Source organism: Neofelis nebulosa, chromosome 6 (assembly GCF_028018385.1).
Source record: "Neofelis nebulosa isolate mNeoNeb1 chromosome 6, mNeoNeb1.pri, whole genome shotgun sequence".
In the NCBI taxonomy this organism is placed as follows: domain Eukaryota; kingdom Metazoa; phylum Chordata; class Mammalia; order Carnivora; family Felidae; genus Neofelis; species Neofelis nebulosa.
In genome coordinates this window covers 122,418,079-122,479,026 of record NC_080787.1, presented here as the reverse complement: position 1 = coordinate 122,479,026, position 60,948 = coordinate 122,418,079, and the positions used below count along the sequence as shown (strand labels likewise).

Below are 60,948 nucleotides of genomic sequence, written 5' to 3'. Positions count from 1 at the left end.
AGGTGTGGTCTCAAATCCAGGCTCCAGAAAGTCAGGAGGTGACAGACATCATGTTCACCTAGGTCGCAGGAGGAGCATTTCTCGCTGGCTGCCATTCCCTGGGCTCCAAGCTTTTTTCCTTCCCAGGAGTCAAAAGCACTAGCCCTGAGCCGGAAGCATCTCCCGCTCCAGCCGGGAGGTGGCGACCTGCAGCCGACGACGCCTCGGGGTACTCAGGTTCAAAGCTCCACTTGGGGGCGCTCTCGTCTGGCTCGCAGGCCGCCCTTCTCCACCCGCGGAACATTTGGCTGGGTCTCTGGTTTCTGCAGGTTTCATAACCCGCACGCACCCGGCACTTCCGGGCTTCCGGGCAGACTCCTGCGGTTTGCTGGGCCTCGAAAGGGGATCCTTTCCGCTGAGCGCTAGAGAAAGCGACTCCTGAGAGCCCAGGTTTCCGGCGGGCGTCTCCGCCCCTCTGCTCCTCAATTCCCGGAGCTCGGGTCTAACCCGGGCCGCTCGCTGGGCGTCCTAGGAAGGCAGGGGCGATGGTCCAAATGGAGACGCAACTGCAGAGCATTTTTGAGGACGTGGTGGTGAGTGGAGCCACCAGGGATAAAGGGCAGTGGCCGGGCGAGGGGGACACTCGGTGGCTGACTCAAGGAACCCGGCCCAGGCAACCTGTCCCCTTCCTCTCCTTTGTTGTGACACCGTGCAGGTCCGCAAGGGTTTAGGAATCTCCAACAGCTGTCAACTTCAAAGTCGCCTTTGAAATCCACAAGACCCTTCGTGACAGACCAGGCCGGGATTGTTATTTTGTGTGTGTCTCTGATTGAGTTGATTTGTCCTATGTTACATTGTAGTGTTTTTCTCGAGGAGGTCCCTCCTTTTTTCTTCTTCTTTTGTTTGTTTTACATCGTTTACTTTTTGTTTTTTACAGAAAACGGAAATTATAGAAGAGGCTTTTCCTGGGTGAGTATATATGCATGGCAGATTTTTGTGTTTTTACATGAGTGTATTTTTGTAAGATTTTACTTTGGTTTGTCTTGGAGATATGTAAGATCCATAAGATTCTGGTTATGTTGAATTACCGTTTTAGAACTAGTAGCAAATAATCTGACTTTTGTGTTTTAGAATGTTTATGGACACCCCTGAAGATGAAAAAACAAAACTAATTAGCTGTTTGGGGGCCTTCAGACAGTTTTGGGGTGGTCTTTCTCAGGTGAGCACTGCATTTTTACAACATTCAGCTGATGATTTTTGATGCCTTCTTTTTTACATTATTTTGTTGTTGCTGTTAAGGTATTTCTGGAAAGGGAGAAATAAGCTTGTCAATACTTTTTATTTGTATATTCGGGCTTCCATTTGTTTCCATTTGTATTCTTCTAGTGGAGAACCAGTACTGAGAAGTCAAGTTGATAACAGCACAGTGTGAGATGTCTTTAAAAATCTCACCCATGTTAGATTATATAAAACCATTTTCATCCTATTTTGATTTATTTGGTGCAAGGGAAAAGAGCTGTGGTAGAAGTGTAAAAGATACAAATTTCATTCATTTTCTCAACAAAGGAGCTACAAAGCATTGATACAAAGATACTATGATCAAAGATACTAAAGTAAAGGTACAAAAAAATGCCACAATAAGGATACTATAATAAAGATACTAAGATATTACAATAAAAACGAGGAAAGGAGCAGCAAAACTTAGTAACAAAGAACAGTCACCAGAAAATATGTTCATGAAAAAGACAAAATGTGTGATCCTTAAAGAGCTGCTGTTCCAGTAGTGTATTATCTTCTCATGGTGAATTATTTGTAGGAAAATGAGAACCGTTCCCATTTAAGCCACTGGTGATAAGACTTGCTGCTCAAACATGAGTTACATAATGGCATATATTCTCTTTTTTTTTAATTTTTTTTTTTTTATTAGAGACCCTGAGAGGAGGAGAGGGGCAGAGGGACAGAGGGGGAGAAAGAGACAGAGAGAGAGTGTCTTAAGCAGGCTCCGTGCTCAGCACACAGCCCGATGCTAAACTTGATTACTTGACCCTGAGATCATGACCTGAGCCAAAATCAAGAGTCGGATGCTCAACTGACTGAGCCACCCAGGCGCCCTGGCATACATTCATTTAAAAAAAAAAATGTTTTAATTACTTTCTAATAGGTAATATATTCATATGACTCCAAATGCAAAAGGTACCAAAAAGGGGGACCCTACGAATAGTCTGCCTTCTATCTTTCTTAACTTAATCACCTACTTTTTCATGTCAGCAGCCAGTATCCCCAGTTTGTTGCCTTCTGGAAGTATTTTACACATGTAGAATCAATTTTTATAAAACATTCATATAATGTGTACACTGTTCATTAGCACCTTTTTTCCTCTTACTATTAAATTCTGAAAGTAATCCTACATTAATCCATTGAAAGTTACTTCTGCCTTTCATACAGTAGCATAATCCATTATATGACTGTACCTTCCTTTATTTAACCAGTCTCCTACTAAGTGACATTTAGGTTATTTCTTAGGTTATTTAAACAATACTAAATGAATAACAATACTTTAAACAGTACTAAAATGAATAATATTCTGCATAGGACACTGTGCAGAATAAATTCCTGAAAGTAGTATTGGTAGGTTAGAGAGTATGTCTATTTATAATTTTTATACAGATTGCCTAATAGCTTTTCCTAAGGGTCATACCAGGCAAGGGGAGAATAAGCGTACCTGTTCCCAGCCTCACAGTAGGGTGTTAATGAATGTTTCTTGATGTTTACCAATCTAAAACAGGAGAAATTATATCTCATCATGGTTTATTTTGCATTTCTCTAATATCGAACATCTTTTCAACATATTTTAATTTTTAAATAATTTATTAAACATTTTATTTTAATTTGGGTTAAGGATGGCCTGTGTGTTCAAGAAGTTTATATTCTAATGGGGGAGCCAGGAAGAAAATAGATATTTCTTTTTTTTTTTTTTAACGTTTTTTTTTTTTTTTATTTTTTTATTTTTGAGACAGAGACAGAGTATGAACGGGGGAGGGTCAGAGAGAGGGAGACACAGAATCTGAAACAGGCTCCAGGCTCTGAGCTGTCAGCACAGAGCCCGACGCGGGGCTCGAACTCACGGACTGCGAGATCGTGACCTGAGCCGAAGTCGGCCGCTTAACCAACTGAGCCACCCAGGCGCTCCAGAAAATAGATATTTCTAAATCTTCATTATATTTTCAACAATAGAAGTGTGTTTGAGGGACAGTAGTAGTGCAGAAGAGGAGGACATGTAGGTCCCTCTTGAGGGTATCCTAGAAGACAAACTGATATGGGTACTACATTTTGGTATCAGGTTATACAAGTCTAGAAATTTGATATGTCATTGGATTCATAATTAGGCTCTTAGGGATTAGATTTCACACAATTCTCATGAGGCTGATATACTGACTCACAGTGGATCCCCACCACCCCCCCCCTCCCCCCAGCCCAATGACAGGAATGTTTATATCTGCCATTAAAGGCATTGCTTACAATTTCTTACACAGTACACAGTCTTTGTTAGCACTTTCTACTGACCATGAAAATACTAAGAAAATCTTACTCCTTCTGGCAGTCTCATGTAATAAAAATAGTGGGAATTTAATCTATAGAATTGTATTGATTTTAAGCTTAATATGACTGAAATACTAAATCTGAATTTTTTCATTTTGTCTTTTTTTTTTTAATTGTTTTCATTCATGAATGTTTATAGTGGAGTATTTCATTCATAGTCTTGATATACTCCCAGGGATATTAGCTATTTGTTAGCTATGTATATGGCTGTATATAAAATATCACTTTGGACCTAAAATATAATCATTTTTTAATTTTCCAGGAATCTCATGAACAGTGCATCCAGTGGATTGTTAAATTTATTCATGGCCAGCATAGTCCTAAAAGAATTTCTTTTCTTTATGACTGCTTAGCGATGGCAGTGGAGACTGGTCTCCTTCCACCCAGGTATGTTTACTGATAGATAGAGCAATCCAAAGAATTTGTTTATTAATATTTGGAAATTGATCCAGGTTGTTATAATAGAGTAAAAGAATGAAAAAGGAGGTTAGGCTCAACAAGTAATCCTTCATAAAACGTCAGGTTTTAGTTTCTAGGATAGAGTATTCTTAGAATTGTGTACATAAAAGCTCAAAACCAGGCGGGCTTTGACTTTCAACTCAGGAGCTAGGATCACTTAACTTTTCCTGCACAATGAACTACATGAACACATTGTGACTTAAAACAATAATAATCCTCTTATTAACACTCATGGTTGCAGTGATTGACTGAGTTCAGTAGGCAGTTTTTCTCAGGATCTTGAGATTGCAGTCAGATAGTAGCTATGGCTATCACAAAGGTTTCCCCATTCATGTCTGGTGGTTGATGCCTGGCTGTCATCTGAGACTCTAGCTGGGGCTATCATCTGGAATCTACACATGCCCTCTCCTTGTGATCTGGACTTTCTCACAGCATGATGGCACCCAACACAAGCATTCAAAAGAAGGCTAGACAGAAGCTACATTACGTTGCCTTGGATGTCATAAGCGCCCCTTTTGCCATAATCTTAGGCCTGCCCAGATTTTAGGTAAGAGAGTGTAGACCCTTCTCCCACCTCTTTATGGGAGTAGTGTCAGTGTCACACTTTAAAAGAGCGTGTGGGATTGAAAATCTTGTTTCAGCCATCTTGGAAAAATACAATCTACCGCAAACTGATAGATGGTAAGCATTTCATCTATAGTTTCTGGTAGATTTCTGTCTAGTAAGAATATACACAATATTATCGTGTTCAGTTTTGTGTTCTGTCTTTCACTTAAGTGAAAAAAATGTAACGTACATAATTTTTTAAAGTACGTTTGAAAAGTAATGTTCCTTTCGCAGAAACGCTATGAAAAATACACAGAATACACAGACCTTGGCTGTTAGAGAATTTGAAAAATTCTGTTATGTAACTGGAATGGGTATTCTTATTTTCTAGGATGGTTTGTGAATCCCTGATAAACTCTGACACACTGGAATGGGAAAGAACGCAGCTTTGGGCCTTAACATTTAAACTAGTTCGGAAAATAATTGGGGGAGTGGATTACAAGGTATTTTTTCCTAATTATGAAAAGTAATCACTTTCAGACATGATTGATTTTTAGTGTGTAGATCTTAATTTCAGATGGAATAAATGAAATGGAAGCATTTATTTTTTGTTGTATTTCCTAAAGGAACTTAAAATTGCTCAGTGTTTCCCATAGCTTCTCTGCTCTCCTCCCAACATTCTTTTTATTTTTAAATTTAAAAAAATTTTTTTTTAATGTTTATTTTTGACAGAGAGAGAGACAGAGCATGAGCAGGGGAGGGCCAGAGAGAGAGAGGGAGACACAGAATCCGAAGCAGGCTCCAGGCTCTGAGCTGTCAGCACAGAGCTCGACGCGGGGCTCGAACTCACGGACCGCGAGATCATGACCTGAGCCGAAGTCGGCCGCTTAACCGACTGAGCCACCCGGGCACCCCTCTCCTCCCAACATTCTTAAAAATTCCAGTCCTAATATATATGATGAGTAGGGAAGTCACCAGCAGACTCTGTTGCCTTTTCATGTCACAGATCTTACAATGTTGCGCCCCTTTCAAATGAAAGAGCACAGAGCAGGGGCATGTGAAACCATGAAGGGATGTAGTCATCAGCTGCTAAAGGGAGCAAGCCCTGTTTCACCTCTGCTTTGACCTCCTTTGACCATATATGCTTCAGCGCTCTTCTCTTGACCCAGAATAACAGCACACACTCTCACTGTGTCTCGTAATACAACTCAGGGTTTCCCTTGCTGCAAACACCATTCTCCTTCATTCAGACTACCTTTGTTATTGTCCTTTTTGAAAGGATTGCCATTGTCTGACCCTAGGCTTTATCTGTATTATCTGTATTTTCTCTAATCAGAAATGACTTAAACTGCCTAATTATTGATCTGCATCATGATTTCATACAAAATTAATTCTAAGAAACTTTTTTATTTCTTTCTTTTTTTAATTTTCTCTTTACTTACACTTCACTTTCCTTAGCAGGTTTACTTGGAGTTTTTGCTTTCTTCACTTGATCTTAGCCAAAAAGCCGAGAAACAATGGAGTTTTTGCTTTCTAATTTGTAGGATGCCTTATAATTTTTTTTCTAATTTCTTTCATGTGTATTTTTTGTCTCTTTTTTGCAAGACTGATCACACAGTTTATACTCAATAAATGCATGTTAAATGAAATTTTTTCTCTATATATCTGATTCTGCTCTGAAATAAGGCAACTAGTAATAGATAGGAGATGACCAATTAACAGAATAGCCTTATTGGATAAGTTTGAGTGATTAGGTATGTGATAGATGAGAAGGGGGAGTAAAGTTAGAATACGACAAAGCAAGTAAGCAGAAGGGATCACCTGCCAGAAAATTTAATAGTATGGCCCATGTCTCAGAGTGTTTTCGAGTTCTATTTAAATGTATTTTTGTAAGCTCAAATTAAACTTTTTGGACTCTCATAATAATAGAAAGTGTAGTAATGTTGTGAGGGTCCGAAAAACTTAGCAGAGTGTGGACTGATTTTTTTTTGTAAGTGACTTTCTTTGTTCATTCATATTGTAGGACATTCTTTAGAATTCTGTTTTGCAACATGACTCTTCTCTTGGGTTAATGTTAGGGACTTAAATGTTAGCTCTGATTCAGAAAAATTGAAAATGTGACATTGAAGGTAACATTTTTTTCTGATTATGTGATGTTGAAATTTTTAGGTGTTTTAACTAGCACGGAGGGCACTACTTAGTTTTAACCTATGAGTTTTTTCTTATATCAGGGTGTTCGAGATCTCTTAAAAGTGATTTTGGAGAAAATCTTGACAATTCCCAATACAGTGAGCTCAGCTGTTGTACAGCAGCTTCTAGCAGCAAGAGAGGTAATTTAGGACATGTTTGCAATTCATTGATCATAATCTCAAAAAAGTCTATTTTTATATAGATCTGTGCCTTTAAAATATATGGTAGTTTGTGAACTGTTCCATTTGGGTACTTCTACAAAAATCACTTCTAGTTTTACTGTTTATTATATTTTTATGATATGATTAAAATGTATTTTACTTTTATTGTATTTCTAATGAAAATTTTAATTAAGTCATAGCTTTTAATTATGAAAACAATATAGACTTAAAGTATTTTCAGCTGTTACAAGACCATAGCCTGTGGACCACTGAAAGATCTTTGTGCTTAGTGACTAATGTTGCAAGAGTTGTTACTTTGATCTGTTGCTTTCCTCTTAGAGGCTACCAATATTTAAAGCAAGGTTATTTACTAACATCCATTTCATTGTCCATTAATCTTCATTTTTAGAGATTCTTCACATATAAATGAATTCTTTTATGCTGTAGTGTAAGCCCATTAAATCCATAATATCGTATCTTTGCTTTTAATATCTTTGTTCTTGTTGCCACTGTTGCATTTAAAGGGCTTATCTGTGGAACTAATCAAGAACAATAACATTGCTCTTTTATTTTTCTTAGGTTATAGCATATATCTTGGAAAGAAATGCCTGTCTATTACCAGCCTATTTTGCAGTCACAGAGATCAGGAAACTATATCCTGAGGGAAAACTTCCACACTGGGTAAATCTGATATTTTCTATATTTTTTAATAGAAATTTTAATCAAAAATAGTTATATTAATCTATTTTTTGTGGGTTTTTTTTTACTTATTTTTTTAAAAATTTACATCCAAATTAGTTAGCATATAGTGCAACAATGATTTCAAGAGTAGATTCCTTAGTGCCCTTACCCATTTAGCCCATCCCCCCTCCCACAACCCCTCCCGTTATATTAATCTAATTTTTGTGTGCTTATTTTCAAAAATGGTCACTTTTATCCTGAGATAAAATGTGCTTTTTTAAATCATTATAATGTATTTGCTTTATTTTTCTGCTATCTTCTTGAGACAGTTTCTATATCATGTGTTAAAATATACCAGCTTCATCAAATAGCTAAGGACATGGTGGTATGATTTGGCTTAATTCAGGGACAGATGAACTGGGAAGTAATTCTTTGTAAGGAAGTATAAGAGGACTAACTTTTGAGTCATTTTTATATGCTAGGTATTGTATTAAATCTTAACATATTGTCTCATTTTATATAAATGATGGTTATATTCAGAGCAGTCTTGATTTTATTTTTGTACTTGTTTTGTTTTTAGTTACTTGGAAACTTGGTATCAGACTTTGTGGATACCTTCAGGCCCACAGCAAGGATAAACTCCATTTGTGGTAGGATTATAATTTAAAATACACTAAATAATACCTGGTTTTTAGTCAGCTACTGAACACAATTTGCAGATGTACCTTACACATGTCCTAGTGGTTTGTTATTTTGATAATTCTGTAGAAGCTTAATAATAGCCATTTCCTTGTTTTCAGGTACTTTTTGTGTTGAGTGTAGGGAGGAAAACACAGGTGTCTGGACAAACACAGCAGTGTTTGGGTATATAGACCATTATTTAGTTGATGACCAAATTTTCAGCACTTGTGAGTCAGGTGCTATTCTAGATTGGAAATACAAAAATAAAGCAAACAGACACTAGACAGATAGTTCTCAGACGTCTAGCTTTTGTAACTGAGTGGATATTGGTACCATTTAATGAATTCTAGAAGTGGTGCAGATTTGAGAAGCATGATGAGTTCAACTTAAGATGTGTTAAGCTTGAGGTGCCTGTGGGACATCCAAGTGACAATATTCATTAGGCAGTCGGGTATCTGAGTTGATGGTCATATGCTACATCTAAGGCCTCTAGGAACATCATGTGTAAAGTGAATCGTGTTGACCCTAGACTAGAGATCTGTAAACTTTTTCTATAAATGGTGATATAGTAAATATTTTAGGCTTTAGGAGCCATTCAATCTGTTGGAACTCCTCAGCTCTGTCATTGTGGTGCAAAAGCATCAGTGTTCCAGTAAGACTTTACAAAAACAGGCGGCAAGCTGCATCTGGCCCACGGATTATAGTTTGCTATCTCTAACCTAGATACTTGGACAAATGTAACATTTTTGAATTTGGAATGTCTGTACAATTGGTCTTCGACCGTCTGGACTAAAAATAATCAAAGAAAATTCCCGAAATTTAACTACAAGCTTTTTACAATCAGTGTCTGATTCAGCCCAGATATTTATTAAATATTCACAGAATTATCAAAGGACCAGGCATTTCTGTGTTCATGTTTACTTAAAAACATTTTTTTTGTAATACATACAGGCCGCTGCAGCCTTCTGCCAGTTGTAAATAACTCGGGAGCCATTTGTAACTCGTGGAAATTGGATCCTGCAACTCTTCGTTTTCCCTTGAAAGGCCTCTTGCCATATGATAAGGTATGTAGATAAATATAATGGAATTTTCAATCCATCTAACAGCCTTCATCCTGGATTATTTGATGTGTTGTGCTAAATTATCTCTTCATAGGCTGAAGAAGTACATATTTAATGAAAAATGGTTTGTGGTTTATCATGTGATTCTAGTATCCAATTATTCCCTGTGGTTTGTGATATTGTGGATGTTTATGCTCCAGTGGACAAAGCACATAGACTAAGAAAACTGAATCTTTAAGTAGAATCCTTGTTTTTATTCTTCCTTTACAAAGTGAGGACCAAAAATGAATTTGTGTGGTTCTTAAAATTTGAAGAGTGAGCCTCTCCTTTGTTAGATTTTTTATTTTTATTTTTTTAAGTTTCTTTAAGTAATCTCTACACCCAACATGGGGCTTGAACTCACAACCCTAAGATCAAGAGTCACATGCTCTTCTGACTGAGCCAGCCAGGTGCCCTGACTTTTGTTAGATTTTTTAAAGAGGGGATGGAAAGGACAAAAGTGAAATAGAGTATTCCCAAAGGAAAAAAATCTATAAGTATCAATAAAATGAAGCATGACATACAGATACAACACTATACTGAAATTTGATAGATTCATTATAGTATGGTTGAAATGGTTACAGAGCAGGGTATGGGGAAGACTAGATATTTTTCATGTAAATGTTTCGTGTCAAAAATGATGTACAGAGCGATTAGGAAACTTGCTCAGAAGTGAGGAGAGTGAATAGTGAAACTAAGGTCACAATTCTGAGTTCTCGGCATATTATTAGTCAGCAAACTTTGGAATGTGAAAGAGTGGTAAACTACATGGAATTTATAGTTACCATGATAGCAATGATATTGAAAATAGATAAATAACTTATGCACTAGTACTGTATGCCCAGCACTAAGAACTTTTTTGCAATAACCCTTATTCTCGACTATCGTCTTAGTGTCTCCATTATACATATGATGCAACTGAGACAGAGTGGGGTAGCAGTTTGGCTAAGGCCCCTTGTTTAGGAAATGGTAGAGTCAGTATTTGAACTCAGACAATCTGATTCCAGAATCTACACTCTTAACCCCTTTACTATCAAGTCATTTTCCTCCAAATTTGGAAGTAGTGTTTTTATTAACACTATGAAAGTGATTGGAAACTGCCTCCATTCCTTTGGTTAGATTTCTGAGCAGAAGATTCTTTCCTTACAGTGATGCTTAAGACTTTCATGTGACTGTAACTGAAGTCATTTCAAAATTTAGCCTCTGTATGACCTTGGGCAAGTCCCTTCATCTCAGTTTTATCACCTATGAAATGAGGGGTGGGGTCAGATTAACTGTAAGCACTAAAATCCTATGATTTTTTTCCACTAGATACTGCCTACTGTATGAAGGTAACAAGTGCCTTTAGTGGATTTTTTTTATCCCAATTTCAAATTATTTGAATTAACATTTACTTTGATCTTGAAGCAATAATTTTTTTTATTTTCTTTAAAGGATCTGTTTGAACCACAGACTGCTTTGTTGAGATATGTATTGGAGCAGCCTTATTCCAGGGATATGGTCTGCAATATGCTAGGTTTAAATAAGCAGGTACTGTACTATGCTGGAAACCTAGTAAATTCTGCATAGAATCTGCACTATTCTTTTCTCTTTTCTTTGCTAGAGCTAACTGAGCAAAACAGTTAAGAACTATTTGGTGATTTTTTTTTTTAATATGTGGTTTATTAAACAATGAATTGTTCCTATCATTTATATATTGCTTTAAAAATGTTTAAATTAAAAAGGAGATATTTTAAAAGTTGGTTTATTTTGCATTGCTTTTTTTTCTATAAGGCCAGTTTCAAGTATACCTTTTGCCAGAGAAACCTACACATGACTTAACCATAATTTTTGACTTTTTTGTTGTTTGGGTGCCTATTTTTATAACCCTTGGTATCTTCAGCGTGGCCTGGCTGCTGATTTTTTCGCCCCTTTTTTGGTGTATGTTTGTTTTTGGTGGTTTAACATGTGGGAGGGTTTGTGCTGACTCTGGGTTCCTTGAGGCTGGCCTCATAGTCACTGTTTTGTCTTTTCTTTTTTTCTTCCTTTATTTTTGTTCTGTCCTGTCTTGTCCTGCCCATCCTCCAATGCTCTAGACCTTGAACATTGCTCAGGTATGTTCACAACCTTACTGTTGTATTGTGACTAACGATACGCTGGCCGCTTTGTAGCCACTGATTCCATTTAGAGAATACATGTATGGTCGGGGCTTGAAATTGGCAGGACCATGCTGAGACCAAGGCCACTAAAACTAATTTCTTCTTGGGATATGAGAGTTGTTTTTGGTGGATTGTTTTTGGTTTTGGTTTTTGGTGTTTGTTTTTTTATATTCTTTTTTTTTTCTTTTTTCTTTTTTCCTTTTTTTTTTTTTTTTTAACAAAAAGAGACAACACCTGGCACACAATAACACCTGTCACTTTTTGATGGGTGGTTTTTCCTTCCCACTCCATTTTCCTTTTTTTTTTTTTTTTTTTTCTTTTTTTATACTTTAGGGCTAAAGCTCGCCTTGTGGAATTTTCAGACATGGAAAGATTTGTGGTGGCCTTTATCTTTCCGGATTATTAAAACATAAATAAATAACATCTATAAAACTATTTACATTGCTTTGCCTTAAAACAAAAACAAATTAAAAACAAAACAAAAAAGAGGGAAAAGCACTTTACTAGAGATACGTTATTTTAAAAGTTGGAGTGGTAAACTTTATGCAGGGAAGGTTTTTTTGGAAACATGGGGATTGACTAAGAAATGTCACACTCTTAGGTGACCCCACACCTGCTTGACAAACACCCTTCTTTGTCAGTCTTTGCCAGAAGTGTCCTCCTCCTAGAGTGGGCTCCTTGCAATTGAAGCTCACCTGTGGTGGGAGAAAAACACTATGGCCAAACTTTATGAACCAAACTCTTATACAGTCCCAAGTCTGTTCCAGGACTTTTCACCTTTGAGATTTTAAGCAAAATAGTGGTTCCAATTATTTTTGTTAAAAATTTTTGAGCCCAACATATTAAAATAGACCAGCTTTTTGATTTTAAAAAGACGTTCTTGTCTAGGTTACATAAAATAGCGTTACTGTTTGCAATACTATAGTGAAGGTTGTGCCAGTGCTTCCATTTATAAAGCCCTATTTTTAAGGACATATAGCTTGGCCATAAAACTTGCTCAGTGTTGAAACTTTGCATGCCAAACCTCACCCTAGTAGCAGTATCTCTTTTATTATTTTAAGTTTTTTCTTCTGAAAAATTTACCAAGTTTCCTTGTTTGGACAAGCCTATGTTCATGTGAAACTGAACTGCCTCACACTACAGTACCTGACAGTCACTTCACACAATCTGTCAATTTAACATCTTAAATAGCAAGTCATTATTTCTGATCAGCTTTCACTTGAGTTAGAGGTAAGTATTCAGTCAACTTTGAAAGAATGCTTCATGCTATGTCTTAAAACTAATTTTTGCAATGAACTTTAAGTCATACTTGACTCAATTTTTTTTTTTTTTTACAGTTTGGTGGATAAATGTACCCATGGTCATTTGAGCTGCGAATACCTTCCCCCAGATAGCCTTAGCTATCATTAGCTTTTTTCTCTTGGGATGCAGCTCTTCTCAGACTAGAAATTGACAAAACAATTCATAGAAGAGTATTTCTGATTTGATTATTTTAATAACAAGTTTCAACCTAAAAAAAGTTTATGACTAAGACATAAATCCGTAAAAAATAAAGTTTATAATGGAAATGCTGACAGAACATTATTAGTATTGGTCCCACTGTAAACATTGTCAAAAGTTCACAATTCATCAGTAATTGTTTGGTACAAAACTCTGTAGTGAATGGACTTGTAGATGGAAGATATATGCTGAACTGACTTGATATATTAATTTTACCACCTGGAAAGTAGAGTAGAAAGTGAGAATACGAAGTATAAGGCATATGATTAAAAATAAACAAGTTATCTTATCACATCTTTTATCATTACAGAACTATATCCTGCACTATACTTTCTTGTCCTTTCTCTAGCAATGCAATAATTTACTCAAAGCTTGAAACTTTTTAAGAGCTGTCCATATTGCATTTTCCAGTAGGAATTGGGCTATATTTTATCCTAAAGTTGGTCACATTCAAAAAGTCATAAATGGCCCAGTTCTGTGACCAGCAAGGTGGAGTGTTCCCAGTGGAAGAATCCTGTTTTATATGTTCACACAGCTTCATGTTCTTTCTGCCCAAGAAGAACATCATATAACAGATACACCCCTCAAGCTCTTACGTGGTGGTGTGTGAACTCTGGCCACCCTGAGACAGTGATAGACCAATCACTCAATTATCTTTGAAAGGCACCATTGAAAGTGGTATTAACTGGCATAGGGCTGATTGGCAGAGAATATGATAAATGACGTACAAAGGGATTTTTCTTCCCAACTTGTCCTGAATAGGTATTGCTCTAAAATTGATTTCTAGCACTGAAATAATGGTTTGAAATTAACTTAAGCCCACCTAAGTACAGTATGTTAAAATTTTGCCACAAAAGCAGTACCAGAACTGTTACATCAAAAGGGTCAGGGGCCACTTAATCTAGGATATGGTTACTTGGACTGAAAAGCATTATCATTTGCCACTTGAAATAGTGGTGGGAAAGAATCAGGGGCATGAGTGGAGGTCAATGTTAGTATTTCTATTAATGCCTTGTGCCTCCTTTTTAGCTTTTACCAAAGCTGAACATTTTAAATAAGTTTCCAATACAGTTTGAGCTATCATGCAGACATTGAAATGGTAAAATATTGAACTTAGATTCTTAATGTTAAAACAAGTTTTAACTAAATATTCATGTAAATATATAAACTAGCTAATTCAACTAAATGCCTAGATCTCGAAGGATTAAATTTACAGAAGCTTTCAGAAAGCATGTTGTGAACAGCCATAGAGTATCCATTGGCTTACAGAAGTATCATAGCCTAGTGATTGATAATCTTTATCAGATCATTAAACTGCTTTACAAATTTTCATTTGTTCCACTTTGTAAAATAATATACATGGTGGAGAGTATTAATTTTAATGTACTTATTTTTTAGTAATGAAAACTAAAGCCAAACTTACTATTCTAAAGTAGTTAGCGTAGATCATTTTATATTTCAACAGGGGTTTGTTTTTTTTTTTTTTTTGTATTAATAAAATTGGCAAATAAACAGAGGAACTAACCTATCTTGAAACTTGGTTTGAGAAATATCCTTGGCTTTCATCAAAACACCTGGGAAACACAGAGTTAATCCTGATAAATGTTCTGGCACACTCAGACGCCAGGGCATTAGATGTCATAGAGATTCCAGGCTGATTTAATTCTTAACAGAAAACTTAGAGGGAATTTGAATTGTGGTATGTATTGAAAGATCGTCAGCTTTAACTGTAAATTTCCTAGTTGTTCTTACTTTGTCAAAATCTTAATATTTTTGGTTTTCCTCTTTAAGTCATTAACTGTATGACTATTACTACACCCTAAAAATATGTAGGTGAAAGTCTGGTTTTTTAAAGACACACAGCTAATACTAAAAAGGGAAACTCCAAAATGACTCAGGTGCTAAAAACCAATTTTATTTAGTTTGCTCTTTTTTCCCCGAAGCAGACTGATGGAAGACCATCATGGATGGAGGAGTAGATGACAAATTGGTTAGTTTCCAAACTAGAAGGAAATTCCCATCAGTAATGAAAAATTCCTACTGGAAATCCTGGCTTTACTTCTTTTCACAAATTTTTCTGACTCTTGTATACTTTGAATGATTTCACTCTAAATTTGTGTTGTCTGACACATTCCTTAGGTTGTTGGTGGTTGGCAGAACTAGTGAATTTCAAGCCCTGTACACAGTAGTTTTGCATGCTGATTTAAGAAATAGTTCGTAGTGTTGTCTGTTGCACTTTGCTCTGCTTCATAATGATAATTACATTTGGAGGGAAAGTACTGTAGTCCCAACTGGTGGTGTTAATATTGCTATTTGTAAACCTGTAATGTGGTTGAACTGTGATCATGGCATTGTGTTTTGGAAAAAATATGAAACAACCATTGATGCTTACTGTTTCGGATAGATGTTTGTTTTATTTGCATGCTTTAAGAAAGTGCAGCTATATTGGAGCTTTACAAGTTTGGAGCTGGCAAAGAGCATGCAAAAGAGGGGATGCTATTCATTATGTTTTGTTTTTTTCCCAAATCCGTCCCCATTTTGCATTTTTTCCCTAAATTTAAAGAAATCATATCCCTTTTTCATGGCAAAAGACTAATAATCACATCTAAAGCTTAGAAGGAAAGCATCTGTATTAGTAATTGTATTCACTAGAAAGGCTTCCAACTGCCTGGCTATTAAGTCATATAACATATTTTATAAAAGAAATATGAAAATGGCTTAAAATATGGCTTAACATATTTCTTTTGGTAAAAGCATATTTTTTAAATCACTTTAAAAGCATAAATCTTTTTGCCTCTAGAAAGGGAAGTTGCATTTTCATTTTAGTGTTTAAATTCAATTCTTTTTCTTGTTTTAGAATTTAAAATAGTCTAATTTGAAATTAAAGCTGCATTATGTTTGGCTTTTAAGAAGGAAGAGCAGAGATTAACTTTGAGGTCGGTTATTCAGTAGAGGAAGTTTCCATTTCAATATCAGGATCAATACCACACACCGAAAAACAGATACTGAGTGTAATCTGGCAGCTATTTAGATATATCTCTGTGTGTAAAGGTACTGTAAACTTGTGGTGGTTGCTTTAAAATACATAGATTCTCACTGCCTTGTTTGTTCTCCTCACGATATTTGATTCTTGGAAATTCGGGGTTCTTCTATTTTGAGTTAGAATAGAAAATTAATACTACTATCCTCATTTCCTATGCTTTTTAAATTATCTTTTTTTCAAAGGATAAATAACTAAATTTTCTGCTGCGCAGTACCCTTTGTCAAATTGAAGCAGTGATGTCTGATGTCTGTAGTAAAAGTTAAAAGGGAATAGGAAGTCTGTTTTGTGTGAGATCTGAAAAATAATCTTTGTAATGGAACTCATCCTCTATGATAATGTAACGTGATGCAGCTTTAATAGACTAAACCTAACCTTAACTTTCTAAGTTCAACTTCATTCCATGCTTCTCAGCCTCTTGTTACAATTAATGCCCATTAACCGGTAAACTTCTGAAACTAACCGGGAGGCTTTTGGAATACTGTATCTAATCTCTGCCCTACAGCACAAGCAGCGTTGCCCTGTGCTGGAGGACCAGTTGGTGGATCTGGTGGTCTATGCCATGGAGCGGTCCGAGACCGAGGAGAAGTTTGACGATGGGGGCACGAGCCAACTCCTGTGGCAGCACCTCTCGAGTCAGCTCATTTTCTTTGTGCTTTTCCAGTTTGCAAGTTTCCCACATATGGTCCTTTCTCTTCATCAGAAGGTGAGTACCAACTGTCCTGTCGGAGCCACTTCACCTGTCGATTGGTCGGCTTTAGACGGGTATCGACGCTGCCTAGTGGTTTTGGCAGTGGCAGAAGCTCTGAGCCCTGATGGCCGTTTTGTTCAGTGCCTTTATGGCTTCTAAACTTTCCACTTTCTTGTCACTGTAAATATTGGTTTCAGTCATTCATTCCACATATTCATAGTGCGAGGACCAGGGGATACAAAATGAAAAGGCACTACAGTACCCTCAAGGAGCTCCTTACTCATGGGAAGATATAGCTATAAACAATTTGATTACAATAATAGTTCGCATAATGGAAGCATGTTTTCCTGCAATGGAAACGAAAGAGAATAATCCCTATTAAAGACATCAGGAATGGCTTTAGCAAAGAGATATTGAAGACAAATAGAAATTTGCCAAGAGGAAAAGATAGGAAAGTGTTTCCATAGCAGTAAGATGATCATTTTGGAAAGGACAAAAGTGTGTGAGAATTGGAGAGAAAAATATAAATGGGGAAGTGTTAGTGAGAACAGAAAGGCAGTAAGGCAAGACCAGACATGGAAAGCTTTACATGGACAAACGTATTTGTTCTAATGAGTTTAGATTCTCTTTGGGCGGCAAATGAGGAGGGGAATGACCTCATCATATATACGTTGGAATAATTACTGCTAATTGCCACATGTAGGAAGATGGGGACATAAAGATGGACGGGTCCAAAGTCAGAGGCAAGGATGTTGGTAAGGGAACCTTTGCAGTGATCTGGGTGGGAGATGCTGACGGCCTAAGCCAGAAAAGAGAGGAGGAGCCCAAGACCAGAAAAGCTGAGAGGTGAATAGGACTTGGTAATGGGTAGGTAACAGAGGGAGTAACAGGAGTCTGGCATCACTCACTGGTTTCTACTTTGGCAGTGAATGAAAAAGTGGGACAATGAATCCAAAACAGGGAATACAAATGGATGAGTAAATCTGTAGAAGAGTTGGTTTTATCATAATGTTTTAGACATGTTGAATGCAAATAAATGTTGTTATAACATCTCTACAGCATGATTTTTGGGGGGGAAAATTTTCCATAAGCATTGTTAAAATCCTTCTAACCACCAGTTCCCCCCACTGCCACCCCCACCACCACTGATTTCTGTTCTAATCTACAGGAAACCAGGAAAAGTGTTTTTTGATACCCACTCCTCAAGGATTTTAAATTAAAGAAAAAAAATCCTTTTTGTATAATGAAGTATTCCTTGTGTTTTGATGAAAGATTTTTAGCAATTATCTTATATTAAACTTGATTCTCTTGCATACATGATCAACTTAGTTATGCTCTAAAACATTGAACTTTTGATATGTATAGTTGTTTTGGGATCAGGGAGGAACTCTATATATAATATTAAAATAATTTAAAAGGCTTTGCTTGGTGTGTCTTAAGTTGAGATTAAGTATTGCAAATGCCAAAGTAGGATGCTAACTTTCGGAGAACAGGGTTTCTCCTGTTTTTTGTGGGGGTTTTGTTTTTGTTTTTTTCCCTTTAAGCTTTACTACATCCATCTCTTTAACCAGCTGTGTAGATGTGTATTTAAACATCTTTTACAGTTAGCAGGGAGAGGACTGATTAAAGGCAGAGATCATCTAATGTGGGTTCTCCTGCAATTCATTTCTGGAAGTATTCAGAAAAATGCACTCGCTGATTTTCTCCCTGTCATGAAGCTCTTTGACCTTCTGTACCCAGAAAAAGAAGTAAGTTTTACAAATTGTTAACAGTGTGATGAGGGGAGTATGTCTAATTTATGTGTAAGGATTTTTGTGTGATTTTGTGAACAGGTTACCAGATTTGGAAGCTGAAAACCTGGGTTCTTTCCCAATTCTGTGACTAAAAATCATGAGATGGTACATTAGTCTTTCTTGATATTAGTTTACTCATGGAAAGTGAAGAAATTGAACTAGATTAGTTCTGAAACTTATCTTAAATTGAACATCTATAGCAAGCTCTTTCTCTTTTTTTTTTTTTTTTTTTTTTTTTTTTTGAGAGGGAGCATGAACAGGGGAGGGGAGGAGGGAGAGGAAGAGCAAGTATCTTCAACAGGCCCTATGCCCAGCACGGAGTCCAACATGGGGCTCGATCTCACAGTCATGAGATCATGACCTGAAACGAAATCAAAAGTGGTATTCTTAACCAACTGAGCCAGCCAGGTATATTTCTCTGTATTCTAAGTAGGTTTACAATTTTTTAAAAGCATTAAGCTGTTTTAATCTATACAAATCATTGAATGATCAAATAACATCAGTGTCTGTTAATGAATGTCTGTTTTTGTTTGTGAGTTTAGTATGTTCCCCCATTGTTCTGTTACATGAGGTATTTGGGTAAAATATGGTATATATTGACGATTGCCATTTCTTTAAACACATGTTATTATGGAAATTTTTAAATGCACAAAAAAGGTAGGGTGAATAAAAAAATAAACCCCTGTGTACTCATCACCAAAAAATATTTTCTAAGTTTTTCATTAGTCTCAGGTATACAGTATAGTGATTCAACAATTCTGTATGTTAGTGCTCATCAAGATAAGCGTACTCTTATCCCCATCACCTATTTTACCCATCCCCCCACCCACCCACCTCCCCTCTGGTAGCCATCACTTTGTTCTCTATAATTAAAAGTCTATTTCTTGGTTTGTCTCTCCCTTTTTTTTTTTCTTTGCTCATTTGTTTTGTTTCTTAAATTCCACATATGAGTGAAATCATATGGTATTTGTCTTTCCCTAACTGCCTTATTTCACTTAACATACTCTTTAGCTCCAACCATGTTGCAAATGACAAGATTTCATTCTTTTTTGTGACTGAATAATATTCCATCGTGTGTGTGTGTGTGTGTGTGTGTGTGCACGCCATATCTTCATTCATTCATCAGTGTACACTTGGGCTGCTTCCATAATTTGGCTGTTGTAAATAATGTTGCAGTAAGCACAGGGGTGTGTGTATCTCTTTGAATTCACGTTTTTCTGTTTTGGGGGTAAATACCTAGTAGCGTGATTACTGGATTGTAGAGTAGTTCTAACTTTTAAGGAAATTTTTGAGGAACCTCCATGCTGTCTTCCACAGTTTGCATTCCCACCAACAGTGCACAAGGGTTCCTTTTTCTCCACATCCTCACCAACACTTGTTTCTTGTGTTTTCTATTTTGGCCATTCTGACAGGTGTGAGGTGATACATCATTGTAGTTTTAAGAAACATCCTTGCTTTATCTTTCCACTTATCTTTTTTTGTTAATACTAGACAATTTTAAAGCAAATTCCACATGTCCATATCATTTCCCCCATCAGTATACAATACGTATAGTGTGTGTGATAATATATATTGAGTACAGTACTTATTTAGATTGCATATTTCTTAATTTTTCTATGTTCTTGAAAACCATATATGTGACCTTTAGAAATTCTGAGTTTGCAGTATATTTATCACATTCAGTAAAATTTCATAATGTGTCTGTTTTTTAAAGAATGTAAATTTTTGAATGATTGTGAATGCTCTGTGACAGCACCTGTGAATTTCTGTTAATTCCTTGGCAAGTAAACAATCTTGTAATAGTTTTAATTTTTTATAGCTGTTAGATCTTCTGATTTATATTATTAAAGAGTCAAAGAACAATTGAAGCTGAATTAATACAGCGTATTTTAAAAAGTTATATCAACAATGGATTATTAGAATACATATTTATTAAAATATTTACAATTTGTTAATTCTTCTCTTTCTTATAATATGCAAATTGTTTTCCAGTATATCCCAGTTCCTGATATTAACAAACCCCAGTCAACTCATGCCTTTGCAATGACTTGCATTTGGATTCATCTCAATAGAAAAGCCCAAAATGACAACTCCAAGCTACAGATTCCAATACCTCATTCTCTAAAGCTTCACCATGAGTAAGTAATTTGTAGCTTAACAGTTCATTTTTTAAAATTACTGTTTTAAAAAATAGCAATGACATTAGCCTAATGTCATTATAGGCTAATGTCAGTCTCGGTATTTGTATGAAGTATAGAAATCTCCCCACACCCACTGGAGGTAAAGGTGAATATTTAATTGCATGTCCTGCCAAGAGAGACTGACCAATAACCTGCATCAGAAAACAATTAGAAAATTAATTCTGTTTATATGTATGCAGATATATAATTTTTAATTTCCAAAAGTATGTGAAAATGTTTCCAAATTTCCTAAGCACTCAGGATTTGAGCATGATCTGACAGATCTCTTTCACTCCCTGGCTGCCAGGACTGTTTGAGCTTTTCTGGCTGGTGTGCTCCCTTACATCATTTCCAGAGCTGTGATAACTCAAAGAAGATGCTCTTAAAAAGAGCATAGGACTTGGCTTTAGATAGTCACGGATATTAGGAATATCTGAACTTCCCACCTAGAACTTCTGAAAAGGATCCCCAGATCTCTTCATAGGAGACTGTAGGGGAGTCAGACTTCACATTCCATTTGGCTGTCCCTTTATGAGACATTCCTCAATCATCTTTTCACAGTGACATCTATAATGAAGGCACATTGTTATACTTAGCCAGATGGATAATAAATAGAATTTGTGAGTTACTTGTTCATTATTTGAATCTTAGTGCTGTGTATGTAGTAATACTTAACACATATTCATTAACTGGTAGCTTATTATTATTTAAGTTCTTGTTGATATGCTACTTAAACTTTTGTACGTTAACCACTCTGTATTTTGAGCAGAAACTATTATACCTGTAGGAATAAAGATAGTATTGGTAAATCATTTCATGAAAGTAAATGTTTTTTAAAACACAAAGCTAACTTTCTGGAAGTTACTTGCGTTTTTTACTGTTTGATGGTACTTGAAATTGTAGGTTCCTACAGCAGAGTCTTAGAAATAAAAGTTTACAGATGAATGACTATAAGATCGCCCTGCTGTGTAATGCATACTCTACAAATTCAGAATGTTTTACATTACCCATGGGAGCTCTGGTAGAAACTATTTATGGGAATGGAATTATGAGAGTACCTCTTCCTGGAACGAGCTGCTTGGCTTCCGCGTCTATTACTCCCTTACCCATGAACCTCCTGGACTCACTGACGGTTCATGCCAAAATGAGGTATGTTCTTTTTATTTATTTGGTCCTGTGTTGGGGAATTGATATCGGTGTAGTACAGGCATGATTTCATGATTATGTGTGTGTTTTTTATGGTCAATTGCATTTTTTCATGATTTGGTTTATTATAAAAGTTATTTATTATAGGAACTCTAGAATATAAAATAAACCTGAAGAAAATAACTGCTATAATCTCATCATAACAAATAAGCATTGTAAAATTTTTTGGTATATGTTCTGAGTCTTTTTTTCTATGTATAAATATATAAATTTATGGGCTAGGTTTTTTGGTTTTTTTTTTTAATAAAATGTGTTCTTACAGTAACACTTTGTTATAATCACCTTTTCCCCATAATAATCTGTCAAACACCTCTTTAGGTTTAGTGTTTTTCAGAAACATCTGTTTTAATTGCTACAAAGAAGTCTTTGGTGTGGCCATATATAATTATTTAGCCAGTTCTGCATTGTTGGGCATGAGTTATTCATGGTGTCTTACTATTATAATGATGGCTAGAAGACTATTTTTATGTCTTTACATCTACCCATAGTACATTTTTATCAAGTAATTTGCTGGAAATAGCTGAGTCCAGGAATGTGAAAATTATAATGCCTTTGCTGTATTGATTACAAATAGGATGCTCTTAGAATTGACATTATGGTTTCCAAAAGACAGAAAATGCTCTGTTGGGTGTGATTCTTGAACCTTAAGTACCCCTTAAGAGCCAAGCTGATAATGTAAATGAGTGACACATTCTGCTGAGTGGAAGAGAGTCAGATATTAGTGCACATGGAAGTGTGTGTATATAGAAGGAATTGAGGCTGACTGAAGCTTTCCTCATGGTGCTGCCATTTTAGCTAATTTCTATAATGTAAGAACGTAAGCTAATGTAACTAAATCTTCTAAATTTTTTTTGAGAAGGAGTAGAAATCCAGATTTTTATTTCTAGTCTTTCAGCTCTTAAGTACTGGCTCAAACATCAGACACTGTGGGTGAAAGAGAATGTATCTGTGGGACATCAGTTCTAGAAAAGCCATGCTCTTTTTCTCATGGTAAACATTGTCATAAAATTATACATGTGCTTTACCTGCTTGGGTGACAGAGTTGAGGGAAGCCCTGTTAGAACCCAACATTTGGATCTTAGCAGTGATTTTTTTTTTAAGTAATTCCATAATAAAAGTTGTTTACTTTCTCAAACAGTTTTAGTTACATATTTGAAAGAGAAAAACAGACTAAAGCCATTCATGCATGTTCTTTTATTAAAATTATTTTTGAGGTTTGGGTTTCTTTTTGTGTTTTAGTTTTTGTTTCAGTCTTTTTTTAAAAAAAATATGTATTTTGAGAGTGCACAGGGGAGGGGCAGAGAGAGAGGGAGAGAGAGAATCCCAAGTGGGCTGTAAGCTGTCAGTGCAGAACCTGACACAGTGCTTGATCTTATGAACCGTGAGAGCATGACCTGAGCCAAAATCGAGTTGGACGCTTAACCAACTGAGCCACCCAGCTGCCCCTGGTCTTTTTATTTATTTATTTTTTTCAATTCAAGTGTATTATGAGTTGTACCCAAATTTTGCTTTTTGCATGAGCAGAGGGATCCTGATGCACATTGAAAACACCATGGAAACCAGAATTCGCCTCAGGTTATACAGTGCATCACTACCAGGTGTCCTGCATGGCTGAAATGATTAAAATGGGGCTCATTCATTTTTGAACTTAGATTTATACCAAGTTTCCTATAAATACACTAATCCTATGTTTATGTCAAAAATATGGATTTTTCTTTTCTTTTGTTTCTCCTCAGCCTTATCCATAGCATTGCTACCAGAGTGATAAAACTTGCTCATGCAAAATCCAGTGTGGCCTTGGCTCCAGCCCTAGTGGAAACGTACAGTCGTTTATTGGTCTATATGGAAATAGAGTCTTTGGGCATCAAAGGATTTATCAGTAAGACGGGACTTTCTGGTGTTTGTACCCATTAACCCATTCATTCATTCAACAGGTATTCTTTTAGGTGCTGGGGATACAACAGCGTAAAGATGTCACTGCCATCATAGAGATTACCTGCTAATGAGGGAGACAAGTAAATAAATGAAGTATAGAATATGTCAGATGATATGTCTTATGGAGAAAAATAAAGCAAAAAAGGGGGGTAGGAAGTATGAGAATCAGGAGAGTAAGCTGCATTTTTAAGTAAAGTTATTATGATAAGAAAGGGGTATTATGTTAAGTGCTTGGGATACAATGAGCTAAACAGACATGGTCCCTGTACTCATGCAAGAGTCTGTGGTCTCATATGCTTCTTTTGCTAGTTTGCCCCTGGGGCTAAGTCTGGCAATAGGAAAGGAGTTTTCCTGCATTTTAGAAGACAGCTTGTAATGTTTATTAGTTGTTACATAGTTCTAAATAATATATACTTTGTAATATAGAACTTTTTTTCTGATTCATGGTAATTGTAACTTTTCACTAATATGGTATAATTTTAGTTTTAACCATAATTACTCTTCTTCCCAGATAATCAAGGGTTCAATAAAACTTTTTCGGGAGAGAGGAGGGAATAGGGGTGGGTGTAATGCAATCTGTATGTTAAAAAGTGATCCTCATGCTTCAAAAGACTGGAAACATTAACTTTATAAAAGTAATTTGAAAGAACTGAGAAGTGAGGAAGGGTAATTTTTTTTTTTCATTTATTGTCTCTTATTTTTCTAGATGAACTTGAGTCTCATTTGTCAAATTCCAGGGGAAAAAAAAGGGCAAACTTGGTATTATAATTAGGATCTGGACTTTTTTCATTACCATTAAAGGAGAAATTATGGAGAAAATTTGGAAAGTGTGTGTGTGTGTGTGTGTGTGTGTGTGTGTGTGTGTGTGTTCATGATCAAGTCTTTACGTAGATTTTACTCCATGTGACTCTTGAAATGTTTTTAACTCATAACTTTTATAATCGGTGCCTTAAACTGTCTTATTCCTCAAGGTCAACTTTTGCCAACTGTTTTCAAGTCACATGCCTGGGGGATCTTGCACACACTTCTCGAGATGTTCAGCTACCGGATGCACCACATTCAGCCTCATTACCGAGTGCAGCTCCTGAGCCATCTTCATACTTTAGCTGCAGTTGCACAAACAAACCAGAACCAGCTCCATCTCTGGTGAGTTCTTTGATGACTGTCTTCCCTTAAGATTTATTAGAAACTTTGTTGGAGATGAGAACTGAGTCCTGAATAGTACTTTTATTCATTTGTCATAAAACTCTTCTTCTAGAGCATCTTATTTCCAATACAGGAGTAGAGTACAGCTTTTAAATAGAAAGTTATTAAGATAGTGGAGTCCTTGCCTAGTGATCTTTGAAATGAGAAAAAGTACTTTCAAGGCCTTTGATGATATGTTCTAATTTAGCCCTTTAGAATATTGGATTTAGGAGGCGCTTGGGTGGCTCAATCAGTTAAGCGTCAGACTTGGGCTCATGTCATGATCTCACAGTTCGTGGGTTGGAGCCCCGCACTGGACTCTGTGCTGATGGCGCAGAGCCTGGAGCCTGCTTGAGTTCTTTGTCTCCCTCTCTACCCCTCTCTCTCTCTCTCTCTCTCTCTCTCTCAAAAATTAAACATTAAAAATATTTAGAATATTGGATTTAAATATACTTTAGATTATGGTTAAATTATCATGTCACTTTGATTTTGTTTTAAGTGAAAATATATTTGAGATTTAAAAATATAAATTTTTTTTAAGGGGCACCTGGGTTCTAATTTAGCCCTTTAGAATGGTTGGTTGAGCATCCAACATCAGCTCAGGTCATGATCATCGTTCAGTTTGTGAGTTCCGGCCCTGCATTGGCCACTCTGCTGTCAGCACCCACCCTGCTTTAGATCCTTTGTCCCCCTCTCTCTGCCCCTCCCATGCCTTTGTGCGTGCGCGTTCTCTGAATGAATAAACATTAATAAAATAAAATAAAATTATTTTAAATATAATTTTTTTAAATAAGAGGCTACTTTAACGTTTATTTATTTTGAGAGACAGAGAGTACAAGCAGGGGAGGGGCAGAGAGAGAGGGAGAGAGAATCCCAAATGGGCTCCATACAGTACAGAGCCCAACGTGGAGCTTGAACCCACAAACTGTGAGATCATGACCTGAGCAGAAATCAAGAGTTGGATGCTTAAGCGACTGAGCCACCCACACACCCCTAAAAAATGTAATTTTTGAAATCCTATATATCCAGGTGAAATTGTTTAGTCCTATAAGCTGCAGGCTATCTTTTTCAAATATGTAAAAAATGTCAGATGGTGTTTGCTATAACATTTGGTATCTCAGGTTTTTAAGACAAAGTTCATTCTTACTCAAAGGAGGAAGGTTTTTTTTTTTTTTAATCAAAGAAGAGGAATTCAAAGTTTGCATATTTTTCAATTGTAATTAACCTAGAACTAGATGCAATTCTATAATTCTGAAATTTTATGTGCCACTTAACTTTTTCATATTTCTTTTTGTTCTCTCACCTTTTAGTGTTGAGAGTACCGCACTGAGGCTTATAACAGCATTAGGTAGTTCGGAGGTACAGCCACAGTTCACACGCTTCCTGAGTGATCCCAAAACGGTGCTGTCCGCGGAATCTGAGGAGCTGAACCGAGCCTTGATATTGACCTTAGCTAGAGCAACTCATGTAACAGGTACAGTGAATGTGCGACCATCAATAGGGAAAACAAATGAATTAGAGCGTGCTGTGTCCTTAGCGATTATTAAAGAAGCATCACGAAAAGACCCTTTTCATATGTTTAAAAAAAAAAGTTGTTTCAATACCTTCACCATTTCAATCATTAATGTAGGTTCTTCTGTGTACTATCATTTTTTAACTAGGTTGAGCTTCAGTTTCCAGCCATTTTACATCATTTTTAAGTAGTGGTTCTTGACCTTTTTGGTCTCAGGACCACTTAACATTTGTAAATTTTTTTTAATGTTTACTTTTTCAGAGAGAGAGGGAGACAGAGTGTGAGTGGGGAAGGGGGAGGAGGGGCAGAGAGAGAGGGAGACACACAATCTGAAGCAGGCTCCAGACTCTGAGCTGTCAGCACAGAGCCTGAGGCAGAGCTTGAACTCATGGACTATGAGATCACGACCAGAGCCAAGGTGGAATGTTCAACCGACTGAGCCATCCAGGTACCCCAGGACCATTTAACATTCTTAAAAACATACAAATTCCCAAAGATTTTCCATTTATATGGATTTTATCAACATTTATTATTTTATCAATATTTACCTTACAGATATTAAGATAGATGCTTTTTTAGTATTTGTTTGATTCCCTTAAAAATAATAAACATATATTAACATTCTAATTTTTTATGAAAAATAAATTATATATTCTCTAAAACAAAACTTTAGTGAGAAGAGGTGCCATTTTTTCACATTTTTTATATCTCTCTTTAATATCTGATGTAAAGAAAGCTTTGCTAGATTCTCAGATTTACTTCTGCATTTCACCTATCTCAATATATTATTTTAGAAATGAAGAAAATATGGCCTCACCCAGGTAACAGGTTGGAAAGGAGAGGAGTATTTTAATAGCCTTTCCGATAATTGTGAATACTCTTTGATGTCACACAAAATTGGACAAGTGATGGTTTCTTAAATGTTCGGTGCAATGTAGAATGCAATCCAAAATTCTATCAGTGAACTTTTTTTACTCTATTACATTATAACCCATTGGTCTGTTTTGCACATTTAATGGATTTTTTTAATCCATATTTTGTAGCTTCATGAATTAGTGTTTTGGAAGACATTGGTTCAGTGAATTATATAGATCTTATAAATGTTCGCACACTTCATTATACAGTATCATAAAATTACATTTGTTTATATCACTACAGATTTCTTTAGGAAAATCTTTAAGTTTTATAAAACTATTAGGTTTATAGTAGTAGGTACAAGTTTTCCAAAATTTTGATTTTTCACTTGAAGTGTCAAATTTTATCACTGGCAAAAGATGTGGTCATTTGTTTTCCTTGAAGTAACAGGCTCCCTTTGTTAATTTTCAAGAAAATGTGTGCTTAGTGCCCAAGTCTGAATAACTGTAGTTTTCTGTCAGATGTTCTTTTAAGTAAAAATGGAATTCCATTTTTAAAAAAAGAGCTAATTTCGCTCAGTATTCAAACAATTGCACAAGTACTTTTCCTTAAGATACCCATCATACTTTGATGTATAATAGTAGCTAGAACACTATTCATACCTCCGTTTTTATCACACAGAATATTAAAATGAGATGTACTTAAGGGCTGAGATACAGTCTTTTTCACTACTTCAAGGATATTCTTAAGTAAAACTGACTCCTTCTCCCCACCCCTGACCCCCAGCCAAGAGCATAGTGAAGATTACAATGGCTGTTAGTATAGTTTGGTGCCACAGTTTGATTTGTTCTACGGGCCAGCAGTTTTACCTGTCATTACCTTTGCACTATTGGTGCACATGTTAACACAGTAAAAAGGTCGATGCTGTCTTATTATAATTATTTTAGTAGTTTTTACCTCATCAAATCCGAGAAAGGATATTGGGGACCCACAGACTCCACAGACCACACTTGGAGAACTGCTGTTTTAAAGAAATAGTTACTGGATTTAGCAGCCTGAAATAACATCTGTGTGGACTATCTTATTTTATATAAATTAACCTTCTTGATTTAGAGAGTTATAGTCTATAGCTGTTTCAACCACTAGAAAAGATAGCTGCTTTTGTAATTATATTTCCTTGGCTCAGTGAAGTGCTGACTCCTTATTGTCAGAGTCAACTACATGAGCATTCGTGGTGGGCCTGTATCACTGTTGTATCATTGGTGCTCTGTAACCTTAAAAAAACTTAGATTGCAATGTCTTTTGTCTTCTTTCCACTAATTGTGTTCTTACTTACTAATGCGATCATTCAAATCACTCACATAGACTAAAAAAACTTAGGTCCTAAGCTGAATGTAACTAGTTAAGCAGTGAGCGTATTGCAGTGAAATTCCTTGGGTGTGCATAATTGTTTGTTGCTTTCTCTGTGATATTTAAGAATTGTGGGTATGATCATTTATATCTGGATTACATTTTTTTGTTTATGTTTAGATTTTTTTACAGGCTCTGATTCAATTCAGGGAACTTGGTGTAAAGATATACTTCAGACCATCATGAGTTTTACTCCTCATAATTGGGCATCACACACTCTTAGCTGTTTTCCAGGCCCGCTACAGGTAATCTGGTCTCAAATTACATGTTGAATATGTAAAAATCATTCTTCCATTTAATATATATAAAGTCATTCTTTCCCATTTAGTGTTATACTAGAGACTTTGTTTTAGTGATATCCAAAGGAAATTAGCTTTTATTCCTTTTTCAAAAAATCTTTGCTATTCCAAGTGTCTTGACTTGTTCCTTGTTGTACTCTAGGACTGTATATATTCCTAAAAATTTAATTATGATCTCATATTATTAACAGTTTTAGAATCTTGTGAGAATTAACACGTTACCTAAAAAATTCTTTCTCTTAGAACTGAAATGGGGAGAAATACAAGTTAATGGAGCTGCACAGAATACACATTGGTGCACTTGACTGAATTTTTTCTTAATCACACAGAGAGAAAAACTATAAGCTTGGCTTTTATAATATGGAGAAAAGAAAACTTCATCTGTCCTCTACTTTGCAAAGAAAAGTTTAAGCATAATGAACATCTGCTTTCTATAACTTCTAATAGGGCTAAAGCATTAGTTCTCAAATTTACCAGAATCACCTAGAGGGCTTGTTCGGATACAGACTGCTGGGCCCTAGGGGCAGAACTTCCAATTCAGTAGGTCTGGAATGGGGTCCAAGACTGCATTTCTTACAGGTCCCAGGTGGTGTCAGTACTGATGGTCTGAGACCCATTTAGCTGTGTAATAGATTTTCCTTACAGAGATGCTAAAATATGTAACCAAAGGATACATAAATTTCTTTTTTTTTTTTTCTTTTTAATGATGAACAGAAGTATCAACAGACGATTGAAGAAGCTTTGAATTCAGCCTTGCTTGGAATTTCTGTTTAGGAAATCTAGAAAGGGAATCTTAGAGATACCAAATTAAGCCTGTGTATTTTCCCATTATAGAAATTCAAGGCTTGATTGCTAAGTTGCTTGAGGTTGCCTAGAGTTTATTAGTGTCATAATCAAGCCTAGAACTGGCTTCTTAACTCTGTAGCCAGTGTTCCTTCTAGTATAACCCTTGAAGTAAACTTCTCATCTTCCTTTTAGGCATTCTTCAAACAAAATAACGTACCTCAGGAAAGCCGTTTTAATCTGAAAAAAAATGTGGAAGAGGAGTATAGGAAGTGGAAGTCAATGACCAATGAAAATGACATCATTACCCACTTTTCTATGCAAGGCTCTCCTCCTCTCTTCCTTTGTCTTCTCTGGAAAATGCTCTTGGAAACAGATCATATAAATCAGATTGGCTATAGGTAAGCCAAAAACCTAGATCTGCATTCCATTTGACAATCCATTATTACCATACAGCAATATAACTTATTTTTTACTCTCTGATTTCCAGAGTATTAGAAAGAATTGGAGCCAGGGCCTTGGTTGCCCATGTGAGAACATTTGCAGATTTCCTAGTATATGAGTTCTCTACATCAGCTGGGGGTCAGCAACTCAACAAATGCATTGAAATTCTTAATGACATGGTATGGAAGTACAACATTGTTACATTGGACAGATTAATTCTCTGCCTGGTAAGAATATGCTTACTTAGGAATAAGTTTCTAAGCCGCCTCATTCTGTTTTGGATCAGTGTGTGTGACTGATAGACCTTGTGCTGATCTGACTATATTGCTTCTAAGGATTTAATGAAATTATACTATAACCAAGTATTACTATCAATTCCCTAAGGAACTAGAGATTTCCCAGTGTATTTATTCATTCATTCATTCAGTAAGCATGTATTGAATATCTGCTATGTTTGATGCACAGAAAGTATAGAAGTAAGTAAGACAGACATGATCCTGATCTTGTGATGCTGTGAAAGTATAAACAGTTAGTTAAACCCTGAGTTGATTCCCAAAGGCTCCCACTAGAGGCAGGAGTGGTAAAAAGCCATCGTATTTCTTTGCAGAGTGTTAATAATCATTTCTGTACATTCAGTCAGAACTGAATGTTTCGCATAGCCACCCAATATTCCTCAAATTATTTTTTTCTCAACTTTGATGTCTATTTCAGCAAAAAACTTTTAAAAAATTTTTTTAACATTTATTTATTTATTTTTGAGAGAGAGAGACAGGGCGTGAGCCGGGAAGGGGCAGAGGGAGAGGGAGACACAGAATCCGAAGCAGGCTCCAGGCTCTGAGCTGTCAGCACAGAGCCCTATGTGGGACTCAAACTCACGAACCATGAGATCATGAGCTGAGCTGAAGTTGGATGTTTAATTGACTAAGCCATGCAGGCGCCCCTATTTCAGCAAGATTTTAAGAGAAGACACTGAACAAGGCTGGAAAATACTTATTTTTTTTAACACTGTAGTGTTGGGGCACCTGGGTGGCTCAGTTGGTTAAGTGTCCGACTTCGGCTCAGGTCATGATCTCATGCTTCATGAGTTTAAGCCCCACGTCGGGCTCTGTGCTGACAGCTCAGAGCTTAGAGCCTGCTTCGGATTCTGTGTCTCCATCTCTCTCTGCCTGTCCCTCAATCACTCTGTCTCTCTCTCTCTCTCTCTCTCTCTCTCTCTCTCTCAAAAATAAATAAACATTAAAAAAAATACTGCAGTGTTGATATTTGGGGTGGCTTAGTTAGTTAACATTAACCTCTTAGCTGCAGAACATAAATATGGTTATGATATAGTAGGGGAAGTAAGCTAAGTCTATAAATCAATAAGATAGAAGGATCAGATTAGAGTTGTGAGTGAGGAAAATATCGCCAGGCAGTAATGAGAGCACATCTACCCAGGTGATATATCTTGAAAAATGGGTTAAATTTCAACAAAAGAAAAAAGAGTGATACTTTAGACAGAAGGAATGGTGAGAACCAAAAATGAGTAAGAAAGTTAAATGCGCTTAGGGAATTCTGAACAGTTGGTTAGGGGTAGACTCCACATATATTGAAACTGTAATGATAGGTATTACTATATTCCAATTTAGACTATCTAGTGGAGGGGCCATGCTTTTGCACAGGTCAGACATTTTAATATCATTTTTCTGTTTTTCTCCAAAGGCCATGCGTAGTCATGAAGGAAATGAAGCCCAGGTTTGTTATTTCATAATTCAGTTGCTGTTACTCAAACCAAATGATTTTAGAAATCGAGTGAGTGACTTCGTGAAGGAAAATTCTCCAGAGCACTGGCTACAGAACGACTGGCACACCAAGCACATGAATTATCACAAGGTACTCATTCAAATCAGTGCTTCTGTGACTCCTTCTTAAGCCAGACTTAGGTATTTGGCTAATTGATTTGGCTGTTTTCTCTGTGGTTCCACTGTTTTCTCTCTAATCTGTACAGAAGTAAATTAGCTCTCTAAACTTCCTCGAGGTTCTAGAATATCTCTACCGTTAAGAATATATTGAAACTGCAATTTTAGTAGATGTGAGTACTTACATACAAAATGAAAGGGTTATGGGGCGCCTGGGTGGCGCAGTCGGTTAAGCGTCCGACTTCAGCCAGGTCACGATCTCGCGGTCCGTGAGTTCGAGCCCCGCGTCAGGCTCTGGGCTGATGGCTCGGAGCCTGGAGCCTGTTTCCGATTCTGTGTCTCCCTCTCTCTCTGCCCCTCCCCCGTTCATGCTCTGTCTCTCTCTGTCCCAAAAATAAATAAAAAACGTTGAAAAAAAAAAATGAAAAAAAAAAAAATGAAAGGGTTATCACACATTTTCTATACATAAATCTTTTTCGATATACCTTTGGGATAATAGAGATTTTTGTCAAGTGAAGGACTCTAGATTTCATTGCACTGCAAAACAAATATGTTTTCATATTCTTTTAAAAATGACAAGTTTATTTAGCTCTATTTTTTAAGGGAATTTAAAAAAAGATGTCCTAAACATTTCCCATTTTCTCACTTCCACAGAAGTACCCCGAGAAACTGTATTTTGAGGGCCTCGCGGAGCAGGTCGACCCTCCTGTGCAGATTCAGTCTCCCTACCTCCCCATCTATTTTGGAAATGTGTGTCTTCGATTTCTCCCAGTATTTGATATAGTAATCCACAGGTTTTTAGAGCTGCTTCCAGTTTCCAAGTCACTGGAGACTCTACTAGATCACCTTGGTGGCTTATATAAATTTCATGGTGAGCTTTTTCAAATTTTAATTGTTTTTCAATAAAAATGTTTTGGGAGTAAGTGCTATATAGTGATGCCATGAAGTATAAAGTAGGTGACATAAAAATATGAATAGGTAGGTCATAGCAGATGTACTAAATAGCAGAAATAAAAGTAATATGCAGGAGAGGCCCCCTTTTACATAGTGTGTGATTAATTGCCAAATGTGTAGGGAAAGAGACGCGTTATGAGTTCAGAGCAGACTGATGTTACTGTGAACTAAAGGGTCTTGGCAGGCTTCCTGGATGATAGGATTTGAGCTGTGATGTATGTGATTTATCTAAACAGGAAAAAGAGAACATTCTAGGCAGAAGGAATCTTTTGGAAAAATCACAGCATTTTAACAACAGTGTCCTCATTGGCTAACTTGAGAATTTAAACATTGTACCCGACAATGTAGATCACCTTTAAGTGCCAGGCTCAGAAGTTTTGATTTTATAACATGCAGATAATCAAGAGTCAACTAGATGTTATTGAGTAAGGTCATGGCATAGAGAGCATCATTTTAGAAAGTTAAATCTAGTTGTAGTCAGTAGCATGTTTTGGAAGGAGGAAGCCATTTCAAAAACTTAACGTCAAAAAATTTCAGGTGTAGGATTAGTATCTAAGCAACTGTAATGGCATTGGGAATGCAAAAGAAGGGACAGATAGTCCAGGGAGAAGGAACAGGCCTCGACTGCTGCTTGTAGGGAGAATACAGAAAGAAAAGAAGAGAACTACAAAGTTTGAAACCACGTGACCAGAGAATGGTGGAGTCAGTGACAGGAGCATGAAAGTCCTAGAGCAGCCACTGTGGGGACAAAGTATGTTTCTCTGGGGTGGCGGGGTGGGGGGCAGTTCTTCTTAGTCCTTTATCTAAGATGTTCTCCTCCTGACCAGAAGTCTCAATTGCATGTTAGCATTACAGAGTAAGTATGAAGTTCAAGTGAGCATTCCTGTAAAAACATCTTTTCGTTTTTGTTTTTTTGGATTAGGTAACATGCGCATGGTAGAGAAGGGTACGCAGGGAAGAACAGTTAGTCCCATCCCTGATCTCCAGCTGGCCAGTTTCTTTCCCTGTGGGCAACGACTGTCAGCAGTTCCTTGTGCTTCCTTCCTTAGCTATTGTGTAGTTAGGGTTGGTTTTTTTTTCCCCCCACAAATAATATATAATACACACATTGTCCTGCACCTTGTTTTAATACCTGTATAGTGTGTTAGGATGGATTATTTTTATCAGTGCATAAAAAGCCCATTAATCCATACATGCCATGATTTACCCTGTTTTTGACCATTGAGGCTCTTCTGATCTTTTTGCTAGTATCGACAGCGCCACAGCAGTTATTCATTTACATACCGTGTATATATTATTCGAAGCCTTCTGCCTTGTTTTGAAATAAAAATATTCATCGTACGCAACTTCCCAGCATGTGAAATAGTTTCATTGGCTTCTGAGCTATCTTTTGGTAATCTTGAACACAGAGGGTTAGTTTTTCACAGTTGTTGGTAACTGGATAAACTTCGTGATGATTGTTTTCTTCTTGGCAGATCGGCCAGTGACTTATTTGTATAATACTCTGCACTATTATGAAATGCACCTGAGAGACCGCCCACATCTCAAGCGAAAACTTGTCCATGCCATCATTGGCTCACTCAAGGATAATCGACCCCAAGGCTGGTGTCTAAGTGACACGTACCTGAAGTGTGGCATGAATGCACGAGAAGAAAATCCTTGGATCCCTGACGACTCCTACTATTGCAGATTGATTGGCAGACTAGTAGATAATATCCTTTTCATTGTGATTTTTCCAGACCTTTCAGAAATAACTATATGTTGATTTGTGAGGACACATACTACCTTTTCAAGGTAATATATATTTTTTTAAGTTTATTTATTCATTTTGAGAGAGACAGAGACAGCACGAGCTGGAGAGGGGCAGAGAGAGAGGGACTGACAGAATCCCAAGCAGGCGCCCCGCTGTCAGCACAGAGCCCAACACGGGGCTCAAACTCACAAACTGTGAGATCATGACCCAAGCCAAAACCAAGAGTCAGATGCTTAATGACTGAGCCACCCAGGCACCCCTCAAGGTAATATTTTTATACATGCCAAGGCTTCAATTCTTTTAAGATTATTTTTGTTTTTACTTTTGTAAAGGTTTTGACATCTTAAATTAGCAACATCAACTTAGCTGCCAAATAGGCAGAAATTCACTCCATTAAAATTTAAATCTTAAAAACAGACCTTACAAGGTTTGTTTCAAAGAAAAAAAAATTGATCTCCAAAAAAATATACTATGTATTGTAGTAAATGCATCTGTTTGCTACTGGAGAATATAGAATTTTGTTACTTTACTTTATTTTTTTTTTTTTAATTTTTTTTTTAGCGTTTATTTATTTTTGAGACAGAGAGAGACAGAGCATGAACGGGGGAGGAGCAGAGAGAGAGACACACAGAATCGGAAGCAGGCTCCAGGCTCTGGGCCATCAGCTCAGAGCCCGACGCAGGGCTCGAACTCACAGACCGTGAGATCGTGACCTGAGCTGAAGTCGGACGCTTAACCGACTGAGCCACCCAGTCGCCCCTTTATTATTTTTTTTAATATGAAATGTATTGTCAAATTGGTTTCCATACAACACCCAGTGCTCATCCCAACAGGTCCCCTCCTCAATGCCCATCACCCACTTTCCTCTCCCTCCCACCCCTAGAATTTTGTTGCTTTAAACAAATCCTTGGATGCTTTTAAAATATATTAATAGATAATAATAAAACTTGTTTTTCCCTCCTTTTTAATGAAAAAGCTGATTTACTTATATTTTGATTTCTTTTTTTGATTTCATGTTTTAAGTTATAAGCACACTATGTTTAATATGTTTGTATACCATATCACTATTTACTAGGTAGAGCAATTTTACGTAAATGGGCACGATTTATTTTCTTACACAAAGAGATTTATTTCCTGAAGTAAAAGAATTACTCATTATAATGTTCTTATTACCTGCCTTACAACTATTGAAAGAAATAGGTAGATGAAGCCTAGGGCTACTTTGGTTGCATCTATGGCTGTCATGTCACAGTTATAAAAGCACACCTATAGAAGACCAGCTATTTCTACCTTGTGATTATGCATTTCAGTTATGTCAAACGTATTAGTGTTTTTGGTTCATGGTATTTGCCTCTTAATTTCTGTTCACTTATTGAGGCCTCATAATCATAAATTGATAATCAAATGAGATGCTTACATGTGAAACATTGGAAAACTGTAAAGCACTCTACAAATATGAGCCATTAATTTCAAAACAAGCAAACAGTTATTGCTTTAATCATCTGCACCGATGGCTGGCAAATCTCCCGGTCCATTCCCGAACTGCGACTGGAGATTCAATGAGTTTCCCAACCCAGCTGCCCATGCACTGCATGTTACTTGTGTGGAGCTCATGGCCTTGGCCGTTTCAGGTGAAGATGTTGGAAATGCTCTTCTAAATGTCGTCCTGAAAAGGTGTGTATCCTGTTTCATGCAGTGAGATTCATTGTTTTTTGTAAAGAGAATATTTTATTAGGAGCTGTTAGACAAATCTGTTGTCCTAAGGCTGATGCACTTGGGACGGTAACTGTCTTTTGGTCCCAGATTTTGTCTTTGTGATATAGATATAATGGAGGGAGGCCTGGACAGGGTCAGAAGACCTGGGTTTGTTCCCACGTCTACTATTTTTTTTTTTTAATTAAAAACAAAAATTTTTTTTTAACATTTATTCATTTTCTAGAGAGACAGAGCACAGGTTGGGGAGGGGCAGAGAGAGGGAGACACAGAATCTGAAGCAGGCTCTGGGCTCCAAGCTGTCAGCACAGAACCTGACACAGGGTTCAAACTCACAGACAGTGAGATCTTGACCTGAGCCAAAGTCAGACGCTTAACCAACTGAGCCACTCAGGCGCCTCCCCCCCACAACCTCTACTCTTTAGTAGCTGTTTGACATTTAAGTTAGGAATAAGGTTATCATCTCACTAAAGATAATCTTTCAAGATTCCTTTCTTGAAGATCAGCATGAAGTGGGGGATAATGATTGGAGAAGTGGAAATAAGTGGCAATAGTCTTAACATCCCAGCAACCACTGTTAAAGGAGACAACCAAAAAAAAAAGCTTTTGGATATTTAAATTTTTACTCAATGAAAATCCATTGTAGTTTTATTGGAGTAGATCAGTTGTTAGCCCCAATTTATATATGTTGTCAAAATAAGATCCATTATTAACCGTACAAGGGTGTTTTTGTAATTTCACATTTTTCATATTTTTCTTCTGTTTTCTTCACTTATAGTCAGCCTTTAGTGCCAAGAGAGAATATTACAGCATGGATGAATGCAATTGGACTCATCATCACTGCACTGCCAGTGAGTTAATCATTTTGATTTGTACCAGAATACAGTTGTTCCCTGTCAGCCAAAAGAATAAGATGCATGGGGAAAAAAAAAAAAAAAAAAGATGCATGTAAGATGCCCTTGTATAAGGACGTCATGCAATTAAGGAAGTGGTTCATATTTTTCAAGTTTTCATATCATTGTTGCTTCAGACACCTACAGTGACTATTTTGTTTGCCTTCTTCAGATCTAAAAATCTGCCTGACCAATGGGTCTCGGTATCCTTTGTCTGACCAACTTTAGTTCTTACATTATCTATCCAACCTTAGTTCTGATCTGCTTTTGACCACTTAACATGCTACATACCTAGAGCCTTTCACTCATGCAAATAACACTTGTTGAGATATGTCTGAGGTACTTCTGATGTGTTATAGGATGAGACATTATGCAGAGCCCATCTTCCTTCTGTCAGCTTCTCTGAAGCCTGTTCATTCTTTGCCAGCTTAGGTTCTGCTTCTTCAGTGAACCCTTCCTGGACCTCGCCTCATGTGAAGTCTCCCTTCTGTGACCTCACATGTGTCTACTTAGCACTATTCAGTTGTCTATTGTGATACCTTTTGATGTCAATGACATTATCTAACTCTGTGCTCTCCAAACTTGTTTGATTATGCACCTCTATGAATCATTTTTTCCTTGCACACCTCCAAAATATCTATATTTATCTGTGAGTTATATATGTGTACCAGTGTTGTCTGTATAATAGGTATTGGTAAGGGCAATTTTCCATACACTAGTACCAGATACTAGCCCTCTAACTCACAGACACTTATCCCCAGGTTCTTAACTGTATTTGACTTACTGTGAAACCCACTCACTTTTGATTTCAAAATCTCCATTACACAAAAACACAAGCTAGTAAGTAAAAAAAATTTAAAGAATGAGAATGTGCCATTATGTTAGGCTTTGGAGTGGAATATTAGAAATGGGGTGGAATACTGGATAAGTGATCATTTTCATCAGGCTTTCCTCTCATTTTAAAGGAGCCATATTGGATTGTTCTTCATGATCGAATTGTGAGTGTTATCAGCAGTCCCAGCTTGACCTCTGAGTCAGAGTGGGTTGGCTATCCATTCCGCCTCTTTGATTTCACTGCTTGTCATCAGTCCTACTCCGAGATGAGCTGCAGCTATACATTAGCTCTAGCACATGCTGTGTGGCACCATTCCAGCATTGGGCAACTTTCTCTCATTCCCAAGTAGGTATTATGATTTCTTAAATAAATTGGACTCTTTTTGTTTTGTGTGTTTTTTAACTCATTTACACATGAGGTATGCATCTCATTCAATAGAACAACTTGCAAAGTGAATTTTAATTACATAGAGTTTCTAAGTAATGAGGAAGCTCTTTAATTTCAGAATTTTCTGTAAAAATTAATTTGTATATGCAAGAAATAATCTGATATCTAGTTTTCCATCACAGTTTCAGGAGACTTCGTCAAATGCATGCTTTTTCCAGAATATATCTCACAAGTTGTATTTTGAACTGTATAACTCATATTAGCCTGTTTTCTGATTATTTTTTCTTGACTATACAATTGGTATTACTTAAATTCACATTTCTTGAGTATGGCATTTATATTAGATTGGCCATTCTCTTTTTGTTTCAGATACATGTTTTTCCTACTATTCAAAAGTAGAACATTACTGTGAAACCTTCCATAAGCCAAAATGGCGTAAAGTAAAGCATATCCCACTCTTTCTAAAAGTTCATGTTACGCCGCTTCGCTTTTATGGAAGACCTATATTAGTACCTATTTTTGCAAACCAAAAGAAGACCAAAGAGAATTTTTGCTTTTACAAAAAAAAAAAAAAAAACCATCGCTATAATAATGTAGGTCAAAGCAAAGTGGCATGATGCAAACTTTCAGAAAGCACTCAGGGGATCCGGGCGTACATGTAATTCCCCTGTCACTTAGTAATTGTACTGTTGAGAATGACTCCTAAATCTGAAGTAATTTATTTTGATAATCAAATGAAAATAATAGCCAGTGAGAAATGTAAGATTAATTAGAAAGAGAAACTTTAAAAAATATTACAAATTTTACAAATGCTTGGGTAGGCTACATCAACAAAGTTCAAATAATTCAAATGATTTAAAGTCACAGGAAATTTTTATTTTTAATCTTCGAATTTTAGGTTTCTCACTGAAGTCCTTCTTCCTATAGTGAAAACTGAATTCCAGTTGCTTTATGTGTATCATCTTGTGGGACCATTTTTACAAAGATTTCAGCAAGAGAGAACTCGATGTATGATAGAGGTAAAATATAATCTGGCTTTTCTGTGATAAGATTAAGTCCTAAAAGATCTATGTAAGTTTATTTCCCAGTGTTTTCCAACCTGCATATCGTAACCATTAGTAGTGAAATTAGTTTAATAGGCTCTAAAAGCAATTTTAGAGGATTTAGCGTGCCTGTAACTTAGAATGCGTATAATGAGTTTGGTGCAGGATGTACTGAATTGGAAATACAGGGGAAATAACCATTATCAAGCTTGAGAAGAAAGTTAAGATGGAGAAGTGCATTTGAGAGCCTGCACTATAGTGCAGAGGAATTGATTAAAATCATGGAAATGGATGAAGTCAGTCAGTCTTACAAGAGTATAGAGAAAAGAAAATGAGACAGGAATAGAACCTTAAAGTATGAGCCACCAAATGGAACTAAGAAGGTACAATCTGAAGTATCTCTGAGACTGTGGTTATCTCAGACACTGAGAAGTGGTTTCTACAAAAGAGATTGTCTGCCTCTTAATTTTAAGCGACATTCCTGAGTTATGAAGAGAAACTACGTTTAAGCCCTATTGGTGGGGGGGAGTTTTGTAGCACTCTGGATTCCATTATTAATGCAGACCGTATATATCCCATGCACATAGAGGTTTGTATGATCAGCGACAATTCTTCAACAAACATGTTATCCCTCTGTGTTTGTCTTGTAATGGAGTCCAGCTGCATCATTCTAAATTACTGAACATTTTTGCCCATTTAAGTAATTTTATATTACTTGTTAAATAGATCGGTGTGGCATTTTATGACATGTTGCTGAACGTAGACCAGTGCAGCGCCCACTTAAATTACATGGACCCCATCTGTGACTTCCTGTATCATATGAAGTATATGTTTACTGGTGACAGCGTAAAAGAACAAGTAAGTTAACTTTATCTTTTAATGATGTTTAGTTTAGACAACTTGACTATGTGATGATATACTTTTGTTTGAGATTTTTAAATTTTTTTCTTTTAAGAGGAGAAGGCTGATGTTATTAGACCTTTTTAGGCTATATGAACACATTATTCTGCACGTATAAAGTAATAGTAAATACATGTTATCATTTCTCAAACTTTCCCCCCTTGATATTTGCAGCAGGGCATCTGAAAAAGACCGAGGTTGTTGATTAATAGTAATCTCATTAGAAAGAAACAGTATGGTATGACTACTTTTTGAAAAGACCAGGGAGGTGTGGTGTAAAGAGTAAAGGAGGTCCTGCTTTTCCCTCACAGTGATTAGGGTACACTCTGGGGACATTGGACATATTGCAGCATGACTAGAAAACTGAAGCCAGGGGGATCACGAGAATAATTCGGAAAGGGTATTTGAAGGAACTGGAGGAACTTAACATGAATTGTCAAAGTCCCAGGGAATTGTTCATGTTCTCACTATTTGGAGGATTGCCATTTGGAATAGGCATTAGATTTGTTCTGTGTCACTTCAAAGGGCACACAAACTCCAGTGAAGTTAAAGGGAAGCACGTTCTGAGTCAACATATAAAGAGCTACTTTCTAGTAAAGTCACTGGAAAGTGGCAAGGACGTCCTTGAATCATAACTGAGTTTCCTTATCTGTAGGAAACAGAATCTTGGCTCTTTTAGAAGGATGGAGGTAGGGCAGGTAGGTGAAGGCAGGTGAACTCCTCTCCATACCTTAATGTTATTCTTTCTCTGGTAGGAAAGGAAGGTAAGTTGATATATAAACACATGAATCCTAGTCTACTGGATTGTTTCCTTGGACCTAGGGACATGGGGTAGGGAGGATGTTGATTCCTTTATGCCTCAGCAAGATTGTCAAGGAGATTTGAGTGGGAACCAATACAGAAATGTTTTATTTAGCATATCCTTTATATTTAGGCCTGAAAAATATGTATATTTGGGACACCAGGGAATACAGAAAGGAAAAATTATTAATGGGCTGATTTTTCCTGGTAAGATCAAAGAGCATTTGAATGAAGCTAAGAAAGCCATGGAACTGCTTGATGTTTTTATTTCTAAGTAAAAGTAGATTTTTTTTTTTTTTAGTTTATTTCTTTCTTTATTTTGAGAGAGGGTGTGAGCACGGGAGGGGCAGAGACACGGAGAGAGAGAGAATCCAAAGTAGGCCCCATGCTGTCAGCTCAGAGCCCGATGGTGGGGCTTGATCCCACAAACCGTGAGATCATGACCTGAGGCAAACCCAAAGTTGGAAGCCCCTAAGTAAAAGCAGATATAATGTTATTTTGTTTCAATTCCAAGTATAAATCAAAACCAAAAAATTAGCTGTGTTGATAAATGTTACAGATATAAGTTATTCAAAGAACTTCAAAGTATAATCATGCTTCACGCTTCTCTGATGGTGGCATTTTAAAAGGATGAAGAACGCGTAATGTACGCTATACTAGCTTTTGACAGTGAGATGACTGGCTAGCTAGGTAAGTGGGTATGTTTTTGTAAGTGTATGCATGTATAGATATATGCACACACACATATAAACACATATATAACATATAATGTGTGTGAGGGAGAATGCAGTTTTTTCCTCGTGTACGAGAATTTTATTTGCTTTTGTTAAAACCTGAAACACATAAGAAACTCTTCATCCAGCCCACTCTACTCCCTAGTTTATCATCTCCAGATATGCATAAGTCACTTCTTTCAAGGTGGGAAATTGAAGTTCTCTGGTTAAAATATTTTTTAATGTGTTTATTTCGCAGGTAGAGAAGATTATCTGTAACTTAAAACCAGCTTTAAAACTCCGTCTTCGATTCATCACACACATTAGCAAGATGGAACCAGCTGCAGTGCCCCCACAAGCCATAAATAGTGGGTCTCCAGCACCTCAGTCTAATCAGGTGCCAGTGTCTTTACCGGTCACTCAGTGAGGGCAGGGTGTACCGCGGTGAAAAGGAAAACACATCTGTCTTTGGAAGTGGACTCAAATCTATTAAATCTGAACATGATCCTGCTACATAGAGAGAGATACAGTAGAAGCAGTGATGTTCAGATTGTTTTATTTTGATTCAAATGATGAATCTGTTGATACTTTACAACTCCCATCTCCCTACCGGTATTTTTGTCTCTAAGAGATAAACTACATGTTGCTCATATCCATCACAATTTATTAGAGCTACCTAGGAATACTGAGGTATCTATGATCAAATGACTCTTACTAGATCCTTTCGATCTTTCCTATCTAGTCCCCGGTTTTATTTTTAATTTTTATTATTAATGACTTCTGCTTTCAAGTACATTGTTTTAAAGGCAACACACATGTGAAATAGTTATTACAAATCATTTTATACATAAATCTCTCTTGGTGTATCTTTGGGATAGGAGATTTTTGTCAAGTAAGGGACTCGAATTTTCACTTCATTGCAGGAGCAAACACAGTTTCCTATTCTTTTAAAAATGGCTTAAAATTTTTACCATAGATTTCCAAAGAAATGGGCTAACATTTCTATTAAGGCAGATTGGCAAGTTTTTGCTTTTGCTATGGACTTGAACTTACTGTATGAAATGAGTTTCAAAGCCATGTAAAAAAATAACACAGAAAGGCATAAACTTAATAAAATAATACTTAAATGGTGATTCTCCAATCTCTGTTTCTAAAAGTAAATTAATTGCTTTTCCAGGTTGACACTCTCACCTGGCCAATGATGTGATTCTTTAAGTTTTTATACTCTTGAAATTCTTAAGTTAATGTATTTTTAATTATAGCATACATTGTGGTTCTTTATGGTTTATCAGATTTTAAGAGGCAAACTTAATTTGGGGAGGGTGGGGCAATGGCGTTAAGATTGTAAGATTTGGGGGCGCCTGGGTGGCTCAGTCGGTTGAGCGTCCGACTTCGGCTCAGGTCACGATCTCGCGGTATGTGAGTTCGAGCCCCGCATCAGGCTCTGTGCTGACTGCTCAGAGCCTGGAGCCCGTTTCAGATTCTGTGTCTCCCTCTCTCTCTGACCCTCCCCCGTTCATGCTCTGTCTCTCTCTATCTCAAAAATGAATAAATGTTAAAAAAAAAAAAAAAAAAAAAAAAAAGATTGTAAGATTTGAAAATAATTAGTAAAATCTGTTGAATGAGCAAACCGTCTGATTAATTACTCAGTCTGAACGGGTGTCTGCTGTGTTCCAGGCAGTATGCTGGCTAGGTTGTAACAAGAGAACTGGGCTGTTTCTACAGGTTGTACACTGCATTTGGTGACTGACACTGACCTAATAAACTGTAGTTTACTCTCATTTATTTTCTCCACTTTCCTGACATTGACCTAGGAACTAAGAGTTACTGATTTTTTTTTTTTAAGGAATCAGAAATGTGGCCAACTGTATTTTAGATTTTTATTTCTGAATACATTTCTCTTAGATGTCTCCTTGTGGTTCATATTATTGTAATCACTACATCTTTATTTGCCATGCAAGTCTGGCTTAAAATGTATGTAATGGTATAAGTAATTTTTCTAGGTTAATAATTTCCTTAAAATTCTCCAGAAATGTTATGCTAGAAATGATTTCAAGTGTTCCCTTTGGCATAGTTTCACTTACTCTTACTGACTTGAAGAATATATTGCTTTGAGATCCTAGAATGGAATAATTGTGACTCTGGTATTACACAAACAGAATAAAGGAAGTGAAAATCAGTGTGACTGTCTCAAGGACAAATACATTCCAGTTAATTTATTAAAAATTCCATTTGTTTCCTCTCTAGCTAAAAATAAGGGGATATGATTTTCCCAAAATAGGCTTTTAAAAGAATTGTTAATCAGAGACAATAGAAGAAGATAGAAGCTTTATTTGGGTTTAGAATGCACCTGAGGGAAAAACATCGCCTTTATATTCATTTCATCCTCAAAGTTTTTCTTTTTGAAAATGGATAGTAATCTAGAGTGGCTCTGTCCCATAGGACTTTCTGCAGTGGTGGAAATATTCTGTATCTGTGCTGTCCAGTACAAGACTCAGAAGGTCCGTGTACTGAGCACCTGAAGTGTAGAGCTGCATTTTTAATTTTATTAAGCTTTAAATAATTTAAATAACCCCACGTGGCTATTGTATTGAACATTATACTTTACAGTAAGATGTATCATAATTGCTTTGACCTAAAAGTAATTCAGTAAAATACGTATCTGACAGAGTCTATAATGTCAACAGTTAGATTTAAAATTCTGGATTGCTTGTGAAAAATCAGGTGATAGGGGCTCTTTAACACATAGCTGTTACAACAACAATAAAAATCCTTTCATGGGACCTGCTTCATCACAGAGTCCATTTGAGTTTCTATGTAAGTTGGGGAGAGGGGGAAGAGTTTGCTTCCCTGGTTTTAATTATATACCTGACCCTTGGACAACACAGGGGTTAGGGGTGCTGACCCCCACACATAGTCGAAAGTTTGTAACTTTTGACTTCCCAAGAGTTTAACCACTGATAGTTTACTGTTGACTAGAAGCCTTACGGATAACATTAGCAGTCAATTAACACACATTTTGTCTGTTACGTATATAATATACTGAACTCTTACAATGAAGCTAGAGAGAAGAAAATGTTATTAAGAAAATCCTAAGGACAAGAAAATACATTTACAGTACCGTATGTATCAAAAAATTGTATATAAGCGGACCCATGCAGTTCAAACCCATGTTGTTCAAGGGTCAACTGTAGTTTACTCTCATTTATTTTCTCCACTTTCCTCACTATATTCCATAGCCAAGATGAGTTTTCAGGGTGTTTAAGGATTTCAGCTAATGAGATACACTCTGATTACAATGAGTAAAAGTAAGAAGTTTGGAAGCCACAGATCATTTTAAGTGAAATTCCTATCCGAGTTAGATCTTAGAAACAATAGCAATTTGATTTCTTTTTTCTACCTCCAGGGTAGGCCTCCAGAAAGCCTACGTGAATAGAAGCTTTGCTTAAAATATAAACCAACACCATGTCTGAGGTTTTTACAAAAGTAAAACATGATCGTCAAACATTAATGAATGTGGAGATTCCCCAGGCCCTATCATTGCCCATTTTGCAGTTGAAGAAACCAGAGCCAGAGTTTCCTTTCACCAGGCTTACAGAATTTTGAGGATGATGATTTCACTGTGGCTTTTTAAATCCTTAGCAATTCCATGTATTTAGAAACATGTAGACATGAGAGAACCTTAATATAGAGAGTTTATTATAAAAATCACATCTTTTGAACAACATAAGAATATGATCCCTTTCAGGTGGGGTAAGCTTAATCTGCTGACATCAGGAGTCCCATTCTACATGTGTGGGCTTAAACAGGTGTGTGTTTGTTTTAAAGGCCAGCAAATGTTATTTGGAAGTTAACGTATCCTTCTCTAAGGATGTCTTTTGCCAAAATGAGAAATACAAACTTTTCAGTTTCACAGAAGTTAGAATGTCCAAGTCTTGAATTTCATACCAGAGGGAATTGATAGTTTATACTAATTTTAATAATAATTACCAAGGCAGAAGATTTTTTGGGAAGATCAAATCACTGGGGCAATAGCTGTAAGCTTAGGTAAGTTATTAGATTGGCGAATTATGACATTAGCTATGAGATTTTTACATGACATGTCCACATTTACTTAGGTGGGTTAAGGTAGTCAATAGGCTTATGATTACCCTCCCGAGCAACTCCAAAGCAAGCCAAGGTTACTGTTACTGCTGTGTTCACTGTTCGAGTTACTTCTTCCGGTGTCTTCCCCAGAGATGGGTTCACTTCCATTATATCTAATCCTGAGAGTAGCCCTGTAATAACAAATGAAAATAATGTAATTTGTTAAATAGTTGACGTTTTTAGTTCATAACCTGACTTGAAATATTATCCAGGAGTGTAAAGAGGTGGGGATTGCATCATGAGATAGATGGGCATTCTGGAAGTGTCCAATGGGCCTTGACTTTGAGATCAGGGGGTATAAATCTATATTGGCCATGTGTACACTTGCTTCTTTATTCACCCCAGTTTTTACCTACCTGTTTTGTAAATTTCTTCTGTAATGTAGAGACCTTCTCTGTAAGTCAGACCTCCCGGGACTGGTGTGCCAGTAGCTGGTGTGAAGGATGGGTCCAGTCCATCAACATCGAAGCTCAAATGAATTGGCCTTTTCTTTCTTTTAAGAGGTGGGAAGGACACTCAGCTTAATTTTTTTTTTTTAATTTTTTAATGTTTACTTATTTTTTGAGAGAGAGAGAGACAGAGTGTGAGTGGGGGAGGGGCAGAGAGAGAGAGGGAGTCACAGAATCTGAAGCAGGCTCCAGGCTCTGAGCTGTCAGCACAGAGCCCGATGTGGGGCTCGAACTATGAACCATGAGACCGTAACCTGAGCTGAAGTCGGACGCTTAACCAACTGAGCCACCCAAGGCACCCCAGGAAACTCAGTTTAAAGTTAGTGGTTTAATATGTAGTACAGAAATACAGTTCTTACCTTGTTTCATCAAAAGTAACAATCCAGTGAAGTTCTATGATTTTATATAGAGTCCTTATTAATAACTTAACATCTATTAACATCAGTAGTAAGTCTTTTTAATAATATTTACAAGGATCATACCTTCCTAGTAGGTAGCTGAGTGCTTCTTCCATCACCTTGCCAATGCCCAGTTTATCCACTTCAGTCATTGAAAAATACTTAATACCCAGAGTTTTCAAAATATAGCTATGAAAGAGGAAATATTAATATAACCTACAATTAATAAAGAGTCTAGTTCTATGCACTACTGTTTCCTTTTAAAGAAAAGATCGTTGTGGTATGATACATAAAATATTTGAGTTCTGTGACCTATATGTATATATCAATGTATTTTTAACAGCAAGCCAATATAAAATTCACCTGAGTTATATGCATAAATACTTATATGGATATATAGATATCGATATAATGCTTGGTACTTAAAACAATTTTTGTGTCACAGGTTTGACCAGCATGCATGCAAAAGGGAGAAAGCGAAGGTAAATCGCATCAAGGAATTAAACTTACTGTTCCCCAGGGTCCACGTCTCTCAGGCCAATATACACAATATCTTTGGCGGATATGCAGGGAGTCACCCACGAGAATCCTGGTACATCAGGGATCTAAAATTGCAATGTTTCCATTTGGTTAACATGTATGATTCTTGAGCAGATCTTACCTTAAAAGTAAAGGGCACTTATTGGACTGTGTATATCTTACATTTAGAACACGAGTTTCGAGGAAATCATTAAAGACAGTACAAAATTCAGAAGAGAATGCCTGCCTCCCCTTGTGGCACTCTAGATTTGCTTACCCACCCTCACCCTGTGGCCCAGACCTGACCTGAATCATTTGTCAGCATTTACCTGCTCTGTGCCCCATTCCACTGGACCCTGTTTTCCCAAAACTCTGCCATAAAGAAATCAGTGTGCTTTCATTACTTTTGTAGCTTCCTTCTTTCTCTCATCAGTAAGGACTTAATCCCAGAGGATGGCTTAGAGTGACTGGGGGAATTTTCGGGCAGCCCTTTGGTTGCTTTCCAGATGTCCCAGAGCCAGGGATGGCTGTTCCCATGTAAGTTTATAAACCTATCCCTTGGTCATCAGTTCTGAGCCTTTAACAAGGGGATTTGCATCCCCAAGGATCATCATAAAGACCAACATACTAAAGCTATATCAATAAAAATTGTTTTATTGATATGCTACAGAATATCAATGAAAATTATGAACCACAGTGTTAAATCTGGAATGTCATATGTGTTAGAAAAGAAGTTTCTAGGGAACAGGAGGTAGTTCTTCCTCTTGCGATGTAGATATGAACTTCTCACAGTAAAGATGTTAAATAATAAGCCATTGTAATACACATTTTAAAACACTTTTGAAAATTCCCATGACATGGAGGGGACACTCGGTAAGAATGAGAGGCTGTGTGGCATGCAGTAGGAAGACGTAGGTTGTCGGAGACCAGTTTTGGCCCTTGCCTTGCCATGTACTTGGCATGTGATCTTGAGCAAGTTATAACCTCTGCTAACTTGCTTATATAAAGGATCACTTTCTGCCCCACCTACTAAAACGGGTAGTTTAAAAATCAAAAGGGAAGATATATGTAAGGTCAGTTTGCAAACTACCATGTACGGCAGAGGCACAGAGCCTCACTACCCTTATCCGCCACCCCCTTTGCTTATTGACTGCTGACAAAATGGATTGAGATCACACCACAAATAAGATGGCACAGGGTTCTTCCTTCCTTTCTATCTCCTGAACTTCTGCTAAAGCGATGATTGTTCTGTAATAGAATACCAACCAGCCTTTTACCTTTCCTTTTAGTTCCTTCAGGAGGAAAGACACAGGTTGTCCGTGCAAGTTCCCACTTGTGGTTGTCAATGGAGTGTTGATATCAGTGTGAGCATCCACCCAAATGACGCAGAGATCTGGGTGGACCCTGGCATGGCCAGAGATGCTTCCAATCGCCATACTACACAGGAAAAAAAAAGTTTGTGTAAACATCAGCTTTGCAGTTTATGACATCCATCATATTATTAACTCAGTGCTCTCACTTGGTTTTCCTTTAAGTCAAAATGGCTGCTATTTCTGACAGATTTTTAATTAGAGCTGCCAATTAAAAGAGAAATCATAGCTTATATTAATTGCTAGCAAGTTATGTTTGCATCAATGGCCTTGCTAAAAAACTTGTGATTTTTTTGTTTTTTGGAAACCACCTTCTAATAAAATTGCAAATTATTATTTTAACCAAAAAAATAAGTCTGTATAAAACACTAACCACACGAATTCCTTAGCATGAGACACTATTTAATTCTCAATATTGTACCAGGCTGATTTTCTGTACTCTCAATTCTCTTGGTAAATACTTCATTCTCTCAAGTGAATTACCACAGAATCCTTCCATTTTTCCTAAAATCCAATTATTTTACAATGGGAGAGTATCACTCAGAAATCCTTGTATTCATTTCAGCCAGGATATCCTGGGTGCTTACTCACTGTTCAACACTCAGATCCTCTGCTTGAAGTTTGAGTATTGATTACTCAGCTTGATGTTTGTTTTCCCTTCAGATTTCTTGTCTTGAGGCTATTTGCCACTCTTAAAATTTCCACTTACAAATGTTTCCACTTAAAAAGAAAGTGAACCCCAGTTTCTCAGCTGAGTTTTAGGGGAAACCAAGGAGCTGAGGTGATTGACTCTTACATCAAGAGTGATTGTAATGTTGTACTTTCTGACCTGATCAGACTTCTGATAACGTCTACCCTCAAGGTTGCTGGATACATTAAGAAGGTTGATGCACAAAAATATTTTTGCCACATTTATAATTGTGAAAATTTGAAAATTACCTGAGTATCTGACAATATGGATATGTATAGTGATTTTTAATACCTTGATGAAAAATTATGCGACAATAAAAATTATGCCTATCTATATCATGAAGTAACATAAGGAAATCTGTGCTTTAGGTTAAGAATAACGTATAGGATAACACACGCAGTTGGTAAACAAAATCAGGTACAATAAAAACAGTACGGCAGGAAAGAAATATGCCAGAATTTCAGTTTCATTTGAAATGGTTGTTAGGAAGCTAAAATTACTACAATCTTATTTACGTGTGTGTATGTTTCAAGAATTTGAAAATATTACCTTTATAATGGGCAGCATAGACTTTAAATGTTGACTTTTAATAAGTTGTTCCTATTACCCTATTATTGTATCAAGTACAATGAGCTGGCTGTGACTTCCTCATGCTTATTTATTTCGGAATGTAAGTTTGTGTGGAATTGTTTACGGAAATCCATTCATGTCATGTATTTTCTGCTGTAATAAAGATAATGCAAGACTTCAAATAGAAGGGAGTCTGTGTTTCCAAAAGAAAGTAGCAACCAATGCAATTAAAAGGAAAAAAGGCAGAAAATTTGGTATTAGGTATTGATCAGTGCTTTCCCTTTCATATTTTCTCTCTCCTCATGGTTTTGGTCATCCTCCCTCATGCCATTTGTGCCAGACTTCATGGAGAAAAGCATTAAACAAGACCTGTGGTCTCCGCCCAGCACCAGGCTGGTCCTTCCATTCTTCTTCACCTCTGCCACCACACCAGCCAGCTGCTCATTCACTTTTCCCACAGACCTTGGATTCTTCACAATTTCAAAGGGAGGATCATTAGGGACGTCAACAAAGGGCAGGTCCCCGTAATCTTTCACATCACACCCTATAATTAACACCAAAAGTTTCAGGTTACTACATAAAAAAGATGACAGTCTGTGTACGATTATTCCAAATTTACAAAACAGTGCACTTTTATAAGCAAAGAAAGCATCTGGGAGGACTGCAAAAGTTGCAAAGGCAGAAGAATCCATGTCTACTTTTGCCTGACGTCATCCTCTCAGCTGAACACCGGGGTCTCGGTCAATACTTGTGGAATCAATCCAGTTAGGCTGGACACTAAAGTATGACAGCGATAATCTTCTGGTTTGGCCTTAATGAGTGGCTTCGCTCTCTTGATCTCTGTGTGGCCCTCTCTCTGCCTGTGTTCTTTCCACCTTTGCAATAAGCGTGTCTTGTATTTATAATAAAAAATAGTTTTTTTAGAAGAATATGTGTGTGTGTGTGTGTGTGTGCATTTATGCCCAGAAGGAAATACACTAGTATTTTCTAAGTTTCCTGACTCTGTAATTAACAGTCCTTGGTTTCAATCCAATCTGTCACTTGCTGAAGTAGCTCAGCTCTGTCCTCTGTGCATTGGACCTGCCTCAGTAATGGTATCAAAATTCAATAAGTGTATTATCAGCAATGAGCCTAACACTTCAGTGAACTCAGGAAATAAAGACTTTATTATTATACTTTTATAATAGGGAGAAATTGCAGGTAACCCAAAGTTCCTAAGGACATGGGTGCATTTGCTAGAAAGACTTGCATTAAGCTTCAAGGTACAGAGAGCTTCATGTAAAACCGACATGGGACCAGTTCAGTGTTCTGATCTAACTAGTCATTGTATATTGTATTTATTTTATGCTTGCGCATATCCGTGATTCAGTAACACCTTTAAGAGATTTAACTTGATATAAAACCTGACCAAATGATGCTTGTTTACTGAGACACTAGTCCAGTCCATTTACCCAACATTTCTGTTCTCTAGCTCCTTCCTTTTTTCAGCTTCATGAGGTGTAATTCTTATTTACTATTTTATTCTTATTTAATTAATTCTTATTTACTATTTTATTCTTATTTAATTAATTCTTATTTATCATTTACTAAAATTCACTCATTTTAAGTGTACAGGTCAACGAATTCTAGAAATCTATAGTCTTGTAACCAGAACCATAATCAAGATTTAGAACACCTCCCCTATGCCCCCCAAACTCCCCCATGCCCCTTTGCAGTCATGCCCTGCACCCACCCCAAGGTAGGCCCCCCTGCTGATCATCTTGCTGTTGCTGTGCTTTTGTCTTTTCTAGAATTTCACGTAAAAGCGGTCATACAGTAGGTAGTCTTTTGTGTCTGGTCTCTTTCACTTAGCATGTTGTCTTTGAAGTTCATCCATGTCCTTGCCTGTGTCAGTGGTCTGTTCCTTTTTATTGTTGGGTACTATCTTATAGTACGGATGTACTACTTGTCATTTATCCATTCACCAGTTGATGGGCATTTTGTTTTTTTTTTTTTTGGCTATATAAATAATGCTGCTAGAAACATTCAAGTGCAAGTCTTTGTGGGGATGTGTTTTCACTTCTCTTGGATAAATACCTAGGAGTAGATTTGATGGGTGAAAAGGCAAATGTATGTTTTTTGGAGAAACTGCCAAACTGCTTTCCAAAGTGGCTCTATCATTATACATTCCCACTGGAAATGGGAGGGTTCCAGTTGCCCTGTGTCCTCTCCGATACTTCATCAGGATGTTATATGCAAAGTCAACATCTGCTTTAGCCTGTACTTTTAAATTCTATATCATTTTTTCCTTTGTCTGCTCACGTATGTGTATGTGAATGTATATGTACGTGTATACGCACATACACACTATGCAAACACCAGGTGCTATCGTCATCATCATCATCCTCGACATCATCATTTACTTCCTTTTACAAACAGGGGTCCTCTTGCTAGCATTGTACTTCCTGCTGCCCCTTACTTTTCATTTGCAAATCCCCCACCTCCCTTACCACCCACCCAACCCCAGTTCTTGCACACAGATTCTTATACAGTAAAAAGTTTGGCTGGAAAGACAAAATACCTGAGTGAAGATATTCATCCAACAATACTTACTGAGCATTTTCTCCACACACTGCCATATATATATATATATGATTGTACTTCTAAAGTTATCACTAGTGCTGCAATTCTGTGCGATAAATGTCATTCCAGATATACCCCATTCCAGCAGGAGCCTCTACCTTTTTTTTTTTTTTTTTTTTTTGAGAGCACATGAGCACACAAGTTGGGGAGGGGGTAGAGGGAGAAAGAGAGAATCGTAAGCAGGTGGCACACTCAGCGTGAAGCCCAACTCGGGTCTTGATCCCATGACTCTGGGATCATGACCTGAGCGAAATCAAGAGTCAGCACTTAACCAGCTAAGCCACCCAGGTACCCCAGGCTGATCGTCTTTCAATGGAAAAATTACCTTGTTCTTTAAGTTTCTCAAGCAGGCCAGCCTTTCTCAATACTGTAGGGCCTTCTTCCACGCCTCCTCGTGGCTGAACAATTAAACAATAAAATAATTCAGATGTGATCAGCTGCCCACAATAGAAACTCTTCTCATTATTTAATCAGTTGAGTTCCTACAGAGCTGGGAATTTACACCATCTCATTTAGTCATCACAGCAAGGCAGACTGAATTAGTCCTATGTTAAAAATGAGGATCTAGAATCAGGTTATAGAGTTCTCCTATGGGCACACAGCTAACAAGTGGCAGAGCCTTATTTCACATCCAAGTTCTTTGGATTCCAGAACCTGCATCGCCTCTCCCCATGACAGACACCATGTTATCAACAAGGTGAGCACGTATTTTGTGCGAAAGCACTCTGATAGAAAATCATGAAAAAGAGAGGGCTTCTTTCTTGGGGTAACTCATAAGCTAATATGGAATTCATATATTGAACCCCAATTACGGTACTAGGAGAGTTACTTCAATGCAGATACAAGATGCTTTAACGACAAAAACAGGCTGCTCCTAGCTCAGCTGGGGACAGAGCATGTGTCAGGTAAGGCTACATGCAGTAGGTGACATTTCAGCAGAGTCTTGCAACACAAGTAGGTTTTCAGGAAAATGGATGGTGGGATGGAAAAATACTGCAAACCCAGGGGAAAACTTGGGTAAAAGCATAAGGGAAAAAAAAAAAGCAAGGCAGGAGAGCCCTACGTGCATGTCCTCATGGCAGTGAGTTAGCAAGCTCCTGGGGAGAAAGCAGGCAGCAGAACGTCATCACTTGGGAGCTGAATCCACAAAGACCAGCCCGGTATTTCAGGTTTTGACCTGGTTAGGCACCATGGACAAGAATTCTCCTCTTGTTGTTTTTACATCAGAAAATCGAACACACTTCCTTCTTGCAATAAATCCTCTCTAGACTCCTGGCAGAATAGAAGTCTTAAGAAACAATTTTCTTATGCACCTCTCTGATTCTAATTTCCAACAAGGCTTTTAGACACAGAACGTTATTTTGCATTGTCCCATGAGATGTGCCAAAAGGCTCATGTGTCTATATCCCTGGTATTGGGGCTATGGCACCAAACGAAGCAAATATTTCTACCTAATTCCGGATGACTCACCCTGGCTGCTAAGCAAATCCTCAATGTCAAATTCCTGTTCCTGACACATGTTGCTCCTTTTCTCCATTCCCTCCTTGAATGACTACCCTCCCCCCCCCGCCCCCCCCCCCCACACACAACCTTCATCAAGCAGATATAATTTCCCTTTCTTTAAACCTCAATAGAGTGCTGCTTGGCTCAAGTTTTGCCTCTGGTTTTGTACTTGCTTGCCTTGTCTTTCCTCCTTATTAGAGTTCAGTCCAATGTTCTTTCCACTTGCGGCGCTGTGTGTTGTAGTTAGGGCTGACACTTACTAGGTGCTCACAGATTGTCACCTTGAGAAAACTCCCTGGTCTTTTCCCCTTTCCTTTCAAGCTTTAGAACAAGTCTTACAGACGCCTTGGTTGACACTATATCTGCTCTAACACAGTGGTTACATTTCCCAGAGTGACTCTTTCCATCATTATTTGTTTGATTCAAAATGCTTCTCATGATTGGTATCTCCTCGTTGCTTGGTTTATCCGCCCAGTTTGGAAATCATTTTGTTAACTCTACTGACTCTGAAGCTGGGTCCAGATCCCTAAATGCCCACAAGTGTGAAGTCATCTTCACAGGCTCTACAGGCATCGACACAAGTCAGGTGCATAGGCTTTGAATCATACAATCCTGTCTGGAACCACACAGCCAAGGCTAGCAACTTAGCAAATTACTAAACCTCTCTGATCCTCAGTTAACTATAAAATAAATATAATACCTCATTTTTTGCCATCGCCTCTCCCCCACCCCTCACTGCCTTGCGAGGGAGTGAGGCAGGGGACGGAGGCTTTTCTCAGACTCAACCTTCTCCTCATCCTAATCCTCTAATCCTCTCCTTTGCCTGTTTGTCAGCCTTCTACCTCCTTTAGGTGAGGAGAGATGCTAATATGCTGGCCACCATTTCCCTCTATGCTATGGCTTAGTGCAAAAATATCTCTGCGTCCTTACTACCACGAGACAGTAAGCTTCATTCTCATGGGGCCATTAATAGGGGAAGAGCTGTAGGGAAAAACAAAAAAAAAGAAATACCAAGAATGGAAAATGCATCAGGCTGTATTTCAAAATACTATCCCTTTGAAGGGCTATCCCTATCAGCATAAGGTCCTCTGCCGAGGTCCAGGGGCCAGAGTATGCTCAGGCTGTTACCTCCCTCCCTCGCTCCCTCCCTTCGGCCTCCCTTCCTTCCTTCTGAAATTTTTTGTTTTCCTGCCTCCTTTCCTTCCTTTTGGTCAGCTATTTTAATTCTGTCTTTGCTAAAACCTGTCCCAAGAATAGGTGAGTACATTGTGGGTTTTGCAATTAACCCCAGCACTAGAAGAAACATTTCTCCGTCAGCCAAATGTCCCCATGATTCGGGAGAGGGCTTTAAAGGACTAGGAGGGAAGTGCTGCCGTATTTACTGACAGTCCAAATGCAGTTTGGGTCTCTACCCTCTGACCTCCCCCAATCTGTTTTGCAATAAAATGCCAGAGTGCCAAGCGCAGGTTCAAAACTAAGAGGAGCGAAGTACGGCCTACATGGGCAAAGAGACAAAGAAGACCTCGTTTGAAATAACAACAGTGACAAAGTTTCACCCCTAGGAGTTTCAATTCGCTTTGTCAGGTTGCCTTTGTTTTTGTTCTTTATTTCCCCCTTTAAGCACAGACGCATCCTGGAGCCTAAGGTGTCCATAATCACATTCTATCTGCCAGAATGAGTGTGCCCAGGCAGAAGAAAAGACCATGTAATGAAATGTTCCTGGCATGTGTTGGCAATCAGGGAATTTCATAAATGCATCGGTCCTTTCAATACTGCCAACTTCCAGTTGGATTTTCTTTTCTTTCTTTTTTCCTCCCTCAAAAAGGGCTACACAAAGGGTTCTGCCCAGCCCATGAACTAACACTTTCACAGAAGCATTAAAGCCCTCAAATGATGTGAATCAGTCATAAAGTTGCATAAAGCAATAACATTTAGGTTATGCAAATTACAAGAAGTCTGAAAATTGCTGCCAATCTATGAAATGGCTCTAGGCATTAATACATCCCTAAACCAATGTGTTTTCTTAAAATCCTCTTGCCCTCTATGTATGCACTGTAAAACCCAAAACCACAAGAACATGGAAATCTCAGTGAATAGCTATAATACAAAAATAGTCCATTTCCATTCAAATAAAAAATATGTTCTCTTAAACAATAAGAAGAAAAACTTAGTAGGTTCAAATAGAACTGGCTGTGGCTGAGATTAGGAACCACCAGGACAGGTGACATGGTGATCATCATTCTACAATGTTGCAAAAGGGTAAGAAGACTTTAAAATATATATTTCAGGCGCAGTTGCACCAGGGAACTGAACTAACCAGATGTGAACACTTTCCTAATTCTAAAGTCTGAAACTCTGTGATAAATTCCAGTTATTCAAAGCCGAGTGTTTTACTCACCTGGCCCTTTGAGAAAGGCACTCCGATGATCCCAATGGATTTTGACTTGGAACTCATGCTCTGCCCCTTTTCTCCGCTGCACTGAGTTCTCCAGCCAGGCACCGCTCTCTACAACCCTCAGTGACAGAGGACACACATTTTTTCCCCCCATTTATAACTGGGTCGAATCTGTTTACCTTATTCTAATGAGGAAGACTGGCTCCACCCGCTGCACCAAAGCATGACAGGCAAACCGGGATGTCTTGCGAATTCTTCATACCTGGAATCACCACGAGTCTTTGGAGTCCAGGTCTCTAATTAGGTGAGATTATTCATGTCACCGGTTCATCCCATTTTACAAAGTCAGCTGAATGACTGGACTCTTTCCTGACCACAACCTTGATTTCCTAATCATGATAATCTTTTTTAATCACAACCAATTAATCATAACCACACAAGTGGCACCACGGTTCTAGCTGTGGCAACTCGGGGCAGGGCACTTGCCTCCTCCAGGCCTTTGAATCCTCCTGTGTGGGACAGGGCTGGGCCTGGTGAGTTGGTCTCTCACTTCCCCTCCAGTCCTGCAATGCTGAGTTCAGGTGTCACACAGGAGGATTAATGTTTAACCCATGGGACACGCCTCAGACACCACCAGGGTACAGAGGCAGGGAAAGCATATGATTTGCTTTTCTGGTCATTACTTAAGAGGAAAACGAATTACCTGATTCATAACCCGAAGATGTTACCGTACTCATTTTGAAATACGGTGTGCAGGAAAATAACAATTTTTGGAAGCGTAAGGTCCTAATCAAGACATAGAAGTAAAAAGAGCCAACATTAAGTTTTTATCATGTGTCAGATGCTGTCCTGTTTTATATTATATCATTTAATCCTTTACCAATTTCACAGCGAGTCTGACCATTAGTTCTATTTTATGATAAAGACACTGAAGCTCAGAGAAGTTGCCAAATACTATGCATAGGTGATAGGGAACAGCCATGATTCAGTCTTAGGCATTCTGGGTCCACCCAAACACTAGGCTTTACACTCCAAACACGGGTGAAGCGTCAGCTTTCTGTGCCTGTCAAACCTGTGTGTCCTTGGAAGTTATTTATCATCATGCAGAAGTATGAATTTAAAAGAAATGCACCCTAAAAATTCCTCACAATTCAAACTGATACCATTGACATTTAAAAGGAAATTTCATTTAGTAGAAACTAATGTCTTTTTCCTATTAACGGAAGAGAATATTGTGGAGTATTTAAATGCCATAAGGGCAGGAAGCGTTGTCTGCTCTATCCCCAGTGCCTGGAACAGTGCTGATATGTGATAGCCACTCAATAAGTATTCACTGAATGAGCAAATGAGGAAACCAAGGTCTCACAAGTCTATCTTGATAGGACCTTTTCTAATTAGGCTTCTTTTTTTTCAGAGTTTTATTTATTTCTTTTGAGAGAGAGAGAGAGAGAATGCAGGGGAGGGCGAGAGAGAGGGAGAGAATCCCAAGCAGGCTCTGTGTTGTCAGTGCAGAACCTGATGCAGGGCTTGATCTCACAAACTGTGAGATCGTGACCTGAGCTGAAGTCAAGAGTTGGATGCTCGACCGACTGAGCCAGCCAGGTGCCCCGTAACTAGGCTTCTTATCTTTCCCTTGTGAATTGGTCTATGCATCCTAGATATTTACTTGTGGTGTTTTGCATAGCTAGGTATTCACTTCTCATGGTGTTCATGTTGCAAATAGCTATTTCCAATCTATCACTGTTTACTCTGATAACTTTGCATAGGTTATCACTGAAAAATCTTTCAGTTTGAAATAGACAGTTGAATATTTCCCCCTTAGGGCTTTGTGTTTTGGCAATTTCATTTAAGTCCTTCCTACTCCAAAATCACAAAATGTATCTCTATATTTTTTTCTGTTTGCTTTAGAGTTTCCTTCACATCTAGTTCTACATCCACTTTTACACTAATTCTTCCATCTATATTTTTCCCCGCATAGTCCACCAGTTTCCTCAACAGCACCCACTGAACAATCCATTTGTTCACCACTGAGTTGTACCTCCAACGTGCGCTAGGTTGCCCTAATGGCGTAAGTCTGTCACCGAGTTCTTCTTTTCCATTGGCTTGTTTCCCTGTGGCCGCACCGGCTCCCCCCTGTTTTATTATCATGGCTGTGTGGTATACCTTACCATTCTTTGGGCAAGAGTAACATTTTTGCTCTTCTTTTTCAAAGGTGATTTAGCTACTGCTGTGTCTGGGTGGCTCAGTCGGTTGAGCATCTGACTTAGGCTCAGATCATGATCTCACAGCTCGTGGGTTTGAGCCCTATGTCAGGCTCTGTGCTGACATCTCAGAGCCTGGAGCCTGCTTCAGATTCTGTTTCTCTTTCTCTGCCTCTCCCCCACTTGGACTCTGTCTCTTTCTCTCTCAAAAATAAATAAATTAAAAAAAAATTATTTAGCTACTTATAGGCCTCTATTCTTCTACATATTTAGACCAAGTAATTAGATTCCTAAAAAAGAACCCTCCTGGAGTTTTTACTAAATTTATAGATTAATCCATAGAGATTTGCTTTCTTTCAAATGTTGTTGTCAGCATTTTTTATTTTACTCTAACATCCTGAAAGCTCCTTTTATGCCAAGTGGAGGTCGCCTTCCTACTGTTTGATCCATTGATTACAACACTTCAAACCAAGTAAAACTATCTCTTGACTGCCATGTCTTTCTTGGGTCCTCCATTGTTTAGCCTCAATATCCCCAAATACCTCACTTGGGGTGTGTGTGTGTGTGTGTGTGTGTGTGTGTGTGTGTGTTACATAACTACTACTGTTTTCCAGGTTACTAACCTAGTCACTCTTCAAAACATTTTCTGGCTTCCCTGTGCCCTTCTTAAGTAAGTGGCTCCATCCAGAACCACATGCATACCTCTAGATATAGATGGAGTCATCTGGCCCATCAAAGAAAAAAATGGCAATGCTTGAATCTTCCAGGTCACTGATAAAAATGTGGAAAATGGCAGCACTTACATAAGAGCTTCTTGGCATTCCACTGGAAACCTCAACTCAGGCTGGCATAGCTCCATTAATTAATCACCAATCCATAGGTATAGCTGTCCTAAATCCCCAACTTAACCACTTCATCTTGTTCATAAGGACATCATAAGGAAAACTGCCAAGTGTGTCTAATTCTTGCTATGCTTTGTCTGCTACCTTTTGTCATCTACCAGTCTGACTTCCCAGTCAAAAGTAATGAATTGACTTTGATGCATACTGTTCTTGGAAAATATGCCAACATCTGGTGATCCCTGCTTCCCTCTGCCCATAAACACAAACCATGTTTTCAGTCTCCAAAGTTGTCATCTCAGGACTTCCAAAGGAAGAAGACAGAGGCTATCTTACCTGTGTCATCCGATCGGGTCTCCACTTTTTCCGGGCCAACTCTTTTATTTATTGTAGAGTGTGTGTACAATACATGCATATCTCTCTCTATAGATATATAGATAGATAGATAGATAATAGATATAGATATAGATATAAATATAGATATACATATACATATACATATACATATACATATACAGTGTTGTTAAAGCCCTTTTCCTAACAATACAAACCTCTTAACCAATCTCTTTCTCTCTCTCTTTTTTAAATCCTGTCTGGTATTTTCCTGAGAATGGGATCACATCTTATTTGATTATGATCCAAAGCCAGTAGGATGAGATTTGACACATGGGCCTTTGTACTAGTTTCTTAAGGCAAAATACCACAAACTGGATGACCTAAGACAGCATAAATCTACTGTCTCATCATTCCAGAAACTAGAAGTGTGAAATCCAGGTCTTCCTTGCCTCTTCCTAGCTTCTGGTGATTTCTCAGCAATCTTTGCCATTCTTGTTTTGTAGATGCATCACTCTAATCTTCCCGTGGAATTCTCCCTGTGTCACTGTGTTTTCACATGTCTGTCTTTTTTTTTTTTTTTTTTAACATTTTTAATTTATTTTTGGGACAGAGAGAGACAGAGCATGAACGGGGGAAGGGCAGAGAGAGAGGGA

General features: G+C 37.5%; 2 protein-coding genes and 1 long non-coding RNA gene across 4 annotated transcripts; 2 read left to right on the top strand and 1 right to left on the bottom strand.

Moving 5' to 3' along the window:
• Positions 1-375: 375 nt before the first annotated feature.
• MED23 (mediator complex subunit 23) lies at positions 376-43,610 on the top strand. Of its 2 annotated transcripts, XM_058735286.1 has the most exons (30): positions 376-572; positions 917-948; positions 1,111-1,198; positions 3,842-3,966; positions 4,976-5,087; positions 6,816-6,914; positions 7,515-7,616; positions 8,197-8,266; positions 9,249-9,361; positions 10,832-10,927; positions 11,473-11,490; positions 16,581-16,781; positions 18,371-18,514; positions 20,552-20,697; positions 21,643-21,888; positions 23,682-23,824; positions 24,852-25,026; positions 26,376-26,539; positions 28,964-29,088; positions 30,121-30,326; positions 30,416-30,596; positions 32,068-32,238; positions 32,919-33,135; positions 34,694-34,930; positions 36,480-36,645; positions 37,463-37,535; positions 38,543-38,757; positions 39,698-39,818; positions 40,569-40,700; positions 42,516-43,610. In XM_058735286.1, the coding sequence occupies exons 1-30, from the start codon at positions 525-527 to the stop codon at positions 42,681-42,683; spliced, it is 4,134 nt and encodes a 1,377-aa protein (XP_058591269.1). In that variant the 5' UTR covers positions 376-524; the 3' UTR covers positions 42,684-43,610. The 2 variants fall into 2 exon arrangements, with proteins under 2 accessions (XP_058591269.1, XP_058591270.1); XM_058735287.1 differs by lacking the exon at positions 11,473-11,490.
• A 2,323-nt stretch (positions 43,611-45,933) lies between these two features.
• Positions 45,934-57,057, bottom strand: ARG1 (arginase 1). Its single transcript, XM_058735291.1, has 8 exons — positions 56,923-57,057; positions 53,347-53,419; positions 50,769-50,943; positions 49,046-49,205; positions 47,760-47,854; positions 47,334-47,438; positions 46,759-46,895; positions 45,934-46,533 (listed from the first exon to the last, which is right to left on the bottom strand). The coding sequence occupies exons 1-8, from the start codon at positions 56,977-56,979 to the stop codon at positions 46,367-46,369; spliced, it is 969 nt and encodes a 322-aa protein (XP_058591274.1). The 5' UTR covers positions 56,980-57,057; the 3' UTR covers positions 45,934-46,366.
• LOC131514847 (uncharacterized) lies at positions 46,892-51,328 on the top strand. The gene is made up of 2 exons (XR_009263299.1): positions 46,892-47,731; positions 50,740-51,328. It is a non-coding gene; the product is annotated as an uncharacterized LOC131514847 (long non-coding RNA).
• Positions 57,058-60,948: the final 3,891 nt, after the last annotated feature.

Coding starts and splice junctions, on each gene's coding strand:
- ARG1 (XM_058735291.1), bottom strand. CDS start 56,979: ATGAGTTCCAAGTCAAAATCCATTGGGATCATCGGAGTGCCTTTCTCA. Junction 47,439..47,759: donor GACGTGGACCCTGGGGAACA/GTAAGTTTAATT, acceptor CCTCTTTCATAG/CTATATTTTGAAAACTCTGG. Junction 46,896..47,333: donor CTCAGCTACCTACTAGGAAG/GTATGATCCTTG, acceptor ACCTCTTAAAAG/AAAGAAAAGGCCAATTCATT.
- MED23 (XM_058735286.1), top strand. CDS start 525: ATGGTCCAAATGGAGACGCAACTGCAGAGCATTTTTGAGGACGTGGTG. Junction 5,088..6,815: donor TTGGGGGAGTGGATTACAAG/GTATTTTTTCCT, acceptor TTCTTATATCAG/GGTGTTCGAGATCTCTTAAA. Junction 37,536..38,542: donor TCATCATCACTGCACTGCCA/GTGAGTTAATCA, acceptor CTCATTTTAAAG/GAGCCATATTGGATTGTTCT.